Source organism: Anomaloglossus baeobatrachus, chromosome 5 (assembly GCF_048569485.1).
Source record: "Anomaloglossus baeobatrachus isolate aAnoBae1 chromosome 5, aAnoBae1.hap1, whole genome shotgun sequence".
NCBI lineage: Eukaryota > Metazoa > Chordata > Amphibia > Anura > Aromobatidae > Anomaloglossus > Anomaloglossus baeobatrachus.
In genome coordinates, this window is record NC_134357.1 from 241,349,158 (window position 1) to 241,421,246 (window position 72,089).

At 50.0% G+C, this 72,089-nt stretch overlaps 1 protein-coding gene across 4 annotated transcripts; it reads right to left on the minus strand.

Annotated features, from left to right (window-relative positions):
* Window positions 1-18,308: 18,308 nt before the first annotated feature.
* Window positions 18,309-26,607, minus strand: LOC142311116 (uncharacterized). Of its 4 annotated transcripts, XM_075349238.1 has the most exons (3): window positions 26,255-26,478; window positions 25,243-25,291; window positions 18,309-20,623 (listed from the first exon to the last, which is right to left on the minus strand). In XM_075349238.1, exon 3 carries the CDS (start codon window positions 20,517-20,519, stop codon window positions 18,597-18,599), a length of 1,923 nt encoding a protein of 640 aa, XP_075205353.1. In that variant the 5' UTR covers window positions 20,520-20,623; window positions 25,243-25,291; window positions 26,255-26,478; the 3' UTR covers window positions 18,309-18,596. The 4 variants fall into 4 exon arrangements, with proteins under 4 accessions (XP_075205353.1, XP_075205354.1, XP_075205352.1 ...); XM_075349239.1 differs by lacking the exons at window positions 25,243-25,291; window positions 26,255-26,478 and adding an exon at window positions 26,487-26,607; XM_075349237.1 differs by lacking the exon at window positions 25,243-25,291.
* Between the last annotated feature and the right edge of the window lie 45,482 nt (window positions 26,608-72,089).

A 72,089-nucleotide genomic window follows, 5' to 3' on the forward strand; every position in this document is an offset into this window, starting at 1 on the left:
AAAGCCGGATGTGTGAAACCACTAGCTTACCCTGGCTCCCGACACACGTGTGCCTGAGCCGGCGTACGCTGGTAACCATGCTACACATCGGGTAACTATAGAAACCGCTTTGCTTAGTTACCCAATGTGTAACATGGTTACTAGCTTACCCCGACTCTCGGCACACGTGTGCCGGAGCCGGCGTACGCTGTTAACCAGTGTACACATTGGGTAACTATGGAAACCACTTTGCATAGTTACCCGATGTGTACCATGGTTACTAGCTTACCCCGGCTCTCTGCCCATTCAGATCATTGGTCTCCCACTGTCAAACACGCCGATGCGTGCTGCACAGCAGGAGACCAACAAGCAAAAAATAAACCAGCACTGTCGCTTTGCATAGTTACCCAATGTGTACCATGATTATCAGCTTACCGACGTACGCTGGTAACAAATAGTACACAATCCAAACTATGGAAAGCGCTTTTGTTAGTTACCCAATGTGTACCATGGTTACCACCTTACCCCCGGCTCCCGGCACATGTGTGCTTGAGCCGGCGTACGCTGGTAACCATGGTACACATCGGGTAACTAAGCAAAGCGCTTTGCATAGTTACCCAAATGTGTAACATGGTTACCAGTGTACGCCGGCTCCCTGCCCATTCAGATCGTTGGTCTCTCACTGTCAAATACGCCGATGCGTGCTGCACAGCGGGAGACCAACGAGCAAGAAATGAACCAACATTATTCAAGACTTGCTGATTATATTATTATTCAATCTGCTACCCTACATACACATTCTAGAATACCCGATACGTTAGAACCGGGCAACCTTCCAGTATATTATATATATATATATATATATATATATATATATATATATATATATACACACACTAGAAGGTGGCCCGATTCTACGCATCGGGTATTCTAGAATTTACGTATTGTGTAGTTAATGTATGATTTTTTTATATATATATATATATATATATATATATATATATATATATATAGATGTTGTTGTGTGTAGTTACCAAGTGTTTGTGTAGAGCGCTGTACATGTTCTGGGTGTTGTCTGGGTGTGGTGGGGGGTGAGAGCAGTGTTGTTTGTGTGTTGCGTTGTTTGTAGAGCGCTGTGTGTCTGTAGCGTTGTGTGTGTGTGTTGCGCGGTTTGTGTGGGTGTGGGGTGTGTGTGTGTGTGTTTTGGGGGGGAGGTATGTATTGTGCAATGTGTGTGTTGTGCGGTATGTGCGTATATTTGTGTGTGCCGCGGTGTTTGTGTGTTGGGTGTTCTGTGTGTGCAGCGTTGTCTGTGTCTGTGTAGGGCAGTGTTTGTGGTTCCCAATGTGTGTGTGGTGTGTTGTGCAGTGCGTGTGTGGCAGTGTGTGTGTGTGTGTGTTTTGGGGGGAGGTGTGCACTCCCCATCATGCTCCATCCCCCATGCTGCACACCCCCCATCGTGCTCCATCCCCCATGCTGCGCACTCCCCATCGTGCTCCATCCCCCATGCTGCACACTCCCCATCGTGCTCCATCCCCCATGCTGCGCACTCCCCATAGTGCTCCATCCCCCATGCTGCGCACTCCCCATCGTGCTCCATCCCCCATGCTGCGCACTCCCCATCGTGCTCCATCCCCCATGCTGCGCACTCCCCATCGTGCTCCCATCCCCCATGCTGCGCACTCCCCATCGTGCTCCATCCCCCATGCTGCGCACTCCCCATCGTGCTCCATCCCCCATGCTGCGCACTCCCCATCGTGCTCCATCCCCCATGCTGCGCACTCCCCATCGTGCTCCATCCCCCATGCTGCGCACTCCCCATCGTGCTCCATCCCCCATGCTGCGCACTCCCCATCGTGCTCCACAGTCACACATCAGACAGTATACACGCACACATCTGATCGCATACACTCACACACACACCCCACTTCTCCCTGTGCCCACCGGTGGGCGGTCCCAGCAGCTGTGCTGCACGCCGTGCTCCTTTGCCGACACTCACAGATCCGATCGCATACACTCACACACACAAACATCAGAACACACTCACACACATCCGATCGCATACACGCACACACACTCACACATCAGAACACACTCACACACATCCGATCACATACACGCACACACACATCAGAACACACTCACACACATCCGATCGCATACACACACACACACACACTGACAATATCGCACAGCGCTCACACAATCACAACATCCGGAGATACCACATGCTTCCGGCCATGTGATCCTCCGGCAGGTCCTGGAAGATCACTGCATGAACAGGATCGCCGCCGAGAAGCAAGCGATATCACGGGATGTTGTGAGTGTGTGGATGCGATCTGATGTGTGTGTGAGGTGTGTGTGTGTGTGTGTCTGTTCTTATGTGTGTGCGTGTGTGTGTGTTCCGCCGCTGCAGGACCTTGATGCGCTCACCTGGGAGCCGGTGTACGCTGGTAACCATGCTACAATATTACATGGTTACCAGCGTACCCCGCCCCCCGCTCGCACGGGAGCCCACACCAGAGTACGCCGGCGTACGCTGATGTGGGCTCCCGGGGGTACAGCACTCACCTGGGAGTCGGTTCGGGGAATGCGTGCGGGGGGCGGGGCCAGAGCGAGCGTGCAATGTGTGAGGGGGCGGGGCGTGGCCGAGTTGCCAAAGCGTGCAGGGGGCCGGGGCGAGAGGCCAATCCGTGCGAGGGGGCGGAGCCGAGGCGAGCAGCCAATCCGTGCAGGGGGCGGGGCCATGGCAAGCCCAGCGGCCAATCCGCTGTTTGTCACCGTGAGGACACAATTTTGGAGCAAGACAGACAGACAGAATAAGGCAATTATATATATACTAGAAGGTGGCCCGATTCTACGCATCGGGTATTCTAGAATTTACGTATTGTGTAGTTCATGTATGATTTTTGTTATATATATATATATATATATATATATATATATATATATATATATATATATATATATATATATATATAGATGTTGTTGTGTGTAGTTACCAAGTGTTTGTGTAGGGCGCTGTACATGTTCTGAGTGTCGCGGGGGGTGAGAGCGGTGTTGTATGTGTGTTGCGTGTGTTGCGTTGTTTGTGGAGCGCTGTGTGTCTGTAGCGTTGTGTGTGTGTGTTGTGCGGTTTGTGTGTGTGTGTGTGTGTGTGGTGTGTTTTGGGGGAGGTATGTTTTGAGCAATGTGTGTGTTGTGCAGTATGTGCGTATATTTGTGTGTGCAGCGTTGTCTGTGTGTGTGGGTGTCTGTGTAGGGCGTTGTTTGTGATTCCTAGTGTGTGTGTGTTGTGCAGTGCGCGTATGTGTGTGTGTTGGGGGGAGGTGTGCACCTCCCATCGTGCTCCATCCCCCATGCTGCGCACCCCCCATCGTGCTGCATCCCCCATGCTGCGCACTCCCAAACGTGCTCCATCCGCCATGCTGCGCACTCCCAAACGTGGTCCATCCGCCATGCTGCGCACTCCCAAACGTGCTCCATCCGCCATACTGCGCACTCCCCATCGTGCTGCATCCCCCATGCTGCGCACTCCCAAACGTGCTCCATCCGCCATGCTGCGCACTCCCCATCGTGCTCTATCCGCCATGCTGCACACTCCCAAACGTGCTCCATCCGCCATGCTGCGCACTCCCAAACGTGCTCCATCCGCCATGCTGCGCACCCCCTATCATGCTCCATCCGCCATGCTGCGCACTCCCAAACGTGCTCCACCCGCCATGCTGCGCACTCCCAACCGTGCTCCATCCGCCATGCTGCGCACTCCCAAACGTGGTCCATCCGCCATGCTGCGCACTCCCAAACGTGGTCCATCCGCCATGCTGCGCACTCCCAAACGTGCTCCATCCGCCATGCTGCGCACTCCCAAACGTGCTCCATCCGCCATGCTGCGCACTCCCCATCGTGCTCCATCCGCCATACTGCGCACTCCCCATCGTGCACCATCCGGCATGCTGCGCACTCCCAAACGTGCTCCATCCGCCATGCTGCGCACTCCCAAACGTGCTCCATCCGCCATGCTGCGCACTCCCAAACGTGCTCCATCCGCCATGCTGCGCACTCCCAAACGTGGTCCATCCGCCATGCTGCGCACTCCCAAACGTGCTCCATCCGCCATGCTGCGCACTCCCAAACGTGCTTTATCCGCCATACTGCGCACTCCCAAACGTGCTCCATCCGCCATACTGCGCACTCCCCATCGTGCACCATCCGGCATGCTGCGCACTCCCAAACGTGCTCCATCCGTCATGCTGCGCACTCCCAAACGTGCTCCATCCGTCATGCTGCGCAGTCCCAAACGTGCTCCATCCGCCATGCTGCGCACTCCCAAACGTGCTCCATCCGCCATGCTGTGCACCCCCCATCATGCTCCATCCGCTTGGAAGTGCGCAGCATGCCGGATGGTGCACGATGGGGAGTGCGCAGTATGGCGGATGGAGCACGTTTGGGAGTGCGCAGTATGGCGGATGGAGCACGTTTGGGAGTGCGCAGCATGGCGGATGGACCACGTTTGGGAGTGCGCAGCATGGCGGATGGACCACGTTTGGGAGTGCGCAGCATGGGGGATGCAGCACGATGGGGAGTGCGCAGTATGGCGGATGGAGCACGTTTGCTCAGCCTCTCTCCTTCCAGCCTCCCTCAGCATCAGCCTCCCCTCCCAGCCTTCCCCAAGATCAGCCTCTCTGCTCCCAGCCTCCTCCAGCACGCCGTGCTCCTCTGCCGACACTCACCCACACCCGATCGCATCCACTCACCCACACAACCGATCGCATCCACTCACCCACACAACCGATCGCATCCACTCACACACACAACCGATCGCATCCACTCACACACACAACCGATCGCATCCACTCACACACACCCGATCGCATCCACTCACACACACAGACACTGACGATATTGCACATACGCGCTGATACTCACAACATCCGGGGATATCACATGCTTCTGGCCATGTGATCCTCCGTCAGGTCCTGGAAGCTCACAGCACAATATCGCCGCCGAGAAGCAAGCGATATCCCAGGATGTTGTGAGTATTTGGATGCGATGTGATGTGTGTGTGTGAGTGTGATCTGATTTGTGTGTGTGTGTGTGCTGTTATGTTATGTATGTTCCGCAGCTGCAGGACCTTGATGTGTGGATGCGATGTGATGTGTGTGTGAGGTGTGTGTGAGAGTGAGTGGGAGCCGGTGTACACTGGTAACTATGATACACATCGGGTAACTAAGGGACCTTAGTTACCCGATGTGTATAATGGTTACCAGCTTTCACGGCCTCCGTTAAGATCCCAGCATCGCAAGGTTATGTCTGGCGCTGCCGGGATCCTGACGGAGCCGGTGTAGAAGCAAGCGATATCCCAGCATGTTGTGATGTGTGAGGTGTGTGTGAGAGTGAGTGTGAGAGTGAGTGTGATCTGATGTGTGTGTACTCACCTGGGAATCGGAGCCCCGTGTCAGTTGGGCCACAGCGAGCGTGCATTGCGTGAGGGGGGCGGGGCCTGCAGAGAGCCGGGGCGAGAGGCCAATCCGTGTGGGGGGGCGGGGCCATGGCGAGCCCAGCGGCCAATCAGCTTTGTGTCCCCGTAAGGACACAATTTCGGAGCATGACAGACAGACAGACAGACAGACAGACAGACAGAATAAGGCAATTATATATATAGATATAGATATATGTGTGTATATATATATATGTGTGTATATATATATATATATATATATATATATATATATATGTATATATGTGTATATATATATATGTATATATATATATATATATATATATATATATATGTATATATGTGTATATATATATATATGTATATATATATATATATATATATATATATATATATATATATATATATATACACACACACACACACATACATACATATATATATATATATACACATATATACACACTATATATATATATATATGTGTGTATATGTGTGTATATATATATATATATATATATATATATATATGTATGTATGTGTGTATATATATATGTATGTATGTATGTGTATATATATATATATATATATATATATATATACTAGAAGGTGGCCCGATTCTACGCATCGGGTATTCTAGAATTTACGTATTGTGTAGTTAATGTAATGTATGATTCTTGTTATATATGTATAGATGTTGTTGTCTGTAGTTACCAAGTGTTTGTGTAGGGCGCTGTACATGTTCTGGGTATTGTCTTGGTGTGGCGGCGGGTGAGAGCGGTGTTGTTTGGCTGTTGCGTTGTGTGTGTTGCGTTGTTTGTGGAGCGCTGTGTGTGTGTGTTGCACGGTTTGTGTGGGTGTGGGGTGTGTGTGTGTTTTGGTGGGAGGTATGTTTTGTACAATGTGTGTGTTGTGCGGCATGTGCGTATATTTGTGTGTGCCGCGCTGTTTGTGTGTGCCGCGCTGTTTGTGTGTTGGGTGTCTATGTAGGGCGGTGTTTGTGGTTCCCAGTGTGTGTGTGGTGTGTTGTGCAGTGCGTGTGTGGCGGTGTGTGTGTGTTTTGGGGGGAGGTGTGCACCCCCCATCGTGCTCCATCCCCCATGCTGCGCACCCCCCATCATGCTCCATCCGCCATGCTGCGCGCTCCCAAACGTGGTCCATCCGCCATGCTGCGCGCTCCCAAACGAGCTCCATCCGCCATGCTGCGTGCTCCCAAACGTGCTCCATCCGCCATGCTGCGCGCTCCCAAACGTGCTCCATCCGCCATGCTGCGCGCTCCCAAACGTGCTCCATCCGCCATGCTGCGCACTCCCAAACGTGGTCCATCCGCCATGCTGCGCACTCCCAAACGTGGTCCATCCGCCATGCTTCACACTCCCAAACGTGCTCCATCCGCCATGCTGCGCACTCCCAAACGTGCTCCATCCGCCATGCTGCGCACTCCCAAACGTGCTCCATCCGCCATGCTGCGCACTCCCAAACGTGCTCCATCCCCCATGCTGCGCACTCCCCATCGTGCTCCATCCCCCATGCTGCGCACCCCCTATCGTGCTCCATCCCCCATGCTGCACCAGCATCAGCCTCTCTGCCCCCAGCATTAGCCTCTCTCCTCCCAGCATCAGCCTCTCTCCTCCCAGCATCAGCCTCTCTCCTCCCAGCATCAGCCTCTCTGTCCCCAGCATCAGCCTCTCTCCTCCCAGCCTCAGCCTCCCCCAGCATCAGCCTCCCCCCTCCCAGCCTCTCGCCTCCCAGCCTCCCCCAGCATCAGCCTCTCTCCTCCCAGCCTCCCCCAGCATCAGCCTCTCTCCTCCCAGCCTCCTCCAGCATCAGCCTCTCTCCTCCCAGCCTCCCCCAGCATCAGCCTCCCCCTCCCAGCCTTCCCCAGGATCAGTCTCTCTACTCCCTGGCTCCCTCCTCCCAGCCTCCCCCAGCATCAGCCTCCCCCTCCCAGCCTCCCCCAGCATCAGCCTCTCTCCTCCCAGCATCTCCCAGCATCAGCCTCTCTCCTCTCAGCCTTCCCCAGGATCAGCCTCTCTCCTCCCAGCCTCCCCCAGCACGCCGTGCTCCTCTGCCGACACTCACAGATCCGATCGCATATACTCACACACACACACTCACACATCTGAACACACTCACACACATCCAATGGCATACACTCACACACACACTGAAGATATCGCACATGCGCTCACACTCACAACATCCGGAGATACCACATGCTTCTGGCCATGTGATCCTCCGGCAGGTCCTGGAAGGTCACTCCACAGTATCGCCGCCGAGAAGCAAGCGATATCCCAGGATGTTGTGAGTGTGTGGATGCGATGTGATGTGTGTGTGAGAGTGAGTGTGATCTGATGTGTGTGTGTGTGTGTGTGTTTATGTGTGTGCGTGTGTTGTTATGTGTGTGCGTGTGTATGTTCCGCCACTGCAGGACCTTGATGCGCTGGTAACTATGCTACCATGGTTACCAGCGTATCCCGTCCCCCGCTCGCACGGGAGCCCACACCAGCATACGGCGGCAACCCCAGCAATGCGAGGGTATGTGTCGGCTGGGTTGGCGGCGTACGCTGATGTGGGCTCCCGGGGGTACAGTACTCACCTGGGAGTCGTGGCTCCCTGTTGGTTCGGGGAATGCGTGCGGGGGGCGGGGCCAGAGCGAGCGTGCATTTCATGAGGGGGGCGGGGCGTGGCCGAGTTGCCAATGCTGCAGGGTGCCGGGGCGAGAGGCCAATCCGTGTGGGGGGCGGAGCCTGGGCGAGCGGCCGGCCAATCCGTGTGCGGGCGGAGCCTGGGCGAGCGGCCAATCCGTGCGAGGGGGCGGGGCCATGGCGAGCCCAGCGGCCAATCAGCTTTGTGTCACCGTAAGGACACAATTTTGGAGCAAGACAGACAGACAGATAGACAGTCAGAATAAGGCAATTATATATATATAGATATACACACACACGCACATTATATATATATATATATATATATATATATATATACACACACACATATATATAATATATATACACACACACGCATATGTGTGTGTGTGTGTGTGTGTATATATATATATGTATATATGTGTGTGTGTGTGTGTCTCTGTGTGTGTGTGTATAGATAGATAGATATATATATCTATCTATCTATACACACACACACACACAGAGACACACACACACATATATACATATATATACACACACACACATATATATATATAATATATATACACACACACACACGCATATATATACACACACACATACATACATACATACATACATACATACATACATATATATATATATATATATATACACATACACACACACACACACACACACACACATATATATACACATATATATATACACATACGATGTGGGGCCCCGAGTGTATGGGGGCCACACGTCAGGTATCGGGATTAACGCACACCGGAACAATTTGTCTCTTTAACAGACCATATGGTTTATTAACAGCCCAAATAAACCATGCTAGGACCCATAACCGAAAGATGCCATGCCTTGGCTTTATCCTCAAAGTCCAACACATAACGGAAAGTCCACACACTCTTGGACTTCCTCACACGTGTCACTGACCCTTGTCAGTACTTGGCTTTATCCTCAAAGTCCAACATATAATATACAGTCCACACACTCTTGGACTTCCTCACACGTGTCACTGACCCTTGTCAGTACTTGGCTTTATCCTTAAAGTCCAATCCGGGTTACCTTCCTCTGAAGGCGGCTAGTGTCCTTACCAAGTTCCCCCTGGCTCCAGCCAGGCTTTGCACATGGACCTAAAAGCCCCTTCCTTCAGGAGAAGGTCTCCTGAGCAGAGCAAAACACCCTGCTTCTGCTCTCCCCGTCTCCAGCACACCCACTGGAAGTTTGGAGTCAGTCGCTATCTAGACTGCCCCAGACACACTCCACCTAGGTTCAGAGACAGGATTGCTTTAACCCCTGGAGCCACACCCATAGGTGGTAAGGAGTGTGTAATCAGCATCACACACCCTTCCATGGCTCTGCATGTAATGCAATCCTGTGGAACCACAGGTCCCAGCCAACTTCACATTGCAGAGCACCCATGCTTCTGCAAAACATACCGGCCCTTTGTAATACAGCCGGTTGATACGTCACATACCCTCCCCCTCAGTTCATGTCTCATCTAATGGAGGCTCTCTGTAAGAAAATGCTGGTGCGGCATCTGATATCAAGCGCTTATCACCCACATACCAATGGTTTGTGTGAGCGATTTAATGGTACCCTTAAGCAGATGCTTGAGATGCTGGTTGAGTCACATGGACGCGACTGGGAGCGGTATCTCTCATACCTGCTGTTTGCCTACAGAGAGGTACCACAGGCCTCAACGGGGTTTTCCCCCTTCGAGCTCCTATATGGCAGACGAGTCCGGGGGCCTCTTGGTCTGGTAAGGGAATCCTGGGAAGAGGAAATGAACTCCCCAGAAGTGTCCGTTGTGAAGTATGTCATTCGGCTCCGTGACAAAATGCAGTCAATGACGCAGATTGTGCATGAGAATATGGCGCAAGCCCAGGCCAGCCAGAAGCGATGGTACGACCAACACGCTCGAGAGCAGGTGTACGAAGTGGGTCAGAAGGTGTGGGTCCTAGTCCCAATGACCCAGAACAAGCTTCAGGCGGCCTGGGAGGGTCCATACCTGGTGCATCAGCGCCTCAATGACGTAAACTACGTGGTCACCATCGACCATGCCAGGAAGAGGCAAAAGGTCTTCCATGTCAACATGATGAAGGCTCATCATGACAGGGAAGCCTTTGCCCTTCCTGTGTGTAGTCTTCCCGAGAAAGGCGAAAGTGAAGTCTTGGTGGACTTGCTCGCCTCGGCCCGGGATGGAGGGTCTATCGAGGAGGCGGCATTCAACCCACAGCTATCCCTGGACCAAAGGTCCCAGCTGCGGGAGGTATTCCGGCCCTACCTGATGACCTTCACGAATATCCCAGGGAAGACATCCCTAGCCACCCACCAGGTGGACACAGGGAGTCATTCCCCAGTTCGTCAACCCCCATACCGTGTCTCCCTAGAAGTACAAAAGGACATAAAAAGGGAGATCGATGAAATGCTAGTCCTGGGAGTGATCCAGAGGTCCAAAAGTGCATGGGCCTCGCCTGTAGTTTTGGTTCCAAAAAAGGACCGGACAACCCGGTTTTGTGTGGACTACAGGATGCTAAATGCAATCACAGCACCCGATGCGTACCCAATGCCACGCATCGATGAGTTACTGGATTGCTTAGCCGGGGCCCGGTACCTGACCATCATGGACCTGAGTCGAGGGTACTGGCAGATTCCTATGTCCAAGGAAGCACAGGAAAGGTCCGCCTTCATCACCCCATTCGGGCTGTATGAATCCCTTGTCATGCCCTTTGGCATGAGAAATGCTCCTGCCACTTTCCAGCGATTGGTCCACCAGCTGCTCGAGGGTCTAGGAGGGTTTGCAGTAGCTTACCTGGATGACATTGCCATCTTTAGTCCCACTTGGGAAGAACACCTGGGGCACCTGGAGCAGGTGCTCAGGCGGATCCAAAGTGCTGGTCTGACTATAAAGCCAGGGAAGTGTCAGATCGGCATGACGGAGGTACAGTACCTCGGACATCGAGTGGGTGGCGGGACCCTGAAACCAGAGCCAGGGAAGGTTGATGCCATCACCTCCTGGCCTACCCCCAAGTCAAAGAAGCAGGTGATGTCCTTCTTGGGTACGGCAGGGTACTATAGGAAGTTCGTTCCTAACTATAGTGCTCTTGCTAAGCCGTTGACGGACCTCACCAAAAAGAAGCTACCACAAGTAGTCACCTGGACAGATGACTGTGAACGGTCCTTCAGGGCACTGAAAGCTGCCCTAACCAGTTCCCCAATCCTACAAGCCCCGGACTTCACCCGACGGTTCATAGTTCAGACATGCCAGTGCATTTGGCCTTGGTGCAGTACTCAGCCAGGTAAATGGGAAGGGAGAAGAGCATCCGGTGATGTTTCTCAGCCGCAAGCTCTTATCCCGGGAAGTGGCCTACGCCACTGTGGAGAAGGAGTGCCTCTCTATAGTGTGGGCCCTGCGGAAACTGCAGCCCTACCTATATGGACGCAACTTCACCATAGTGACAGACCACAACCCTCTCAGCTGGCTACACCGGGTGGCCGGCGACAATGGTAAGCTACTGCGGTGGAGCTTGGCACTACAGCAGTATGACTTTACCATTCAACACAGGAAGGGTGTTGAGCATGGCAACGCTGATGGGCTGTCCCGGCAGGGGGATGCCAGCGAGGTAGGCTTAGGAGACGATTGGCAAATCAATCTCCCATGCTACCTCAAAAAGGGGGAGGTGTCATGTAAAACTGTTGAAGGGTCTCCATCCCCCTCCTGTCCACCATCAGCCAGAGTTCGTCATGACGATTATCTGATCGGCCTGGAAGCTTAAGGTATTTATGACTTTGGGTGATGGTAGAACTAAAGCCAAAAGATTCAGAGAAAGACAATTCTTTGTTATATTGGCGGGAAAACTTCCAAAACAGGTTTTAAGTGCTGTGTTAATGCTAGAAAAATGAAAAACATATTTCCAGAATCCCTGTGGAGTGCTGAGCCCAACGCACCGTCTAGTTCTACTGGGGAATCGCCGGAATCACGAAAAATTAGTATTGACCAGTAAAATTGTACTAGAGGCATTGTGTTTGGTATCAATGTAAATGAAAAATCGAGATATTAAATATGACGCTAATATCTTTCACCTGTGTGACCCAGGAGCAAAGATATGAAAAACCCTAGAATTATGGAACTTTGTGAACATCAGAGCACAGCCCACAAGAGACCATAAAATGATGTCACAGAGAAAGGGGGGCTACCTAATGTATAATAGGAACAGCTTCGTTCTGGGGGGCCAGTCAGTACTTTGGAGGGCATCATGAAGGTTGATGCTGGCCGATTATAACATCTTCTTCTCTTGGAGTTCCCTCCACTCCCTAAGCAGACGTCACTTCTATGGCACAAACTTAGTAAGTTTCACTTTTATACCTTTTATTTTAATGTAACTGTCTATGCCGTAATGTGTATTGTTCCCTTTTGTAAATTCTTGTATATTCTTTAAACACTGCCTATTTTCGGATTAAATATATAAAAATTTAAGAGTTTCTTTCCTTATGCTTTATATACGAATCCAAAAACCCGAAGGGCCTTATGCTATCTGAAACGGGTCCCCAGCTACCTGTAGAAAGTCTGGGTGGTGGCAGCGTAATTGTATTGCATAGAATTAGAATTATTGGAGTGCTATCATTAAAGATACCGAGGTATATAAATAATCCATTAGCAGGAATCGGGGATATATACATTTACCCTTGCTGTGAGACCTCCAATATTTGGCATTATCAGCTCAGCAGCCCCATCTTATGCACTGTCCTGCAGTACCAAAAGTGGCCTGCAGACAAGGGGGGCGCTAGAGAGTAGTCGTGTGTGACAAATCAGCGAACAGCTGCGGATTTCTGAGGGACTTCCCCGGCTGTTCGTGACACATACATACATACATACATACATATATACAGACATACATACATACACACACATACATATATATACATACACACACACACACACACACACGTATATTCGGCTTATAAGACGCACCCCCTACAAAAGTGCGTCTTATAAAGTGAAAAATACGGTATATATATATATATATATATATATATATATATATATATATATATTTGCAATTTATTACAGTTTTTTGTGTTCTAAAGTTGTATTCCAAAAAATATATTTTATGTTCTATCTAAATATCTTGATTATTGTATCATAAAAATGATTCAATGTCTAATGTTCACAATGTACTACAATACATTTTTCACTTAACTATAAGCAATATATGTGGGAGGCCGCGCAGAATGCGATTGATATTGATGGCCTAAAAACCCTTCCAAGACACTTTTACAAATTTCACTCTTGTAGGAGTGCCCTACTTAAGATTAAAGGAATTGACCAACTGGATCTGGGGATTAGAGGTGGGGAGGTTAGCAGGAGATTGGCCCAACTTGAGGCCAGATGGATATACAAACTTGGTACTGTGCATCCATCTGGCCTCAATGAAAATATTAGTTTTGCGTCTTTTCTGTAGATATAGAGAGCATGGTCGCCAGGTGCTAGGCCTGTGATTTTATGGATGTTTATCTGTGCCGTGTATACATCTGTCTTAGATGGTGTTAATTATTTTTTGTCGAATTAACCCCTTCTTATTTTTAGTTGATATGTCCGTCCATGAGGGAGGTCTTAAGCACCTAAAGAGGAGATGTATGGATTTACAGCATATATATTTTTCCATGAGTGCATTCAAAATGTGGCACAACATCGCTCTTATATGGATATTTGGAAATGCTAAGCAGTATCTATCTAGGGAGTTGAGATGATGGGGGACCACACTCACTTCGTTTTATGGCAATAGTGGTTATATGTGATGTAATTATAATGTATGACAATTTGGGTTTATGATACAATATGTCTGGATGTACACATGTACCATCTTTGTTTATGACGATAAATTGCCATATCGTCATATATGTCCCTGTAATTTTCCTTATGCGGTGATCTGCTATTAGCAATATATGCGGAGTGTATAATATTCTTGAATGATGCATATATTTGGCCCTGGTATACAGCGATATAAATATTCTTTGTATTTACATATATAGTGCTGCTATGCTATCATGGTATTAGTTCGCTGTGGCGAAGAGAGAAAAAATGTATATATACTGCATTACCTAATAGTAATTGAATATACAACTACTTTCCTACTGGACCGACATATCTGTACAGTCAGGGCCAGAAATATTTGGACAGTGACAAAAGTTTTGTTATTTTAGCTGTTTACAAAAACATGTTCAGAAATACAATTATATATATATATAATATGGGCTGAAAGTGCACACTCCCAGCTGCAATATGAGAGTTTTCACATCCAAATCGCAGAAAGGGTTTAGGAATCATAGCTCTGTAATGCATAGCCTCCTCTTTTTCAAGGGACCAAAAGTAATTGGACAAGGGACTCTAAGGGCTGCAATTAACGCTGAAGGCGTCTCCCTCGTTAACCTGTAATCAATGAAGTAGTTAAAAGGTCTGGGGTTGATTACAGGTGTGTGGTTTTGCATTTGGAAGCTGTTGCTGTGACCAGACAACATGCGGTCTAAGGAACTCTCAATTGAGGTGAAGCAGAACATCCTGAGGCTGAAAAAAAAGAAAAAATCCATCAGAGAGATAGCAGACATGCTTGGAGTAGCAAAATCAATAGTCGGGTACATTCTGAGAAAAAAGGAATTGACTGGTGAGCTTGGGAACTCAAAAAGGCCTGGGCGTCCACGGATGACAACAGTGGTGGATGATCGCCGCATACTTTCTTTGGTGAAGAAGAACCCGTTCACAACATCAACTGAAGTCCAGAACACTCTCAGTGAAGTAGGTGTATCTGTCTCTAAGTCAACAGTAAAGAGAAGACTCCATGAAAGTAAATACAAAGGGTTCACATCTAGATGCAAACCATTCATCAGTTCCAAAAATAGACAGGCCAGAGTTAAATTTGCTGAAAAACACCTCAGGAAGCCAGCTCAGTTCTGGAAAAGTATTCTATGGACAGATGAGACAAAGATCAACCTGTACCAGAATGATGGGAAGAAAAAAGTTTGGAGAAGAAAGGGAACGGCACATGATCCAAGGCACACCACATCCTCTGTAAAACATGGTGGAGGCAACGTGATGGCATGGGCATGCATGGCTTTCAATGGCACTGGGTCACTTGTGTTTATTGATGACATAACAGCAGACAAGAGTAGCCGGATGAATTCTGAAGTGTACAGGGATATACTTTCAGCCCAGATTCAGCCAAATGCCGCAAAGTTGATCGGACGGCGCTTCATAGTACAGATGGACAATGACCCCAAGCATACAGCCAAAGCTACCCAGGAGTTCATGAGTGCAAAAAAGTGGAACATTCTGCAATGGCCAAGTCAATCACCAGATCTTAACCCAATCGAGCATGCATTTCACTTGCTCAAATCCAGACTTAAGACGGAAAGACCCACAAACAAGCAAGACCTGAAGGCTGCAGCGGTAAAGGCCTGGCAAAGCATTAAGAAGGAGGAAACCCAGCGTTTGGTGATGTCCATGGGTTCCAGACTTAAGGCAGTGATTGCCTCCAAAGGATTCGCAACAAAATATTGAAAATAAAAATAATTTGTTTGGGTTTGGTTTATTTGTCCAATTACTTTTGACCTCCTAAAATGTGGAGTGTTTGTAAAGAAATGTGTACAATTCCTACAATTTCTATCAGATATTTTTGTTCAAACTTTCAAATTAAAAGTTACAATGTTACAATCTGCACTTGAATTCTGTTGTAGAGGTTTCATTTCAAATCCAATGTGGTGGCATGCAGAGCCCAACTCGCGAAAATTGTGTCACTGTCCAAATATTTCTGGACCTAACTGTATATGTTACCTGCACAATTTGCACTTTTTATAGCAATTACCCGATACTTGCACGCGCGGCTGTCATTGGCTGCCGGCTCAGTCCGCTGTATCTATACCGGTCCTCTGTGCTCGGGTCATGTGATGCCCCAGGTCAGATGATCGGTGACGCGGTGGCTGGGCTCGCGTCGGCAAGTTGCCATGACGACGCGCGCGTCACCTAAGGTAGTGGACGGTGATTGGAGGCGGGCAGTATTTAAGCCTCCGCTTTGGTTGATTAGATACGCCCCCTGACGAAGAACGAAAAACCGAAACACGTGTCGGGTGTCTACACCATAACGGTAATCACAATCTGGATCTAATTACATATCTTAAACCATGGTTGATGTACTAGAAGCATTGTGTATCTAGCGGTGCCTGCTAGCTTATCTCTATTGTTTTAATGTGTTGATAAGAACGATTGCAGAGATATGTTAAATCATGGCAGCAGTGACATCTGATGATATATTAAGGTCTATGCACCAGTGTATTAAGCCTAAATAGCAGCGACCCCTGGTGGTTTTCTACAGAAACTGCAATAGTAATTGAGGTTGGTGTGCTTTGCATTATAATGGTAATTGAATACCTGGATTTAATTATGCATTCTAAACCATGCCTGATGCATTAAAAACATTGTGTATCTATCGGCAGTTGTTAGTTAATCTCTATTGTTCTATGTGATGATAAGAACGTTTGCATAGACACGTTAAATTATAGGAGCAGGTATATCTGGTGATACATTAAAGTATATACACCAGCATATTGAGACCAAAGAGCAGCGACCCCTGGAGGTTTTCTGCATAAACTACATTCATAAGTGAGTTCAGACCTAGATGCATAGTGCTTTTTTACATTGTATTAATTAACATATAATCCTTGGTAAAAGAAATGTCCAGTTTAGCAATACAGTGTATGTTACACTTATATTTTGATATATATGGTTCCGTTATGTTATTGGTGCATATGTTTGATCTCACATTCACTTGTGGTAAATATTTATAATGAATAAAAATTAACTTAATTAAAAATCCCTGATTCTTATTTTTATTTATTTCTCCTGATCACATTTTCTTCTTTCCTTCCTATATGTGGGAGTCGGAGTCGGTACAAGGGAAATTGAGGAGTCAGAGTCAAAGGTTTGGCTTACCGACTCCACAGCCCTGGCAACAACGTCGCTAACTAGGCCGGATGTGCGTCACAAATTCCGTGACCCCAACGACATCTCGTTAGCGATGTTGTTGCGTGTAAAGCGGCCTTTACAAGAATGTTTAGGGTCGTTACCATGTTGGAATACGAAAGAAGAGGATCATGCTCTGCTTCAGTATGTCACAGTACATGTGGGCATAAATGGTTCCCTCAATGAACTGTAGCTCCCGACAGCTCTCAAGCACTCATGTAGCCCCAAACCATGATACTCCCACCACCATGTTTGCCTGTAGACAAGACACTTGTCTTTGTACTCCTCACCTGGTTGCTGCCACACACATTTGACACCATTTGAACCAAATAGGTTTATCTTGGTCTCATCAGACCAGAGCATGGATTACTGAAACCATGTCCTTAGTATGCTACAGTAAACTGTTGTGGGCTTTCTTGTGTATCATCTTTACAAGAAGCTTCCTTCTGGGACAACAGCCATGCAGACAAATTTGATGTAGTGTATGGTCTGAGTGCTAACAGGCTGACCCCCCCCAACACCACTTTAACCTTTGCAGCAATGCTGGCAGAACTTATACATCTATTTTGAAAAGACAACCTCTGGATATGACGCTCAGCACATGTAGTCAACGTCTTTGGTAGACGATGGCGAGGCCTGTTCTGAGTGGAACCTGTCTTGTAAAACCACTGTATGGTCTTGGCCACTGTGCTGCAGCTCACTTTCAGAGTGTTGGCAATCTTTTTATAGCCTACGCCATCTTTATGTAAAACAACATTTTTATTTTTTTTTTCATAAAGTGCCAGGTTAGATCAGTGACCAGTAGGAGAGAGAGTGTGAGCAGTAACACCAAATTTAAACACACTTGCTCCCTATTCAAACTTGAGACCTTGTAACACTAAATGAGCCTCATGACAGCAGGGAGGGAAAATTGTTAATTGGGCACAATTTGGTCATTTTCACTTACGGGTATACTCACTTTTGTTGCCAGTGGTTTTGACATTAATAGCTGTGTGTCAATATTTAGAGGGCACAAATTTACACTGTTATACAAGCTGTACATTGACTAATTTACATTGATTCAAAGTATCATAGTCTTGCACCATGAAAATATATTAAATATTGACAAAAATTGAAAGGTGTACTTGTGATATAATGTAAAAAATAATTTTTTTTTAAACATTTGCTTCATAAAAAAAAAATCCACACAAACCTCAATTATTCTATTACAGTCCAACTTTCATTTTTATTTCACTATTATTTTGAATAGACTACAGATAGCGTGCCAAGCTTGCATTTTTAGAAGTTGAAAATACCCAAATTAGATAGCACATAGTTATCAAAGTTCCACCACTGTCAATATCATTGAATAATATTTTCTGACCCTGCTGAATAATCTATAAGAACAAATGATCAGGTTCAAAGAAGAGACTGCTGTTGTGTTGTAAAGCATTCTTGGTATCTCTTCACCAGTTTTAATTGACCTTAAACTCTCCTCGCTTAGAAGTCAATCTACGATTTCTTTCTTGTGATGTCGCTGATGTTTACCTAGAGAAGACTTGTCACTATAACATTTTCCACAGTGTGAACACACATATGGCTTCTCCCCAGTATGAATCCTCTGATGAACTACTAATGACGACTTATTACTGTATTTTTTGCCACATTCCAAACATATAAACTCCTTCTCTCCTGTGTGAGTCCGAAGATGCTTTGCCAAATTCCGTTTCTCGCTAAAATGTCGACCACATTCAGTACAAGTGTACTGATTCTTCTGTGAGTGGATGTTCAGATGTTTCGTTAGAGAGGAATTGTACGTGTAGCATTTACCACAATGCAAACAAACATATGGCTTCTCACCTGTGTGTAGTCTTTGATGGACGATGAGGGACAACTTATTGCTCAAATCTTTACCACATTCAGAACATCGAAATTGTTTCTCGCTCAAGTGAGTTCGTTGGTGCCTGGACAGCTTGCCACTCTCTGCAAAACATTTTCCACATTCAGCACATTCAAATGGCCGCTCACCAGTGTGAGTTCTTTCATGTCTCACTAGTTTTCCTTTTTCAGTAAACCGTTTTCCACACCGGGTACACTCATAAGGCTTTTCACCTGTGTGTATTCTTTGATGCACCACTAGTTGTTTATTGTTCTGAAAACATTTGCCACACTCGGAACACTCATAAGGTTCTTCTCCTCTGTGAATTCGTTGATGTACAGCTAGTTGGGCATTACCTGGAAAATACTTTCCACACTCTAAGCATCTTTCACCTTTGTGAGTTCTTTGATGCCGAATTAGCTTGCCTTTCTCAGCAAACTGAAAGCCACACTCCATACAGGCATAAGGCCTCTCACCAGTGTGAGTTCGTTCATGCCGGACTAACTTTCCTTTCCAAGAGAACTGCTTTCCACAAAAACTACATTTAAACGACTTTTTTGATTTTTTTCCAGTGTGACTTTTTTGATGGACAAGTAGCTGGCAGTTTGTTTGGAAACACTGACCACACTGTAGACATTCATATTGGCTCAGAGGCTGGATGTCTTCAGATTCTGATTCAGATTCATCATTGTGTAATACCTTCTGCTTAGCATGATGTCGCTGATGTTTTCCCAGAGTTGTGATATCATTAAAACTTCTTCCACATTCTACACATATCAATTCATAGTCTTCACTGACTCTGCTACTTTTATTGAGAGTAATAATCGGGCTGTCCTGCTTGACGTCATCATTTGGAAAATGTGATAACATTGTACTATTCCCAAGCGCAATTACATTTTGGTCTGTTGTATTTTTTTCGGTGGAGGAACACGGTTCCTCTTTTATGTGAGTATTTGAAGCTTCACTAAAATCAGATTCCTCCTTAATATTAGCTGGTAAATATTCCTGGGTCTGATCTATTGGTTTAAAAATATCAGGGTCAGTTATAATTTTTCCATTACGTGTGACTGGCCTCTCTTTCATTTCAACCGGGTCTACATGTACTGAAGGTTTGTGAACGTCAGTGTTTACGAGACTTCCATCATAACAGGAGTCCAATTCTTCCTTAACATGAGGGGACAGATCTTGTCTGGAATCATTGGGGCTACAACTGTCAGCATTATTAGAGTTTCCTATGTCATAAGCAGAGCGTTCATCCTTGATATGACTAGATGTATCTTCTGTATGATCTACGGGTGTATAGATCGCATTGTCCTCAAGATGTTTGATATCAAAGGAGTTAGGTTCCTCTTTTATGCAAGCAGGTTCGGAATGCCATTTATTATTTGTAGTTGTATTATCAGCAGTGTTTGTAGGATTACTTCCATCACATGAGCCTGGTTCCTCCTTGATAAATTCAGATGAATATTGCCTTGTATCATTTACTAATAAAGCTATGTCAGGTTCTGTGACGCTGCCATCTTCAAATAAAGAGAACTGCTTGGTTGCCATCCTCAGAGCTTTGCATCCTACTTTTTAGCGTATTTTAAGGTTCTTGTTTGTAGTTAGGCAAGATGATGAATACCATTCTGTTGGGATTCCAGCTTTAAATACATCTGTTGGGGTAAAAACAAAAAGCATCAATTCAATATTTAGTAAGTTATTTGAACTTTATAACGTACCCTGACCCTTAATTTGGTTAAACATTTTGTGCACATTTAAGACCGTAGTTCTTTTAGCTTAGTAAATCTGAACAAGTGTTCATTAAAGGCTGGCAGGAACAGTATAGAGAACATCGGTGCTACTGGTGTCCACATCGCTGTCACTGAACGCTAAGGGAACCAGTGGGTCAAACATTCACAAAAAAATTGTTAGTTCTCAGATTTTGGGCTGAACTGACAAAAGTATCTCATCACCTGCACCTCTTCCTCCTCCAGCCCAAATCTGGAATAAATCTGGGAAGAATGGATCAATCACAACAAATCATTTGTATCAATGATATCAAACGGAATGATGAGGTTTATAAGCAGATTCACACACAACGTACAGATTGGAGGACACTGCAGGTCTAGAGACAGAGAACGTTGACAAGACTCAATTACAGAAAGGTCTAGATTTACAATAAAGAGTAAATGGTAAATGTGGGGCAGTGTGCCATTTCATCACAGGTACAGCAGAGTTTGTGGTTTATTCTCTATTTTTTCTTACACATTTTTCTTTTTTATAGAAAGATATTGTTTTTTGTACAAGAAAATCTTTGAGCATATCCAATCATTATTTATTGAGCAGGGTGCTGAAAGGTTAATCCACATTACCAAGAGGCTCATTGAGAGAAAGCCTAGAACAATAAGCTATGCCAGGAACATCCTCTTTACCCATGCAATTTGGATGGATAATTTTCCCATCTCACCCATACAAGATTGTTTGGCCCCATTGAGAGAGCATGTGTTTTTAGTAGGACCCAGGAGTAGCATAGTCAGACATTACTGGTAGTGGCTTGTCTTCCAGAAAAAAAGGATAGCGGCCCATACTTTCTGCACTAACACGTTCTGCTGGGGGAAAAATAATGTTTATAAGGCTATGTGTCCACGTTGCTTTTTACCTGCTTTTTTGCTGCTTTTTCAACTGCAGCGTTTAATGCCAAAATGGTTGTGTTCTGCTTTTCAAGCAAAGTCTATGGGAATTTGGGTTTCTTGTCCGCACTATGCAGTTCAAACTGCAGCCTTTTTGTGGCAGAACTTTGGACAAAAACTCAGCTTTGCAGTGCAAAACCCAAATGGCAAAAACAATTCACATGTCAATTGTTTTTGCCATTTGCGTTTTGAACTGCAAAGCAGAGTTTTTGCCCAAATTTCTGCCTGAAAAAGGCTGCATTTTGAACTGCATAGTGGGGTTTAGAAACCCAAATTCCCATAGACTAAGCTTGAAAAGCAGAACACATCCATTTTGGCATTAAACGCTGCAGTTGAAAAAGCAGCAAAAAAGCAGGTAAAAAGCAACTTGGACACATAGCCTAAGACCACCTATATACAATAGACAGCTCTGTTGACTAATGTGTACAGTGGTCTTTTCTGCCCCAACAAGATTCAGCCTTTAAAGGCATTGTAAAACATTTTCATCATCACCTTCTGGGAGACACATTGTCTTTTACTATCAAAATAACCGGTTAAAGTGGTTGATTTTGCAGAAGGAGTTGCATTTCACCATACCATTATTTGTTTTTATTTATAATCTGGTGATTTATATGTATTTAATGTTTTTTGGAAGGGATAGTAATATAGCCGCAAATCAAGTTTGTTTGTTTGGTTTTTTTTTTTAACTGCAGTCATTGGGTGGAAAAAACTGAATATTAAAGGGGTTGTTCAGTAAAAACAAGTTGTCACCTATCTACAGAATATGTGATCACTTGTTGATTGGTGGGAGCTTGGCCAATAGGACCTGAACTATCGGTAGATCAAGGGGGATTTTATCCCTGTTAGAATGAAGCAGCAGTGCACATGCTCGCCCCCTGATCCATTCATTTTCTACAGGGCTATCGGCTTTTATCATCACCTCTATGAAGGATGAATGGAACGTCAAATGTCCAACACCTGTCACTTTATTTGGTAACAAGGATAAACCTTTTGGGGACAACAATTCCCAGAAATGCCTATTAGTGGAGGTCCCAGGAGTGGGACACCCACCGATCAGCAAATATAACCTATCCTGTAAATAGGTGATGGCTTGTTTTCACTGGAGAACCTCTTTAGCCCCTTAATGAAGGAGCCAATTTGGACCTTAAAAGGGAAGCTGTCACCAGATTTGGAGCCTATAAGCTGCAGCCACCACCAGTGGGCTCTTATATACAGCATTCTAACATGCTGTATATAAGAGCCCAGGCCGCTGCGTAGAACATAAAAATTACTTTAATACTCACCTAAGGGGCAGTGCAGTGCAGTGCAGTGCAAACTGGTCGGATGGGTGTCTCCGTTCTCCGGTACCAGTGCCTCCTCTTTCGGCCATCTTTGTCCTCTTTCTTCTGAAGCTGCGGTGCATGACACATCCTATATCATCCACAATAGCCGGCATTGAGGTCCTGCGCAGGGCAGATCAAAGTATTGTGGTGTGCCTGCGCAGGAGCTCAATGCAGGCTCGTGTGCATGACGTAGGACATGCCTCTCGGAACAGAAGGAGCAATGTTGGAATTTTGGAAAGCAAATTTGGCTTATATAGCTTGTGGGAACCATGTCACACTCGCAGGGCCCTTAAGGTGCCAAAACAGCAGAAACCTCCACAAGTGACCATATTTTGGAAACCAGACCCAATTTATGTAGGGGTGTGTTGAGCATTTTTAACCCATAGGTGCTTCACAAAAGCTTTTAAAATGTGGATGTGACAATGATGGTTACGGTTTCTTCCGTTAAAAATGCTATTTTAGCACAAGAGTAGTAATTGTTACAATGGTGATAGGAGAAAACGGAGTACATAATTTGATACACAGTTTTCCCTGAACACAGTGATACCCCATACACATTTGAACACATGGTAGGGCTCAGAGTTTTGGTTGGTTTTTGGAACGCAAATTTGGACATGTTGCAATTGTAGAGCCCTTGAGGTGCCAAAAATGTAGAAACACCCACATATGACCACATTTGGCAAACTAAACCCTACAATGAATTCATCAACTGGTGTGAGGAGTATTTTTAACTCACAAGTTACACAGAATTTTATTAGATTGGGCCATGAAAACTAAAATCATAGGGTTTTTCCATTAAAATTTTACTTTAGCTTCAAAATTTAAATTAACACAAAAGAGTAATAAAAGAAAATAGACAGGACAATTTGTAATGCAATTTTTATCAAACCCCATATATGGTTTTACGCTACTATTTGAGTATATAGCACGGATCAGATGGGAAGGAACGCAACTTGGTATTTAGAATGCAGATTTAGTTTGGAATAGATTGTGGCCTCCATTAGCCGAGCCCCTGAGGTGCCAGATCAGCAGAAACCCCACAAGTGACCTCATATTGGAAACGATACTGCATAAGGAACTCATCTAGGGGGGTAGTAAGTATTTTGAACCTACAGGTGTCTAACAGAATTTTATAACATTTTAGTGGTAAAAATGTAATTTTTTTTTTTTTTAGCTGAATCTGGACCCCACAATTTATTGTGCAATGTCTTCCGAATGTGGTGCTGCCCTATGTGTCATCAGAAACTCCTGTTTGGCCACACAGCAGTGCTGAGAGGGATGGAGCACTATTTGGCTTTTAGAACACATGTTTTGCTAAAATAGATTGCGGTCGATATGTGCAGAGCCACAAGAGCAGAATACCCCCAGAAGTGACACCATTGTAGAAATTACACCTCTCAATTTATTTATGGCAGCAGTAACTATTTGTAGTATCCACGCCACGCTCGTTTTCTGGAGAATTACAAATAGGCCAGTTTAATGCCCATATATTGTGCCCCCATATATTGCAGCTCCCCCATATATTGTGCCTAGTTTCTGGAGAAAAACATTCTGTAAATTAAGTGCGCTCTCCCCACTACAATATTTCCACACACATGGTTGCTTACTGCGGTTTAGGTACAGGGGGCTCAGGAGGAGGGCATTTAGATTTGGGAGTGCAGACAGCACTGGATTTTCTTTGGGAAGTGGGAGCTGGTCACTTTTTCAGAGTCTTTGTTCTACCAGAAATGTGGGACCCCCGATATTTCCAGTAAGATAATGGACCTGAGTGGGGGCTGAGTTTATGCGGGACACGGTTAGGGGTTTTATTGGTAACATTATGGGGTACAGAACATTTTTGGATCACTTTCGGTATAAGGCTGGGATCACATTCTTGTGTTCTGTGCTGAGCACTTATGTTAGGGTTTCTATGTAAATCCCTCAAAAATGTGATTCAAACAAAACCCACGGCAAAACCATTAACCCTAATGAGGCAGATGGAGACATGTTAGACTGTGCATGGCTTCTGATGCACTGGTGTCCACCTTGTGATGATGCACTTACAGCTCCTCAGCCTCCGCTGTATTTTCTACAGAGAAGCCCTTCCCCTGCTAATTCACAGGTCAGTGGCCAGTGTACTAGATCAAAGACCTGTCAGTCATCCAGTGAAGGGTTCTACTAGGTAGAAAATACCGCTGTATGAGGAGCTGTAAGTGCATCATCAGGCCCCAATTCACTTTCAGACAGCTTCAAAAGGTGATTTCTCAATAATGGAGCAACACTTTGATTAAACTTGCTTACCTGTTAAAGGACTACACAGCCATATTAATGTTTTAGGTGATACGGTTCCCTTAAAATAAGCAAAAAGGGATCATTCAAATGTATGTTTCCAAGTATATTTTTAAACTTGCGATTGATTATTCGATAGAATTAGGCTATGTGCGCACGTGTGTGCTCTGCACCGCACACAAAAGGTCCGCTTCAGAGCGCAGCTGAAAAGCTCCGCTCTGAAGCGCCTGTTGCCTGCAGAATTCCCGCGCTCTGCATACTGCCTCTCCCAATAGACAGCATGCAAAGCGCACGAAAGAAGTGACATGTCACTTCTTAGAACACACACTTCGGGCAGCAGCCGAATCGCTGCGTTCTAATACGCCACGTGCGCACGTCTCCTGCACAATCTTCATAGATTATGCTGGGGATGCAAGGACGGTGCAGATCGCAGCGTAACTGCATGCAAGACGCACACGTGCGCACATAGCCTTATAGTATATGGCATTAATACTTAGATGGCTGCCATAGTAAACCCATCACTCACACAACACCATGCACTGCGGACCCCCCAGAGGTCCCAGCTAGGGAGCTCACCTCTGCGGACCCCCCAGAGGTCCCAGCTAGGGAGCTCACCTCTGCGGACCCCCCAGAGGTCCCTGCTAGGGAGCTCACCTCTGCGGACCCCCCAGAGGTCCCTGCTAGGGAGCTCACCTCTGCGGACCCCCCAGAGGTCCCTGCTAGGGAGCTCACCTCTGCGGACCCCCCAGAGGTCCCTGCTAGGGAGCTCACCTCTGCGGACCCCCCAGAGGTCCCTGCTAGGGAGCTCACCTCTGCGGACCCCCCAGAGGTCCCTGCTAGGGAGCTCACCTCTGCGGACCCCCCAGAGGTCCCTGCTAGGAAGCTGAGGAGCTTACCCGCTTGACAATATCAGGGCACACAGAATCCATAGGATGTTCTACAGACTAAGGCAGAGACACAAGAGTATGGCGGCCAGGTCTCTATTTGGTCGCGTTGTGTTGGTAGTGAGCTGTGTGCAGGATACCTGTGCTTCAGCTGAGCTTCACGAGCCGACCAGAACACACAGGAAGCAAGGCAAAATGGTTGTTGCTAAAGTCCAGTGGCTAGAAGGACCTCGGGCGTGTCCGGCTTGGTTAGTGGGTGTAGTGATGTTTCCTCCGTCCACTATACTGATAGAACCCCCCATTCTGGAGGTCCTACCCCCGCTTCTATCACACGTGCACTTAGATGTGGGCGTGACGGGATTTAGAAGTTACCTTCTGCGCAGATGCTCAGTCTAGTAGAAAGGACCTTTGATTATGTCAGGTCATGTGCTAGATCACATGTACAGGAAGCACGGGACTCTAGGCACTAGTAAACTGGCTAGAATGTATGGGCTGCCTTGAGGACGTACCAGAATCCCATGCACTCTAGACGCAACCCAAATCCCGCAATGCTAAATGGTCATAGATAACCCCTGCCGACTGCAACAGGGAACTGCTTGGTACAGTGCTCCGCCTATAGAAAACTACGGCACCGCATAATGAGAGCTCCCCCTGCCGACCACAACTGGATACTGCAGCTCAATATTATGAGAGCTCCCCCTGCCGACCATAACAGGGAACAACAACTCAGTACAATGAGAGCTGCCCCTGCCGACCATAACAGGGAACTACAGCTCAGTATAATGAGAGCTCCCCCTGCCGACCATAACAGAGAACTACAGCTCAGTACAATGAGAGCTCCCCCTGCCGACCATAACTGGATACTGCAGCTCAATATTATGAGAGCTCCCCCTGCCGACCATAACAGAGAACTACAGCTCAGTACAATGAGACCTCCCCCAGCCGACCATAACAGGGAACTACAGCTCAGTATAATGAGAGCTCCCCCTGCCGACCATAACAGGGAACTACAGCTCAGTACAATGAGAGCTCTCCCTGCCGACCATAACAGGGAACTACAGCTCAGTATAATGAGAGCTCCCCCTGCCGACCATAACAGAGAACTACAGCTCAGTACAATGAGAGCTCTCCCTGCCGACCATAACAGGGAACTACAGCTCAGTACAATGAGAGCTCCGCCTGCCGACCATAACAGGGAACTACAGCTCAGTACAATGAGAGCTCCCCCTGCCGACCATAACAGTGAACTACAGCTCAGTACAATGAGAGCTCTCCCTGCCGACCATAACAGGGAACTACAGCTCAGTACAATGAGAGCTCTCCCTGCCGACCATAACAGGGAACTACAGCTCAGTATAATGAGAGCTCCGCCTGCCGACCATAACAGAGAACTACAGCTCAGTACAATGAGAGCTCCCCCTGCCGACCATAACAGAGAACTACAGCTCAGTACAATGAGAGCTCTCCCTGCCGACCATAACAGGGAACTACAGCTCAGTATAATGAGAGCTCCGCCTGCCGACCATAACAGAGAACTACAGCTCAGTACAATGAGAGCTCTCCCTGCCGACCATAACAGGGAACTACAGCTCAGTATAATGAGAGCTCCGCCTGCCGACCATAACAGGGAACTACAGCTCAGTATAATGAGAGCTCTCCCTGCCGACCATAACAGAGAACTACAGCTCAGTACAATGAGAGCTCCCCCTGCCGACCATAACAGGGAACTACAGCTCAGTATAATGAGACCTCCCCCTGCCGACCATAACAGAGAACTACAGCTCAGTATAATGAGAGCTCCCCCTGCCGACCATAACAGAGAACTACAGCTCAGTACAATGAGAGCTCCCCCTGCCGACCATAACAGAGAACTACAGCTCAGTACAATGAGAGCTCCTCCTGCCGACCATAACAGGGAACTACAGCTCAGTACAATGAGAGCTCTCCCTGCCGACCATAACAGGGAACTACAGCTCAGTACAATGAGAGCTCCCCCTGCCGACCATAACAGAGAACTACAGCTCAGTACAATGAGAGCTCCTCCTGCCGACCATAACAGGGAACTACAGCTCAGTACAATGAGAGCTCTCCCTGCCGACCATAACAGGGAACTACAGCTCAGTACAATGAGAGCTCCCCCTGCCGACCATAACAGAGAACTACAGCTCAGTACAATGAGAGCTCCTCCTGCCGACCATAACAGGGAACTACAGCTCAGTACAATGAGAGCTCTCCCTGCCGACCATAACAGGGAACTACAGCTCAGTACAATGAGAGCTCCCCCTGCCGACCATAACAGAGAACTACAGCTCAGTACAATGAGAGCTCTCCCTGCCGACCATAACAGAGAACTACAGCTCAGTACAATGAGAGCTCCCCCTGCCGACCATAACAGGGAACTACAGCTCAGTATAATGAGACCTCCCCCTGCCGACCATAACAGAGAACTACAGCTCAGTATAATGAGAGCTCCCCCTGCCGACCATAACAGAGAACTACAGCTCAGTACAATGAGAGCTCCCCCTGCCGACCATAACAGAGAACTACAGCTCAGTACAATGAGAGCTCCTCCTGCCGACCATAACAGGGAACTACAGCTCAGTACAATGAGAGCTCTCCCTGCCGACCATAACAGAGAACTACAGCTCAGTACAATGAGAGCTCCCCCTGCCGACCATAACAGAGAACTACAGCTCAGTACAATGAGAGCTCCTCCTGCCGACCATAACAGGGAACTACAGCTCAGTATAATGAGAGCTCCGCCTGCCGACCATAACAGGGAACTACAGCTCAGTATAATGAGAGCTCTCCCTGCCGACCATAGCAGGGAACTACAGCTCAGTACAATGAGAGCTCTCCCTGCCGACCATAACAGGGAACTACAGCTCAGTATAATGAGAGCTCCGCCTGCCGACCATAACAGAGAACTACAGCTCAGTACAATGAGAGCTCTCCCTGCCGACCATAACAGGGAACTACAGCTCAGTATAATGAGAGCTCCGCCTGCCGACCATAACAGGGAACTACAGCTCAGTATAATGAGAGCTCTCCCTGCCGACCATAACAGAGAACTACAGCTCAGTACAATGAGAGCTCCCCCTGCCGACCATAACAGGGAACTACAGCTCAGTATAATGAGAGCTCTCCCTGCCGACCATAACAGAGAACTACAGCTCAGTACAATGAGAGCTCCCCCTGCCGACCATAACAGGGAACTACAGCTCAGTATAATGAGACCTCCCCCTGCCGACCATAACAGAGAACTACAGCTCAGTATAATGAGAGCTCCCCCTGCCGACCATAACAGAGAACTACAGCTCAGTACAATGAGAGCTCCCCCTGCCGACCATAACAGAGAACTACAGCTCAGTACAATGAGAGCTCCTCCTGCCGACCATAACAGGGAACTACAGCTCAGTACAATGAGAGCTCTCCCTGCCGACCATAACAGGGAACTACAGCTCAGTACAATGAGAGCTCCCCCTGCCGACCATAACAGAGAACTACAGCTCAGTACAATGAGAGCTCCTCCTGCCGACCATAACAGGGAACTACAGCTCAGTACAATGAGAGCTCTCCCTGCCGACCATAACAGGGAACTACAGCTCAGTACAATGAGAGCTCCCCCTGCCGACCATAACAGAGAACTACAGCTCAGTACAATGAGAGCTCCTCCTGCCGACCATAACAGGGAACTACAGCTCAGTACAATGAGAGCTCTCCCTGCCGACCATAACAGGGAACTACAGCTCAGTACAATGAGAGCTCCCCCTGCCGACCATAACAGAGAACTACAGCTCAGTACAATGAGAGCTCCTCCTGCCGACCATAACAGGGAACTACAGCTCAGTACAATGAGAGCTCTCCCTGCCGACCATAACAGGGAACTACAGCTCAGTACAATGAGAGCTCCCCCTGCCGACCATAACAGAGAACTACAGCTCAGTACAATGAGAGCTCCTCCTGCCGACCATAACAGGGAACTACAGCTCAGTACAATGAGAGCTCCCCCTGCCGACCATAACAGTGAACTACAGCTCAGTACAATGAGAGCTCCGCCTGCCGACCATAACAGGGAACTACAGCTCAGTATAATGAGAGCTCCCCCTGCCGACCATAACAGGGAACTACAGCTCAGTACAATGAGAGCTCTCCCTGCCGACCATAACAGGGAACTACAGCTCAGTATAATGAGAGCTCCGCCTGCCGACCATAACAGGGAACTACAGCTCAGTATAATGAGAGCTCCCCCTGCCGACCATAACAGAGAACTACAGCTCAGTACAATGAGAGCTCCGCCTGCCGACCATAACAGGGAACTACAGCTCAGTATAATGAGAGCTCCGCCTGCCGACCATAACAGGGAACTACAGCTCAGTGCAATGAGAGCTCTCCCTGCCGACCATAACAGGGAACTACAGCTCAGTATAATGAGAGCTCTCCCTGCCGACCATAACAGAGAACTACAGCTCAGTACAATGAGAGCTCCCCCTGCCGACCATAACAGGGAACTACAGCTCAGTATAATGAGACCTCCCCCTGCCGACCATAACAGAGAACTACAGCTCAGTATAATGAGACCTCCCCCTGCCGACCATAACAGAGAACTACAGCTCAGTACAATGAGAGCTCCCCCTGCCGACCATAACAGGGAACTGCAGCTCAGTACAATGAGAGCTCCCCCTGCCGACCATAACAGAGAACTACAGCTCAGTACAATGAGAGCTCCCCCTGCCGACCATAACAGAGAACTACAGCTCAGTACAATGAGAGCTCCTCCTGCCGACCATAACAGGGAACTACAGCTCAGTACAATGAGAGCTCTCCCTGCCGACCATAACAGGGAACTACAGCTCAGTACAATGAGAGCTCCCCCTGCCGACCATAACAGAGAACTACAGCTCAGTACAATGAGAGCTCCTCCTGCCGACCATAACAGGGAACTACAGCTCAGTACAATGAGAGCTCTCCCTGCCGACCATAACAGGGAACTACAGCTCAGTACAATGAGAGCTCCCCCTGCCGACCATAACAGGGAACTACAGCTCAGTACAATGAGAGCTCCCCCTGCCGACCATAACAGAGAACTACAGCTCAGTACAATGAGAGCTCCTCCTGCCGACCATAACAGGGAACTACAGCTCAGTACAATGAGAGCTCCCCCTGCCGACCATAACAGTGAACTACAGCTCAGTACAATGAGAGCTCCGCCTGCCGACCATAACAGGGAACTACAGCTCAGTATAATGAGAGCTCTCCCTGCCGACCATAGCAGGGAACTACAGCTCAGTACAATGAGAGCTCTCCCTGCCGACCATAACAGGGAACTACAGCTCAGTATAATGAGAGCTCCGCCTGCCGACCATAACAGAGAACTACAGCTCAGTACAATGAGAGCTCTCCCTGCCGACCATAACAGGGAACTACAGCTCAGTACAATGAGAGCTCCGCCTGCCGACCATAACAGGGAACTACAGCTCAGTACAATGAGAGCTCCCCCTGCCGACCATAACAGTGAACTACAGCTCAGTACAATGAGAGCTCTCCCTGCCGACCATAACAGGGAACTACAGCTCAGTACAATGAGAGCTCTCCCTGCCGACCATAACAGGGAACTACAGCTCAGTATAATGAGAGCTCCGCCTGCCGACCATAACAGGGAACTACAGCTCAGTATAATGAAAGCTCTCCCTGCCGACCATAGCAGGGAACTACAGCTCAGTACAATGAGAGCTCTCCCTGCCGACCATAACAGGGAACTACAGCTCAGTATAATGAGAGCTCCGCCTGCCGACCATAACAGAGAACTACAGCTCAGTACAATGAGAGCTCTCCCTGCCGACCATAACAGGGAACTACAGCTCAGTATAATGAGAGCTCCGCCTGCCGACCATAACAGGGAACTACAGCTCAGTATAATGAGAGCTCTCCCTGCCGACCATAACAGAGAACTACAGCTCAGTACAATGAGAGCTCCCCCTGCCGACCATAACAGGGAACTACAGCTCAGTATAATGAGAGCTCTCCCTGCCGACCATAACAGAGAACTACAGCTCAGTACAATGAGAGCTCCCCCTGCCGACCATAACAGGGAACTACAGCTCAGTATAATGAGACCTCCCCCTGCCGACCATAACAGAGAACTACAGCTCAGTATAATGAGAGCTCCCCCTGCCGACCATAACAGAGAACTACAGCTCAGTACAATGAGAGCTCCTCCTGCCGACCATAACAGAGAACTACAGCTCAGTACAATGAGAGCTCCCCCTGCCGACCATAACAGAGAACTACAGCTCAGTACAATGAGAGCTCCTCCTGCCGACCATAACAGGGAACTACAGCTCAGTACAATGAGAGCTCTCCCTGCCGACCATAACAGGGAACTACAGCTCAGTACAATGAGAGCTCCCCCTGCCGACCATAACAGAGAACTACAGCTCAGTACAATGAGAGCTCCTCCTGCCGACCATAACAGGGAACTACAGCTCAGTACAATGAGAGCTCTCCCTGCCGACCATAACAGGGAACTACAGCTCAGTACAATGAGAGCTCCCCCTGCCGACCATAACAGAGAACTACAGCTCAGTACAATGAGAGCTCCTCCTGCCGACCATAACAGGGAACTACAGCTCAGTACAATGAGAGCTCTCCCTGCCGACCATAACAGGGAACTACAGCTCAGTACAATGAGAGCTCCCCCTGCCGACCATAACAGAGAACTACAGCTCAGTACAATGAGAGCTCCTCCTGCCGACCATAACAGGGAACTACAGCTCAGTACAATGAGAGCTCCCCCTGCCGACCATAACAGTGAACTACAGCTCAGTACAATGAGAGCTCCGCCTGCCGACCATAGCAGGGAACTACAGCTCAGTACAATGAGACCTCCCCCTGCCGACCATAACAGGGAACTACAGCTCAGTACAATGAGAGCTCTCCCTGCCGACCATAACAGGGAACTACAGCTCAGTATAATGAGAGCTCCCCCTGCCGACCATAACAGGGAACTACAGCTCAGTACAATGAGAGCTCTCCCTGCCGACCATAACAGGGAACTACAGCTCAGTATAATGAGAGCTCCGCCTGCCGACCATAACAGGGAACTACAGCTCAGTATAATGAGAGCTCCCCCTGCCGACCATAACAGAGAACTACAGCTCAGTACAATGAGAGCTCCGCCTGCCGACCATAACAGGGAACTACAGCTCAGTATAATGAGAGCTCCGCCTGCCGACCATAACAGGGAACTACAGCTCAGTGCAATGAGAGCTCTCCCTGCCGACCATAACAGGGAACTACAGCTCAGTATAATGAGAGCTCTCCCTGCCGACCATAACAGAGAACTACAGCTCAGTACAATGAGAGCTCCCCCTGCCGACCATAACAGGGAACTACAGCTCAGTATAATGAGACCTCCCCCTGCCGACCATAACAGAGAACTACAGCTCAGTATAATGAGAGCTCCCCCTGCCGACCATAACAGAGAACTACAGCTCAGTACAATGAGAGCTCCTCCTGCCGACCATAACAGAGAACTACAGCTCAGTACAATGAGAGCTCCCCCTGCCGACCATAACAGAGAACTACAGCTCAGTACAATGAGAGCTCCTCCTGCCGACCATAACAGGGAACTACAGCTCAGTACAATGAGAGCTCTCCCTGCCGACCATAACAGGGAACTACAGCTCAGTACAATGAGAGCTCCCCCTGCCGACCATAACAGAGAACTACAGCTCAGTACAATGAGAGCTCCTCCTGCCGACCATAACAGGGAACTACAGCTCAGTACAATGAGAGCTCTCCCTGCCGACCATAACAGGGAACTACAGCTCAGTACAATGAGAGCTCCCCCTGCCGACCATAACAGAGAACTACAGCTCAGTACAATGAGAGCTCCTCCTGCCGACCATAACAGGGAACTACAGCTCAGTACAATGAGAGCTCCCCCTGCCGACCATAACAGTGAACTACAGCTCAGTACAATGAGAGCTCCGCCTGCCGACCATAACAGGGAACTACAGCTCAGTATAATGAGAGCTCCCCCTGCCGACCATAACAGGGAACTACAGCTCAGTATAATGAGAGCTCTCCCTGCCGACCATAACAGGGAACTACAGCTCAGTATAATGAGAGCTCCCCCTGCCGACCATAACAGAGAACTACAGCTCAGTACAATGAGAGCTCTCCCTGCCGACCATAACAGGGAACTACAGCTCAGTATAATGAGAGCTCCGCCTGCCGACCATAACAGGGAACTACAGCTCAGTATAATGAGAGCTCTCCCTGCCGACCATAACAGAGAACTACAGCTCAGTATAATGAGAGCTCCCCCTGCCGACCATAACAGAGAACTACAGCTCAGTACAATGAGAGCTCCCCCTGCCGACCATAACAGAGAACTACAGCTCAGTATAATGAGACCTCCCCCTGCCGACCATAACAGAGAACTACAGCTCAGTACAATGAGAGCTCCTCCTGCCGACCATAACAGGGAACTACAGCTCAGTACAATGAGAGCTCCCCCTGCCGACCATAACAGTGAACTACAGCTCAGTACAATGAGAGCTCCGCCTGCCGACCATAACAGGGAACTACAGCTCAGTATAATGAGAGCTCCCCCTGCCGACCATAACAGGGAACTACAGCTCAGTATAATGAGAGCTCTCCCTGCCGACCATAACAGGGAACTACAGCTCAGTATAATGAGAGCTCCGCCTGCCGACCATAACAGGGAACTACAGCTCAGTATAATGAGAGCTCCCCCTGCCGACCATAACAGAGAACTACAGCTCAGTACAATGAGAGCTCCTCCTGCCGACCATAACAGGGAACTACAGCTCAGTATAATGAGACCTCCCCCTGCCGACCATAACAGAGAACTACAGCTCAGTATAATGAGAGCTCCCCCTGCCGACCATAACAGAGAACTACAGCTCAGTACAATGAGAGCTCTCCCTGCCGAACATAACAGGGAACTACAGCTCAGTATAATGAGAGCTCCGCCTGCCGACCATAACAGAGAACTACAGCTCAGTACAATGAGAGCTCTCCCTGCCGACCATAACAGGGAACTACAGCTCAGTATAATGAGAGCTCCGCCTGCCGACCATAACAGGGAACTACAGCTCAGTATAATGAGAGCTCTCCCTGCCGACCATAACAGAGAACTACAGCTCAGTACAATGAGAGCTCCCCCTGCCGACCATAACAGGGAACTACAGCTCAGTATAATGAGAGCTCTCCCTGCCGACCATAACAGAGAACTACAGCTCAGTACAATGAGAGCTCCCCCTGCCGACCATAACAGGGAACTACAGCTCAGTATAATGAGACCTCCCCCTGCCGACCATAACAGAGAACTACAGCTCAGTATAATGAGAGCTCCCCCTGCCGACCATAACAGAGAACTACAGCTCAGTACAATGAGAGCTCCTCCTGCCGACCATAACAGAGAACTACAGCTCAGTACAATGAGAGCTCCCCCTGCCGACCATAACAGAGAACTACAGCTCAGTACAATGAGAGCTCCTCCTGCCGACCATAACAGGGAACTACAGCTCAGTACAATGAGAGCTCTCCCTGCCGACCATAACAGGGAACTACAGCTCAGTACAATGAGAGCTCCCCCTGCCGACCATAACAGAGAACTACAGCTCAGTACAATGAGAGCTCCTCCTGCCGACCATAACAGGGAACTACAGCTCAGTACAATGAGAGCTCTCCCTGCCGACCATAACAGGGAACTACAGCTCAGTACAATGAGAGCTCCCCCTGCCGACCATAACAGAGAACTACAGCTCAGTACAATGAGAGCTCCTCCTGCCGACCATAACAGGGAACTACAGCTCAGTACAATGAGAGCTCCCCCTGCCGACCATAACAGTGAACTACAGCTCAGTACAATGAGAGCTCCGCCTGCCGACCATAACAGGGAACTACAGCTCAGTATAATGAGAGCTCCCCCTGCCGACCATAACAGGGAACTACAGCTCAGTACAATGAGAGCTCTCCCTGCCGACCATAACAGGGAACTACAGCTCAGTATAATGAGAGCTCCGCCTGCCGACCATAACAGGGAACTACAGCTCAGTATAATGAGAGCTCCCCCTGCCGACCATAACAGAGAACTACAGCTCAGTACAATGAGAGCTCTCCCTGCCGACCATAACAGGGAACTACAGCTCAGTATAATGAGAGCTCCGCCTGCCGACCATAACAGGGAACTACAGCTCAGTGCAATGAGAGCTCTCCCTGCCGACCATAACAGGGAACTACAGCTCAGTATAATGAGAGCTCTCCCTGCCGACCATAACAGAGAACTACAGCTCAGTACAATGAGAGCTCCCCCTGCCGACCATAACAGGGATCTACAGCTCAGTATAATGAGACCTCCCCCTGCCGACCATAACAGAGAACTACAGCTCAGTATAATGAGAGCTCCCCCTGCCGACCATAACAGAGAACTACAGCTCAGTACAATGAGAGCTCCTCCTGCCGACCATAACAGAGAACTACAGCTCAGTACAATGAGAGCTCCCCCTGCCGACCATAACAGAGAACTACAGCTCAGTACAATGAGAGCTCCTCCTGCCGACCATAACAGGGAACTACAGCTCAGTACAATGAGAGCTCTCCCTGCCGACCATAACAGGGAACTACAGCTCAGTACAATGAGAGCTCCCCCTGCCGACCATAACAGAGAACTACAGCTCAGTACAATGAGAGCTCCTCCTGCCGACCATAACAGGGAACTACAGCTCAGTACAATGAGAGCTCTCCCTGCCGACCATAACAGGGAACTACAGCTCAGTACAATGAGAGCTCCCCCTGCCGACCATAACAGAGAACTACAGCTCAGTACAATGAGAGCTCCTCCTGCCGACCATAACAGGGAACTACAGCTCAGTACAATGAGAGCTCCCCCTGCCGACCATAACAGTGAACTACAGCTCAGTACAATGAGAGCTCCGCCTGCCGACCATAACAGGGAACTACAGCTCAGTATAATGAGAGCTCCCCCTGCCGACCATAACAGGGAACTACAGCTCAGTATAATGAGAGCTCTCCCTGCCGACCATAACAGGGAACTACAGCTCAGTATAATGAGAGCTCCGCCTGCCGACCATAACAGGGAACTACAGCTCAGTACAATGAGAGCTCTCCCTGCCGACCATAACAGGGAACTACAGCTCAGTACAATGAGACCTCCCCCTGCCGACCATAACAGGGAACTACAGCTCAGTATAATGAGAACTCCCCCTGCCGACCATAACAGGGAACTACAGCTCAGTATAATGAGAGCTCCCCCTGCCGACCATAACAGAGAACTACAGCTCAGTACAATGAGAGCTCTCCCTGCCGACCATAACAGGGAACTACAGCTCAGTATAATGAGAGCTCCGCCTGCCGACCATAACAGGGAACTACAGCTCAGTATAATGAGAGCTCTCCCTGCCGACCATAACAGAGAACTACAGCTCAGTATAATGAGAGCTCCCCCTGCCGACCATAACAGAGAACTACAGCTCAGTACAATGAGAGCTCCCCCTGCCGACCATAACAGAGAACTACAGCTCAGTATAATGAGACCTCCCCCTGCCGACCATAACAGAGAACTACAGCTCAGTACAATGAGAGCTCCTCCTGCCGACCATAACAGGGAACTACAGCTCAGTACAATGAGAGCTCCCCCTGCCGACCATAACAGTGAACTACAGCTCAGTACAATGAGAGCTCCGCCTGCCGACCATAACAGGGAACTACAGCTCAGTATAATGAGAGCTCCCCCTGCCGACCATAACAGGGAACTACAGCTCAGTATAATGAGAGCTCTCCCTGCCGACCATAACAGGGAACTACAGCTCAGTATAATGAGAGCTCCGCCTGCCGACCATAACAGGGAACTACAGCTCAGTATAATGAGAGCTCCCCCTGCCGACCATAACAGAGAACTACAGCTCAGTACAATGAGAGCTCTCCCTGCCGACCATAACAGGGAACTACAGCTCAGTACAATGAGCGCTCCCCCTGCCGACCATAACAGGGAACTACAGCTCAGTATAATGAGAGCTCTCCCTGCCGACCATAACAGAGAACTACAGCTCAGTATAATGAGAGCTCCCCCTGCCGACCATAACAGAGAACTACAGCTCAGTACAATGAGAGCTCCCCCTGCCGACCATAACAGAGAACTACAGCTCAGTATAATGAGACCTCCCCCTGCCGACCATAACAGAGAACTACAGCTCAGTACAATGAGAGCTCCTCCTGCCGACCATAACAGAGAACTACAGCTCAGTACAATGAGAGCTCCCCCTGCCGACCATAACAGGGAACTACAGCTCAGTACAATGAGAGCTCTCCCTGCCGACCATAACAGAGAACTACAGCTCAGTACAATGAGAGCTCCTCCTGCCGACCATAACAGGGAACTACAGCTCAGTACAATGAGAGCTCTCCCTGCCGACCATAACAGGGAACTACAGCTCAGTACAATGAGAGCTCCCCCTGCCGACCATAACAGGGAACTACAGCTCAGGACAATGAGAGCTCCCCCTGCCGACCATAACAGTGAACTACAGCTCAGTACAATGAGAGCTCCCCCTGCCGACCATAACAGGGAACTACAGCTCAGTACAATGAGAGCTCCCCCTGCCGACCATAACAGGGAACTACAGCTCAGTACAATGAGAGCTCTCCCTGCCGACCATAACAGTGAACTACAGCTCAGTACAATGAGACCTCCCCCTGCCGACCATAACAGGGAACTACAGCTCAGATCTATGAGAGCTCCGCCTGCCGACCATAACAGTGAACTACAGCTCAGTACAATGAGAGCTCCCCCTGCCGACCATAACAGGGAACTACAGCTCAGATCTATGAGAGCTCCCCCTGCCGACCATAACAGGGAACTACAGCTCAGTATAATGAGAGCTCCCCCTGCCGACCATAACAGGGAACTACAGCTCAGTACAATGAGAGCTCCCCCTGCCGACCATATCAGAGAACTACAGCTCAGTACAATGAGAGCTCCGCCTGCCGACCATAACAGGGAACAACAGCTCAGTACAATGAGAGCTCCCCCTGCCGACCATAACAGGGAACTACAGCTCAGTATAATGAGAGCTCCCCCTGCCGACCATAACAGGGAACTACAGCTCAGTTCTTTGAGAGCTCCGCCTGCCGACCATAACAGGGAACTACAGCTCAGTACAATGAGAGCTCCCCCTGCCGACCATAACAGGGAACTACAGCTCAGTACAATGAGAGCTCTCCCTGCCGACCATAACAGTGAACTACAGCTCAGTATAATGAGAGCTCCTCCTGCCGACCATAACAGGGAACTACAGCTCAGTATAATGAGAGCTCCCCCTGCCGACCATAACAGGGAACTACAGCTCAGTTCTTTGAGAGCTCCGCCTGCCGACCATAACAGGGAACTACAGCTCAGTACAATGAGAGCTCCCCCTGCCGACCATAACAGGGAACTACAGCTCAGTACAATGAGAGCTCTCCCTGCCGACCATAACAGTGAACTACAGCTCAGTACAATGAGACCTCCCCCTGCCGACCATAACAGGGAACTACAGCTCAGATCTATGAGAGCTCCGCCTGCCGACCATAACAGTGAACTACAGCTCAGTACAATGAGAGCTCCCCCTGCCGACCATAACAGGGAACTACAGCTCAGTACAATGAGAGCTCCGCCTGCCGACCATAACAGTGAACTACAGCTCAGTACAATGAGAGCTCCCCCTGCCAACCATAACAGGGAACTACAGCTCAGTATAATGAGAGCTCCCCCTGCCGACCATAACAGGGAACTACAGCTCAGTATAATGAGAGCTCCCCCTGCCGACCATAACAGGGAACTACAGCTCAGTACAATGAGAGCTCCCCCTGCCGACCATATCAGAGAACTACAGCTCAGTACAATGAGAGCTCCCCCTGCCGACCATAACAGAGAACTACAGCTCAGTACAATGAGAGCTCCGCCTGCCGACCATAACAGGGAACAACAGCTCAGTACAATGAGAGCTCCCCCTGCCGACCATAACAGGGAACTACAGCTCAGTATAATGAGAGCTCCCCCTGCCGACCATAACAGGGAACTACAGCTCAGTATAATGAGAGCTCCCCCTGCCGACCATAACAGGGAACTACAGCTCAGTACAATGAAAGCTCCCCCTGCCGACCATAACAGGGAACTACAGCTCAGTACAATGAGAGCTCCCCCTGCCGACCATAACAGGGAACTACAGCTCAGTACAATGAGCGCTCCCCCTGCCGACCATATCAGAGAACTACAGCTCAGTACAATGAGAGCTCCCCCTGCCGACCATATCAGAGAACTACAGCTCAGTACAATGAGACCTCCCCCTGCCGACCATAACAGGGAACTACAGCTCAGATCTATGAGAGCTCCGCCTGCCGACCATAACAGTGAACTACAGCTCAGTACAATGAGAGCTCCCCCAGCCGACCATAACAGGGAACTACAGCTCAGTACAATGAGAACTCCCCCTGCTGACCATAACAGTGAACTACAGCTCAGTACAATGAGAGCTCTCCCTGCCGACCATAACAGGGAACTACAGCTCAGTATAATGAGAGCTCTCCCTGCCGACCATAACAGGGAACTACAGCTCAGTATAATGAGAGCTCTCCCTGCCGACCATAACAGGGAACTACAGCTCAGTATAATAAGAGCTCCCCCTGCCGACCATAACAGTGAACTACAGCTCAGTACAATGAGAGCTCCCCCTGCCGACCATAACAGGGAAATACAGCTCAGTATAATAAGAGCTCCGCCTGCCGACCATAACAGTGAACTACAGCTCAGTACAATGAGAGCTCCCCCTGCCGACCATAACAGGGAAATACAGCTCAGTATAATAAGAGCTCCGCCTGCCGACCATAACAGTGAACTACAGCTCAGTACAATGAGAGCTCCCCCTGCCGACCATAACAGGGAACTACAGCTCAGTACAATGAGAGCTCCCCCTGCCGACCATAACAGGGAACTACAGCTCAGTACAATGAGAGCTCTCCCTGCCGACCATAACAGTGAACTACAGCTCAGTACAATGAGACCTCCCCCTGCCGACCATAACAGGGAACTACAGCTCAGATCTATGAGAGCTCCGCCTGCCGACCATAACAGTGAACTACAGCTCAGTACAATGAGAGCTCCCCCTGCCGACCATAACAGGGAACTACAGCTCAGTATAATGAGAGCTCCCCCTGCCGACCATAACAGGGAACTACAGCTCAGTATAATGAGAGCTCCCCCTGCCGACCATAACAGGGAACTACAGCTCAGTACAATGAGAGCTCCCCCTGCCGACCATATCAGAGAACTACAGCTCAGTACAATGAGAGCTCCCCCTGCCGACCATAACAGAGAACTACAGCTCAGTACAATGAGAGCTCCGCCTGCCGACCATAACAGGGAACAACAGCTCAGTACAATGAGAGCTCCCCCTGCCGACCATAACAGAGAACTACAGCTCAGTACAATGAGAGCTCCGCCTGCCAACCATAACAGGGAACTACAGCTCAGTACAATGAGAGCTCCCCCTTCCGACCATAACAGGGAACTACAGCTCAGTATAATGAGAGCTCCCCCTGCCGACCATAACAGGGAACTACAGCTCAGTTCTTTGAGAGCTCCGCCTGCCGACCATAACAGGGAACTACAGCTCAGTACAATGAGAGCTCCCCCTGCCGACCATAACAGGGAACTACAGCTCAGTACAATGAGAGCTCTCCCTGCCGACCATAACAGTGAACTACAGCTCAGTACAATGAGACCTCCCCCTGCCGACCATAACAGGGAACTACAGCTCAGATCTATGAGAGCTCCGCCTGCCGACCATAACAGTGAACTACAGCTCAGTACAATGAGAGCTCCCCCTGCCGACCATAACAGGGAACTACAGCTCAGTATAATGAGAGCTCCCCCTGCCGACCATAACAGGGAACTACAGCTCAGTATAATGAGAGCTCCCCCTGCCGACCATAACAGGGAACTACAGCTCAGTACAATGAGAGCTCCCCCTGCCGACCATATCAGAGAACTACAGCTCAGTACAATGAGAGCTCCCCCTGCCGACCATAACAGAGAACTACAGCTCAGTACAATGAGAGCTCCCCCTGCCGACCATAACAGGGAACAACAGCTCAGTACAATGAGAGCTCCCCCTGCCGACCATAACAGGGAACTACAGCTCAGTATAATGAGAGCTCCCCCTGCCGACCATAACAGGGAACTACAGCTCAGTATAATGAGAGCTCCCCCTGCCGACCATAACAGGGAACTACAGCTCAGTACAATGAAAGCTCCCCCTGCCGACCATAACAGGGAACTACAGCTCAGTACAATGAGAGCTCCCCCTGCCGACCATAACAGGGAACTACAGCTCAGTACAATGAGCGCTCCCCCTGCCGACCATATCAGAGAACTACAGCTCAGTACAATGAGAGCTCCCCCTGCCGACCATATCAGAGAACTACAGCTCAGTACAATGAGACCTCCCCCTGCCGACCATAACAGGGAACTACAGCTCAGATCTATGAGAGCTCCGCCTGCCGACCATAACAGTGAACTACAGCTCAGTACAATGAGAGCTCCCCCAGCCGACCATAACAGGGAACTACAGCTCAGTACAATGAGAACTCCCCCTGCTGACCATAACAGTGAACTACAGCTCAGTACAATGAGAGCTCTCCCTGCCGACCATAACAGGGAACTACAGCTCAGTATAATGAGAGCTCTCCCTGCCGACCATAACAGGGAACTACAGCTCAGTATAATGAGAGCTCTCCCTGCCGACCATAACAGGGAACTACAGCTCAGTATAATAAGAGCTCCCCCTGCCGACCATAACAGTGAACTACAGCTCAGTACAATGAGAGCTCCCCCTGCCGACCATAACAGGGAAATACAGCTCAGTATAATAAGAGCTCCGCCTGCCGACCATAACAGTGAACTACAGCTCAGTACAATGAGAGCTCCCCCTGCCGACCATAACAGGGAAATACAGCTCAGTACAATGAGAGCTCCCCCTGCCGACCATAACAGGGAACTACAGCTCAGTACAATGAGAGCTCCCCCTGCCGACCATAACAGGGAAATACAGCTCAGTACAATGAGAGCTCCCCCTGCCGACCATAACAGGGAACTACAGCTCAGTACAATGAGAGCTCCCCCTGCCGACCATAACAGGGAACTACAGCTCAGTACAATGAGAGCTCCCCCTGCCGACCATAACAGTGAACTACAGCTCAGTACAATGAGACCTCCCCCTGCCGACCATAACAGGGAACTACAGCTCAGTATAATGAGAGCTCCTCCTGCCGACCATAACAGGGAACTACAGCTCAGTTCTTTGAGAGCTCCCCCTGCCGACCATAACAGTGAACTACAGCTCAGTACAATGAGACCTCCCCCTGCCGACCATAACAGGGAACTACAGCTCAGATCTATGAGAGCTCCGCCTGCCGACCATAACAGTGAACTACAGCTCAGTATAATGAGAGCTCTCCCTGCCGACCATAACAGGGAACTACAGCTCAGTATAATGAGAGCTCTCCCTGCCGACCATAACAGGGAACTACAGCTCAGTATAATGAGAGCTCCGCCTGCCGACCATAACAGTGAACTACAGCTCAGTACAATGAGAGCTCCCCCTGCCGACCATAACAGGGAAATACAGCTCAGTACAATGAGAGCTCCCCCTGCCGACCATAACAGGGAACTACAGCTCAGTACAATGAGAGCTCCCCCTGCCGACCATAACAGGGAACTACAGCTCAGTTCTTTGAGAGCTCCGCCTGCCGACCATAACAGTGAACTACAGCTCAGTACAATGAGACCTCCCCCTGCCGACCATAACAGGGAACTACAGCTCAGTACAATGAGAGCTCCCCCTGCCGACCATAACAGGGAACTACAGCTCAGTTCTTTGAGAGCTCCCCCTGCCGACCATAACAGTGAACTACAGCTCAGTACAATGAGACCTCCCCCAGCCGACCATAACAGGGAACTACAGCTCAATACAATGAGAGCTCCCCCTGCCGACCATAACAGGGAACTACAGCTCAGTACAATGAGAGCTCCCCCTGCCGACCATAACAGTGAACTACAGCTCAGTACAATGAGAGCTCCCCCTGTCGACCATAACAGGGAACTACAGCTCAGTACAATGAGAGCTCCCCCTGCTGACCATAACAGTGAACTACAGCTCAGTACAATGAGAGCTCTCCCTGCCGACCATAACAGGGAACTACAGCTCAGTACAATGAGAGCTCCCCCTGCCGACCATATCAGGAACTAGAGCTCAGTACAATGAGAGCTTCCCCTGCCGACCATATCAGAGAACTACAGCTCAGTATAATGAGAGCTCCCCCTGCCGACCATATCAGGGAACTACAGCTCAGTACAATGAGAGCTCCCCCTGCCGACCATAACAGAGAACTACAGCTCAGTATAATGAGACCTCCCCCTGCCGACCATAACAGGGAACTACAGCTCAGTATAATGAGAGCTCCCCCTGCCGACCATAACAGGGAACTACAGCTCAGTATAATGAGAGCTCCCCCTGCCGACCATAACAGGGAACTACAGCTCAGCACAATGAGAGCTCCCCCTGCCAACCATAACAGAGAACTACAGCTCAGTACAATGAGAGCTCCCCCTGCCGACCATAACAGGGAACTACAGCTCAGTATAATGAGAGCTCCCCCTGCCGACCACAACTGGATACTGCAGTTCAATATTATGAGAGTTCCCCCTGCCGTCCATAAAAGGGAACTACAGCTCAGTACAATGAGAGCTCCCCCTGCCGACCATAACAGGGAACTACAGCTCAGTATAATGAGAACTCCCCCTGCCGACAATAACAGAGAACTACAGCTCAGTACAATGAGAGCTCCCCCTGCCGACCATAACAGGGAACTACAGCTCAGTATAATAAGAGCTCCCCCTGCCGCCTATAACAGAGAACTACAGCTCAGTACAATGAGAGCTCCCCCTGCCGACCATAACAGGGAACTACAGCTCAGTACAATGAGACCTCCCCCTGCCGACCATAACAGGGAACTACAGCTCAGTACAATGAGAGCTCTCACTGCCGACCATAACAGGGAACTACAGCTCAGTACAATGAGAGCTCCCCCTGCCGACCATAACAGGGAACTACAGCTCAGTACAATGAGAGCTCCCACTGCCGACCACAACTGGATACTGCAGTTCAATATTATGAGAGCTCCCCCTGCCGACCATAAAAGGGAACTACAGCTCAGTACAATGAGAGCTCCCCCTGCCGACCATAACAGGGAACTACAGCTCAGTATAATGAGAGCTCTCCCTGCCGACCATAACAGGGAACTACAGCTCAGTACAATGAGAGCTCCCCCTGCCGACCAAAACAGAGAACTACAGCTCAGTACAATGAGAGCTCCCCCTGCCGACCATAACAGAGAACTACAGCTCAGTACAATGAGAGCTCCCCCTGCCGACCATAACAGGGAACTACAGCTCAGTATAATAAGAGCTCCGCCTGCCGACCATAACAGTGAACTACAGCTCAGTACAATGAGAGCTCCCCCTGCCGACCATAACAGGGAACTACAGCTCAGTACAATGAGACCTCCCCCTGCCGACCATAACAGAGAACTACAGCTCAGTACAATGAGAGCTCCCCCTGCCGACCATAACAGGGAACTACAGCTCAGTATAATGAGACCTCCCCCTGCCGACCATAACAGGGAACTACAGCTCAGTACAATGAGAGCTCCCCCTGCCGACCATAACAGGGAACTACAGCTCAGTACAATGAGAGCTCCCCCTGCCGACCATAACAGGGAACTGCAGCTCAGTACAATGAGAGCTCCCCCTGCCGACCATAACAGAGAACTACAGCTCAGTGCAATGAGACCTCCCCCTGCCGACTATAACAGTGAACTACAGCTTAGTACAATGAGACCTCCCCCTGCCGACCATAACAGGGAACTACAGCTCAGTATAATGAGAGCTCCCCCTGCCGACCATAACAGGGAACTACAGCTCAGTACAATGAGAGCTCCCCCTGCCGACCATAACAGAGAACTACAGCTCAGTACAATGAGAGCTCCCCCTGCCGACCATAACAGGGAACTACAGCTCAGTATAATAAGAGCTCCGCCTGCCGACCATAACAGTGAACTACAGCTCAGTACAATGAGAGCTCCCCCTGCCGACCATAACAGGGAACTACAGCGCAGTACAATGAGAGCTCCCCCTGCCGACCATAACAGGGAACTACAGCTCAGTACAATGAGAGCTCCCCCTGCCGACCATAACAGGGAACTACAGCTCAGTACAATGAGAGGTCCCCCTGCCGACCATAACAGAGAACTACAGCTCAGTATAATGAGAGCTCCCCCTGCCGACCATAACAGAGAACTACAGCTCAGTACAATGAGAGCTCCCCCTGCCGACCATAACAGGGAACTACAGCTCAGTATAATAAGAGCTCCGCCTGCCGACCATAACAGTGAACTACAGCTCAGTACAATGAGAGCTCCCCCTGCCGACCATAACAGGGAACTACAGCTCAGTACAATGAGAGCTCCCCCTGCCGACCATAACAGGGAACTACAGCTCAGTACAATGAGCGCTCCCCCTGCCGACCATATCAGAGAACTACAGCTCAGTACAATGAGAGCTCCCCCTGCCGACCATATCAGAGAACTACAGCTCAGTACAATGAGACCTCCCCCTGCCGACCATAACAGGGAACTACAGCTCAGTACAATGAGAACTCCCCCTGCTGACCATAACAGTGAACTACAGCTCAGTACAATGAGAGCTCTCCCTGCCGACCATAACAGGGAACTACAGCTCAGTATAATGAGAGCTCTCCCTGCCGACCATAACAGGGAACTACAGCTCAGTATAATGAGAGCTCCCCCTGCCGACCATAACAGGGAACTACAGCTCAGTATAATAAGAGCTCCGCCTGCCGACCATAACAGTGAACTACAGCTCAGTACGATGAGAGCTCCCCCTGCCGACCATAACAGGGAACTACAGCTCAGTACAATGAGAGCTCCCCCTGCCGACCATAACATGGAACTACAGCTCAGTTCTTTGAGAGCTCCGCCTGCCGACCATAACAGTGAACTACAGCTCAGTACAATGAGACCTCCCCCTGCCGACCATAACAGGTAACTACAGCTCAGTTCTTTGAGAGCTCCGCCTGCCGACCATATCAGAGAACTACAGCTCAGTACAATGAGAGCTCCCCCTGCCGACCATATCAGAGAACTACAGCTCAGTACAATGAGACCTCCCCCTGCCGACCATAACAGGGAACTACAGCTCAGATCTATGAGAGCTCCGCCTGCCGACCATAACAGTGAACTACAGCTCAGTACAATGAGACCTCCCCCAGCCGACCATAACAGGGAACTACAGCTCAATACAATGAGAGCTCCCCCTGCCGACCATAACAGGGAACTACAGCTCAGTACAATGAGAACTCCCCCTGCCGACCATAACAGTGAACTACAGCTCAGTACAATGAGAGCTCCCCCTGCCGACCATAACAGTGAGCTGTAGCTCAGTACAATGAGAGCTTCCCCTGCCGACCATATCAGAGAACTACAGCTCAGTATAATGAGAGCTCCCCCTGCCGACCATAACAGAGAACTACAGCTCAGTGCAATGAGACCTCCCCCTGCCGACCATAACAGGGAACTACAGCTCAGTATAATGAGAGCTCCCCCTGCCGACCATAACAGGGAACTACAGCTCAGTACAATGAGAGCTCCCCCTGCCAACCATAACAGAGAACTACAGCTCAGTACAATGAGAGCTCCCCCTGCCGACCATAACAGGGAACTACAGCTCAGTATAATAAGCACTCCCCCTGCCGACCATAACAGGGAACTACAGCTCAGTATAATGAGAGCTCCCCCTGCCGACCACAACTGGATACTGCAGTTCAATATTATGAGAGTTCCCCCTGCCGTCCATAAAAGGGAACTACAGCTCAGTACAATGAGAGCTCCCCCTGCCGACCATAACAGGGAACTACAGCGCAGTACAATGAGAGCTCCCCCTGCCGACCATAACAGGGAACTACAGCTCAGTATAATGAGAGCTCCCCCTGCCGACAATAACAGAGAACTACAGCTCAGTACAATGAGAGCTCCCCCTGCCGACCATAACAGGGAACTACAGCTCAGTACAATGAGACCTCCCCCTGCCGACCATAACAGGGAACTACAGCTCAGTACAATGAGAGCTCTCACTGCCGACCATAACAGGGAACTACAGCTCAGTACAATGAGAGCTCCCCCTGCCGATCATAACAGGGAACTACAGCTCAGTACAATGAGAGCTCCCACTGCCGACCACAACTGGATACTGCAGTTCAATATTATGAGAGCTCCCCCTGCCGACCATAAAAGGGAACTACAGCTCAGTACAATGAGAGCTCCCCCTGCCGACCATAACAGGGAACTACAGCTCAGTATAATGAGAGCTCTCCCTGCAGACCATAACAGTGAACTACAGCTCAGTACAATGAGAGCTCCCCCTGCCGACCAAAACAGAGAACTACAGCTCAGTACAATGAGAGCTCCCCCTGCCGACCATAACAGAGAACTACAGCTCAGTACAATGAGAGCTCCCCCTGCCGACCATAACAGGGAACTACAGCTCAGTATAATAAGAGCTCCGCCTGCCGACCATAACAGTGAACTACAGCTCAGTACAATGAGAGCTCCCCCTGCCGACCATAACAGGGAACTACAGCTCAGTACAATGAGACCTCCCCCTGCCGGCCATAACAGAGAACTACAGCTCAGTATAATGAGACCTCCCCCTGCCGACCATAACAGTGAACTACAGCTCAGTACAATGAGAGCTCCCCCTGCCGACCATAACAGGGAACTACAGCTCAGTATAATGAGACCTCCCCCTGCCGACCATAACAGGGAACTACAGCTCAGTACAATGAGAGCTCCCCCTGCCGACCATAACAGGGAACTACAGCTCAGTATAATGAGAGCTCCCCCTGCCGACCATAACAGGGAACTACAGCTCAGTACAATGAGAGCTCCCCCTGCCGACCATAACAGGGAACTACAGCTCAGTATAATAAGAGCTCCGCCTGCCGACCATAACAGTGAACTACAGCTCAGTACAATGAGAGCTCCCCCTGCCGACCATAACAGGGAACTACAGCTCAGTATAATGAGAGTTCCCCCTGCCGACCATAACAGAGAACTACAGCTCAGTACAATGAGAGCTCCCCCTGCCGACCATAACAGGGAACTACAGCTCAGTATAATAAGAGCTCCGCCTGCCGACCATAACAGTGAACTACAGCTCAGTGCAATGAGAGCTCCCCCTGCCGACCATAACAGGGAACTACAGCTCAGTACAATGAGAGCTCCCCCTGCCGACCATAACAGGGAACTACAGCTCAGTACAATGAGAGCTCCCCCTGCCGACCATAACAGAGAACTACAGCTCAGTATAATGAGAGCTCCCCCTGCCGACCATAACAGAGAACTACAGCTCAGTACAATGAGAGCTCCCCCTGCCGGCCATAACAGGGAACTACAGCTCAGTATAATAAGAGCTCCGCCTGCCGACCATAACAGTGAACTACAGCTCAGTACAATGAGAGCTCCCCCTGCCGACCATAACAGTGAACTACAGCTCAGTACAATGAGAGCTCTCCCTGCCGACCATAACAGGGAACTACAGCTCAGTACAATGAGACCTCCCCCTGCCGACCATAACAGGGAAATACAGCTCAGTACAATGAGAGCTCCCCCTGCCAATAACAGGGAACTACAGCTCAGTACAATGAGAGCTCTCCCTGCCGACCATAACAGGGAACTACAGCTCAGTACAATGAGAGCTCCCCCTGCCGACCATATCAGAAAACTACAGCTCAGTACAATGAGACCTCCCCATGCCGACCATAACAGAGAACTACAGCTCAGTATCATGAGACCTCCCCCTGCCGACCATAACAGGGAACTACAGCTCAGTACAATGAGAGCTCCGCCTGCCGACCATAACAGGGAACTACAGCTCAGTTCTTTGAGAGCTCCGCCTGCCGACCATAACAGTGAACTACAGCTCAGTACAATGAAAGCTCCCCCTGCCGACCATAACAGGGAACTACAGCTCAGTTCAATGAGAGCTCTCCCTGCCGACCATAACAGGGAACTACAGCTCAGTTCTTTGAGAGCTCCGCCTGCCGACCATAACAGTGAACTACAGCTCAGTACAATGAAAGCTCCCCCTGCCGACCATAACAGGGAACTACAGCTCAGTACAATGAGAGCTCCCCCTGCCGACCATAACAGGGAACTACAGCTCAGTACAATGAGAGCTCCCCCTGCCGACCATAACAGGGAACTACAGCGCAGTACAATGAGAGCTCCCCCTGCCGACCATAACAGGGAACTACAGCTCAGTATAATGAGAGCTCCCCCTGCCGACAATAACAGAGAACTACAGCTCAGTACAATGAGAGCTCCCCCTGCCGACCATAACAGGGAACTACAGCTCAGTATAATAAGAGCTCTCCCTGCCGCCTATAACAGAGAACTACAGCTCAGTACAATGAGAGCTCCCCCTGCCGACCATAACAGGGAACTACAGCTCAGTACAATGAAACCTCCCCCTGCCGACCATAACAGGGAACTACAGCTCAGTACAATGAGAGCTCTCACTGCCGACCATAACAGGGAACTACAGCTCAGTACAATGAGAGCTCCCCCTGCCGACCATAACAGGGAACTACAGCTCAGTACAATGAGAACTCCCACTGCCGACCACAACTGGATACTGCAGTTCAATATTATGAGAGCTCCCCCTGCCGACCATAAAAGGGAACTACAGCTCAGTACAATGAGAGCTCCCCCTGCCGACCATAACAGGGAACTACAGCTCAGTATAATGAGAGCTCTCCCTGCAGACCATAACAGTGAACTACAGCTCAGTACAATGAGAGCTCCCCCTGCCGACCAAAACAGAGAACTACAGCTCAGTACAATGAGAGCTCCCCCTGCCGACCATAACAGAGAACTACAGCTCAGTACAATGAGAGCTCCCCCTGCCGACCATAACAGGGAACTACAGCTCAGTATAATAAGAGCTCCGCCTGCCGACCATAACAGTGAACTACAGCTCAGTACAATGAGAGCTCCCCCTGCCGACCATAACAGGGAACTACAGCTCAGTACAATGAGACCTCCCCCTGCCGGCCATAACAGAGAACTACAGCTCAGTATAATGAGACCTCCCCCTGCCGACCATAACAGTGAACTACAGCTCAGTACAATGAGAGCTCCCCCTGCCGACCATAACAGGGAACTACAGCTCAGTATAATGAGACCTCCCCCTGCCGACCATAACAGGGAACTTCAGCTCAGTACAATGAGAGCTCCCCCTGCCGACCATAACAGGGAACTACAGCTCAGTACAATGAGAGCTCCCCCTGCCGACCATAACAGGGAACTGCAGCTCAGTACAATGAGAGCTCCCCCTGCCGACCATAACAGGGAACTACAGCTCAGTACAATGAGAGCTCCCCCTGCCGACAATAACAGTGAACTACAGCTTAGTACAATGAGACCTCCCCCTGCCGACCATAACATGGAACTACAGCTCAGTATAATGAGAGCTCCCCCTGCCGACCATAACAGGGAACTACAGCTCAGTACAATGAGAGCTCCCCCTGCCGACCATAACAGAGAACTACAGCTCAGTACAAGGAGAGCTCCCCCTGCCGACCATAACAGGGAACTACAGCTCAGTATAATGAGAGCTCCCCCTGCCGACCATAACAGAGAACTACAGCTCAGTACAATGAGAGCTCCCCCTGCCGACCATAACAGGGAACTACAGCTCAGTACAATGAGAGCTCCGCCTGCCGACCATAACAGGGAACTACAGCTCAGTACAATTAGCACTCCCCCTGCCGACCACAACAGTGAACTACAGCTCAGTACAATGAGAGCTCTCCCTGCCGACCATATCAGAGAACTACAGCTCAGTATAATGAGACCTCCCTCTGCCAACCATAACAGTGAACTACAGCTCAGTACAATGAGACCTCCCCCTGCCGACCATAACAGGGAACTACAGCTCAGTACAATGAGAGCTCCCCCTGCCGACCATAACAGGGAACTACAGCTCAGTACAATGAGAGCTCCCCCTGCCGACCATATCAGAGAACTACAGCTCAGTACAATGAGAGCTCCCCCTGTTGACCATAACAGGGAACTACAGCTCAGTATAATGAGCACTCCCCCTGCCGACCATAACAGAGAACTACAGCTCAGTATAATGAGCACTCCCCCTGCCGACCATAACAGGGAACTACAGCTCAGTATAATGAGCACTCCCCCTGCCGACCATAACAGAGAACTACAGCTCAGTATAATGAGCACTCCCCCTGCCGACCATAACAGGGAACTACAGCTCAGTACAATGAGAGCTCCGCCTGCCGACCATAACAGTGAACTACAGCTCAGTACAATGAGAGCTCTCCCTGCCGACCATAACAGTGAACTACAGCTCAGTACAATGAGAGCTCCCCCTGCCGACCATAACAGGGAACTACAGCTCAGTACTATGAGAGCTCCCCCTGCCGACCATAACAAGGAACTACAGCTCAGTACAATGAGAACTCCCCCTGCCGACCATAACAGGGAACTACAGCTCAGAGCAATGAGACCTCCCCCTGCCGACCATAACAGGGAACTACAGCTCAGTACAATGAGAGCTCTCCCTGCCGACCATATCAGAGAACTACAGCTCAGTACAATGAGAGCTCCCCTGCCGCCTATAACAGGGAACAACAGCTCAGTACAATGAGACCTCCCCCTGCCGACTATAACAGAGAACTACAGCTCAGTACAATGAGAGCTCCCCCTGCCGACCATAACAGAGAACTACAGCTCAGTACAATGAGAGCTCCCCCTGCCGACCATAACAGTGAACTACAGCTCAGTATAATGAGAGCTCCCCCTGCCGACCATAACAGGGAACTACAGCTCAGTATAATGAGAGCTCCCCCTGCCGACCATAACAGGGAACTACAGCTCAGTATAATGAGAGTTCCCCCTGCCGACCATAACAGGGAACTACAGCTCAGTATAATGAGAGCTCCCCCTGCTGACCATAACAGGGAAATACAGCTCAGTACAATGAGACCTCCCCCTGTAAACCATAACAGGGAACTACAGCTCAGCACAATGAGACCTCCCCCTGTCGACCATAACAGGGAACTACAGCTCAGTACAATGAGAGCTCCGCCTGCCGACCATAACAGTGAACTACAGCTCAGTACAATGAGAGCTCCCCCTGCCGACCATAACAGGGAACTGCAGCTCAGTATAATGAGCGCTCCCCCTGCCGACCATAACAGGGAACTACAGCTCAGTACAATGAGAGCTCCGCCTGCCGACCATAACAGGGAACTACAGCTCAGTACAATGAGAGCTCCCCCTGCCGACCATATCAGAGAACTACAGCTCAGTACAATGAGAGCTCCCCCTGCCGACCACAACTGGATACTGCAGTTCAATATTATGAGAGCTCCCCCTGCCGCCCATAACAGGGAACAACAGCTCAGTACAAAGAGACCTCGCCCTGCCGACCATAACAGGGAACTACAGCTCAGTACAATGAGAGGTCCGCCTGCCGACCATAACAGGGAACTACAGCTCAGTACAATGAGCACTCCCCCTGCCGACCATAACAGGGAACTACAGCTCAGTACAATGAGAGCTCCCCCTGCCTACCATAACAGGGAACAACAGCTCAGTACAATGAGACCTCCCCCTGCCTACCATAACAGTGAACTACAGCTCAGTACAATGAGCACTCCCCCTGCCGAGCATAACAGGGAACTACAGCTCAGTATAATGAGAGCTCCCCCTGCCGACCATAACAGGGAACTACAGCTCAGTACAATGAGAGCTCCGCCTGCCGACCATAACAGGGAACTACAGCTCAGTACAATGAGACCTCCCCCTGCCCACCATAACAGTGAACTACAGCTCAGAATAATGAGAGCTCCGCCTGCCGACCATAACAGAGAACTACAGCTCAGTACAATGAGAGCTCCCCCTGCCGACCATAACAGGGAACTACAGCTCAATACAATGAGAGCTCTCCCTGCCGACCATATCAGGGAACTACAGCTCAGTACAATGAGAGCTCTCCCTGCCGACCATAACAGGGAACTACAGCTCAGTACAATGAGAGCTCCCCCTGCCGACCATAACAGGGAACTACAGCTCAGTACAATGAGTGCTCCCCCTGCCGACCATAACAGGGAACTACAGCTCAGTATAATGAGAGTTCCCCCTGCCGACCATATCAGAGAACTACAGCTCAGTACAATGAGAGCTCCCCCTGCCGACCATATCAGAGAACTACAGCTCAGTATATTGAGAGCTCCCCCTGCCGACCATAACAGGGAACTACAGCTCAGTACAATGAGAGCTCCCCCTGCCGACCATAACAGTGAACTACAGCTCAGTACAATGAAAGCTCCCCCTGCCGACCATAACAGGGAACTACAGCTCAGTACAATGAGAGCTCCCCCTGCCGACCATAACAGGGAACTACAGCTCAGTACAATGAGAGCTCCCCCTGCCGACCACATCAGAGAACTACAGCTCAGTACAATGAGAGCTCCCCCTGCCGACCATATCAGAGAACTACAGCTCAGTACAATGAGGCCTCCCCCTGCCGACCATAACAGGGAACTACAGCTCAGATCTATGAGAGCTCCGCCTGCCGACCATAACAGAGAACTACAGCTCAGTACAATGAGAGCTCCCCCTGCCGACCATAACAGGGAACTACAGCTCAGTATAATAAGAGCTCCGCCTGCCGACCATAACAGTGAACTACAGCTCAGTACAATGAGAGCTCCCCCTGCCGACCATAACAGGGAACTACAGCTCAGTACAATGAGACCTCCCCCTGCCGACCATAACAGAGAACTACAGCTCAGTATAATGAGACCTCCCCCTGCCGACCATAACAGTGAACTACAGCTCAGTACAATGAGAGCTCCCCCTGCCGACCATAACAGGGAACTACAGCTCAGTATAATGAGACCTCCCCCTGCCGACCATAACAGGGAACTACAGCTCAGTATAATGAGACCTCCCCCTGCCGACCATAACAGGGAACTACAGCTCAGTACAATGAGAGCTCCCCCTGCCGACCATAACAGGGAACTGCAGCTCAGTACAATGAGAGCTCCCCCTGCCGACCATAACAGAGAACTACAGCTCAGTACAATGAGAGCTCCCCCTGCCGACAATAACAGTGAACTACAGCTTAGTACAATGAGACCTCCCCCTGCCGACCATAACAGGGAACTACAGCTCAGTATAATGAGAGCTCCCCCTGCCGACCATAACAGGGAACTACAGCTCAGTACAATGAGAGCTCCCCCTGCCGACCATAACAGAGAACTACAGCTCAGTACAATGAGAGCTCCCCCTGCCGACCATAACAGGGAACTACAGCTCAGTATAATAAGAGCTCCGCCTGCCGACCATAACAGTGAACTACAGCTCAGTACAATGAGAGCTCCCCCTGCCGACCATAACAGGGAACTACAGCTCAGTACAATGAGAGCTCCCCCTGCCGACCATAACAGGGAACTACAGCTCAGTACAATAAGAGGTCCCCCTGCCGACCATAACAGAGAACTACAGCTCAGTATAATGAGAGCTCCCCCTGCCGACCATAACAGAGAACTACAGCTCAGTACAATGAGAGCTCCCCCTGCCGACCATAACAGGGAACTACAGCTCAGTATAATAAGAGCTCCGCCTGCCGACCATAACAGTGAACTACAGCTCAGTACAATGAGAGCTCCCCCTGCCGACCATAACAGGGAACTACAGGTCAGTACAATGAGAGCTCCCCCTGCCGACCATAACAGGGAACTACAGCTCAGTACAATGAGCGCTCCCCCTGCCGACCATATCAGAGAACTACAGCTCAGTACAATGAGAGCTCCCCCTGCCGACCATATCAGAGAACTACAGCTCAGTACAATGAGACCTCCCCCTGCCGACCATAACAGGGAACTACAGCTCAGATCTATGAGAGCTCCGCCTGCCGACCATAACAGTGAACTACAGCTCAGTACAATGAGAGCTCCCCCAGCCGACCATAACAGGGAACTACAGCTCAATACAATGAGAGCTCCCCCTGCCGACCATAACAGGGAACTACAGCTCAGTACAATGAGAACTCCCCCTGCTGACAATAACAGTGAACTACAGCTCAGTACAATGAGAGCTCTCCCTGCCGACCATAACAGGGAACTACAGCTCAGTATAATGAGAGCTCTCCCTGCCGACCATAACAGGGAACTACAGCTCAGTATAATGAGAGCTCCCCCTGCCGACCATAACAGGGAACTACAGCTCAGTATAATAAGAGCTCCGCCTGCCGACCATAACAGTGAACTACAGCTCAGTACGATGAGAGCTCCCCCTGCCGACCATAACAGGGAACTACAGCTCAGTACAATGAGAGCTCCCCCTGCCGACCATAACAGGGAACTACAGCTCAATTCTTTGAGAGCTCCGCCTGCCGACCATAACAGTGAACTACAGCTCAGTACAATGAGACCTCCCCCTGCCGACCATAACAGGTAACTACAGCTCAGTTCTTTGAGAGCTCCGCCTGCCGACCATATCAGAGAACTACAGCTCAGTACAATGAGAGCTCCCCCTGCCGACCATATCAGAGAACTACAGCTCAGTACAATGAGACCTCCCCCTGCCGACCATAACAGGGAACTACAGCTCAGATCTATGAGAGCTCCGCCTGCCGACCATAACAGTGAACTACAGCTCAGTACAATGAGACCTCCCCCAGCCGACCATAACAGGGAACTACAGCTCAATACAATGAGAGCTCCCCCTGCCGACCATAACAGGGAACTACAGCTCAGTACAATGAGAGCTCCCCCTGCCGACCATAACAGTGAACTACAGCTCAGTACAATGAGAGCTCTCCCTGCCGACCATAACAGGGAACTACAGCTCAGTACAATGAGAGCTCCCCCTGCCGACCATATCAGGAACTACAGCTCAGTACAATGAGAGCTTCCCCTGCCGACCATATCAGAGAACTACAGCTCAGTACAATGAGAGCTCCCCCTGCCGACCATATCAGGGAACTACAGCTCAGTACAATGAGAGCTCCCCCTGCCGACCATAACAGAGAACTACAGCTCAGTGCAATGAGACCTCCCCCTGCCGACCATAACAGGGAACTACAGCTCAGTATAATGAGAGCTCCCCCTGCCGACCATAACAGGGAACTACAGCTCAGTATAATGAGAGCTCCCCCTGCCGACCATAACAGGGAACTACAGCTCAGTACAATGAGAGCTCCCCCTGCCAACCATAACAGAGAACTACAGCTCAGTACAATGAGAGCTCCCCCTGCCGACCATAACAGGGAACTACAGCTCAGTATAATAAGCACTCCCCCTGCCGACCATAACAGGGAACTACAGCTCAGTATAATGAGAGCTCCCCCTGCCGACCACAACTGGATACTGCAGTTCAATATTATGAGAGTTCCCCCTGCCGTCCATAAAAGGGAACTACAGCTCAGTACAATGAGAGCTCCCCCTGCCGACCATAACAGGGAACTACAGCGCAGTACAATGAGAGCTCCCCCTGCCGACCATAACAGGGAACTACAGCTCAGTATAATGAGAGCTCCCCCTGCCGACAATAACAGAGAACTACAGCTCAGTACAATGAGAGCTCCCCCTGCCGACCATAACAGGGAACTACAGCTCAGTACAATGAGACCTCCCCCTGCCGACCATAACAGGGAACTACAGCTCAGTACAATGAGAGCTCTCACTGCCGACCATAACAGGGAACTACAGCTCAGTACAATGAGAGCTCCCCCTGCCGACCATAACAGGAAACTACAGCTCAGTACAATGAGAGCTCCCACTGCCGACCACAACTGGATACTGCAGTTCAATATTATGAGAGCTCCCCCTGCCGACCATAAAAGGGAACTACAGCTCAGTACAATGAGAGCTCCCCCTGCCGACCATAACAGGGAACTACAGCTCAGTATAATGAGAGCTCTCCCTGCAGACCATAACAGTGAACTACAGCTCAGTACAATGAGAGCTCCCCCTGCCGACCAAAACAGAGAACTATAGCTCAGTACAATGAGAGCTCCCCCTGCCGACCATAACAGAGAACTACAGCTCAGTACAATGAGAGCTCCCCCTGCCGACCATAACAGGGAACTACAGCTCAGTATAATAAGAGCTCCGCCTGCCGACCATAACAGTGAACTACAGCTCAGTACAATGAGAGCTCCCCCTGCCGACCATAACAGGGAACTACAGCTCAGTACAATGAGACCTCCCCCTGCCGGCCATAACAGAGAACTACAGCTCAGTATAATGAGACCTCCCCCTGCCGACCATAACAGTGAACTACAGCTCAGTACAATGAGAGCTCCCCCTGCCGACCATAACAGGGAACTACAGCTCAGTATAATGAGACCTCCCCCTGCCGACCATAACAGGGAACTACAGCTCAGTACAATGAGAGCTCCCCCTGCCGACCATAACAGGGAACTACAGCTCAGTACAATGAGAGCTCCCCCTGCCGACCATAACAGGGAACTGCAGCTCAGTACAATGAGAGCTCCCCCTGCCGACCATAACAGAGAACTACAGCTCAGTACAATGAGAGCTCCCCCTGCCGACAATAACAGTGAACTACAGCTTAGTACAATGAGACCTCCCCCTGCCGACCATAACAGGGAACTACAGCTCAGTATAATGAGAGCTCCCCCTGCCGACCATAACAGGGAACTACAGCTCAGTACAATGAGAGCTCCCCCTGCCGACCATAACAGAGAACTACAGCTCAGTACAATGAGAGCTCCCCCTGCCGACCATAACAGGGAACTACAGCTCAGTATAATAAGAGCTCCGCCTGCCGACCATAACAGTGAACTACAGCTCAGTACAATGAGAGCTCCCCCTGCCGACCATAACAGGAAACTACAGCTCAGTACAATGAGAGCTCCCCCTGCCGACCATAACAGGGAACTACAGCTCAGTACAATGAGAGCTCCCCCTGCCGACCATAACAGAGAACTACAGCTCAGTACAATGAGAGCTCTCACTGCCGACCATAACAGGGAACTACAGCTCAGTACAATGAGAGCTCCGCCTGCCGACCATAACAGGGAACTACAGCTCAGTACAATGAGAGCTCTCCCTGCCGACCATAACAGGGAACTACAGCTCAGTACAATGAGAGCTCCCCCTGCCGGCCATAACAGGGAACTACAGCTCAGTATAATAAGAGCTCCGCCTGCCGACCATAACAGTGAACTACAGCTCAGTACAATGAGAGCTCCCCCTGCCGACCATAACAGTGAACTACAGCTCAGTACAATGAGAGCTCTCCCTGCCGACCATAACAGGGAACTACAGCTCAGTACAATGAGACCTCCCCCTGCCGACCATAACAGGGAAATACAGCTCAGTACAATGAGAGCTCCCCCTGCCAATAACAGTGAACTACAGCTCAGTACAATGAGAGCTCTCCCTGCCGACCATAACAGGGAACTACAGCTCAGTACAATGAGAGCTCCCCCTGCCGACCATATCAGAAAACTACAGCTCAGTACAATGAGACCTCCCCCTGCCGACCATAACAGAGAACTACAGCTCAGTATCATGAGACCTCCCCCTGCCGACCATAACAGGGAACTACAGCTCAGTACAATGAGAGCTCCGCCTGCCGACCATAACAGGGAACTACAGCTCAGTACAATGAGAGCTCTCCCTGCCGACCATAACAGGGAACTACAGCTCAGTACAATGAGAGCTCTCACTGCCGACCATAACAGGGAACTACAGCTCAGTACAATGAGAGCTCCCCCTGCCGACCATAACAGGGAACTACAGCTCAGTACAATGAGAGCTCCCACTGCCGACCACAACTGGATACTGCAGTTCAATATTATGAGAGCTCCCCCTGCCGACCATAAAAGGGAACTACAGCTCAGTACAATGAGAGCTCCCCCTGCCGACCATAACAGGGAACTACAGCTCAGTATAATGAGAGCTCTCCCTGCAGACCATAACAGTGAACTACAGCTCAGTACAATGAGAGCTCCCCCTGCCGACCAAAACAGAGAACTACAGCTCAGTACAATGAGAGCTCCCCCTGCCGACCATAACAGAGAACTACAGCTCAGTACAATGAGAGCTCCCCCTGCCGACCATAACAGGGAACTACAGCTCAGTATAATAAGAGCTCCGCCTGCCGACAATAACAGTGAACTACAGCTCAGTACAATGAGAGCTCCCCCTGCCGACCATAACAGGGAACTACAGCTTAGTACAATGAGACCTCCCCCTGCCGGCCATAACAGAGAACTACAGCTCAGTATAATGAGACCTCCCCCTGCCGACCATAACAGTGAACTACAGCTCAGTACAATGAGAGCTCCCCCTGCCGACCATAACAGGGAACTACAGCTCAGTATAATGAGACCTCCCCCTGCCGACCATAACAGGGAACTACAGCTCAGTACAATGAGAGCTCCCCCTGCCGACCATAACAGGGAACTACAGCTCAGTACAATGAGAGCTCCCCCTGCCGACCATAACAGGGAACTGCAGCTCAGTACAATGAGAGCTCCCCCTGCCGACCATAACAGGGAACTACAGCTCAGTACAATGAGAGCTCCCCCTGCCGACAATAACAGTGAACTACAGCTTAGTACAATGAGACCTCCCCCTGCCGACCATAACATGGAACTACAGCTCAGTATAATGAGAGCTCCCCCTGCCGACCATAACAGGGAACTACAGCTCAGTACAATGAGAGCTCCCCCTGCCGACCATAACAGAGAACTACAGCTCAGTACAATGAGAGCTCCCCCTGCCGACCATAACAGGGAACTACAGCTCAGTATAATAAGAGCTCCGCCTGCCGACCATAACAGTGAACTACAGCTCAGTACAATGAGAGCTCCCCCTGCCGACCATAACAGGGAACTACAGCTCAGTACAATGAGAGCTCCCCCTGCCGACCATAACAGGGAACTACAGCTCAGTACAATGAGAGCTCCCCCTGCCGACCATAACAGAGAACTACAGCTCAGTATAATGAGAGCTCCCCCTGCCGACCATAACAGAGAACTACAGCTCAGTACAATGAGAGCTCCCCCTGCCGACCATAACAGGGAACTACAGCTCAGTATAATAAGAGCTCCGCCTGCCGACCATAACAGTGAACTACAGCTCAGTACAATGAGAGCTCCCCCTGCCGACCATAACAGTGAACTACAGCTCAGTACAATGAGAGCTCTCCCTGCCGACCATAACAGGGAACTACAGCTCAGTACAATGAGACCTCCCCCTGCCGACCATAACAGGGAAATACAGCTCAGTACAATGAGAGCTCCCCCTGCCAATAACAGGGAACTACAGCTCAGTACAATGAGAGCTCTCCCTGCCGACCATAACAGGGAACTACAGCTCAGTACAATGAGAGCTCCCCCTGCCGACCATAACAGAGAACTACAGCTCAGTATCATGAGACCTCCCCCTGCCGACCATAACAGGGAACTACAGCTCAGTACAATGAGAGCTCCGCCTGCCGACCATAACAGGGAACTACAGCTCAGTACAATGAGAGCTCTCCCTGCCGACCATAACAGGGAACTACAGCTCAGTTCTTTGAGAGCTCCGCCTGCCGACCATAACAGTGAACTACAGCTCAGTACAATGAAAGCTCCCCCTGCCGACCATAACAGGGAACTACAGCTCAGTACAATGAGAGCTCCCCCTGCCGACCATAACAGGGAACTACAGCTCAGTACAATGAGAGCTCCCCCTGCCGACCATATCAAAGAACTACAGCTCAGATCTATGAGAGCTCCGCCTGCCGACCATAACAGTGAACTACAGCTCAGTACAATGAGAGCTCCCCCAGCCGACCATAACAGGGAACTACAGCTCAATACAATGAGAGCTCCCCCTGCCGATTATAACAGGGAACTACAGCTCAGTACAATGAGAACTCCCCCTGCCGACCATAACAGTGAACTACAGCTCAGTACAATGAGAGCTCCCCCTGCCGACCATAACAGGGAACTACAGCTCAGTCCAATGAGAGCTCCCCCTGCTGACCATAACAGTGAACTACAGCTCAGTACAATGAGAGCTCTCCCTGCCGACCATAACAGGGAACTACAGCTCAGTACAATGAGAGCTCCCCCTGCCGACCATATCAGAGAACTACAGCTCAGTATAATGAGAGTTCCCCCTGCCGACCATATCAGGGAACTACAGCTCAGTACAATGAGAGCTCCCCCTGCCGACCATAACAGAGAACTACAGCTCAGTGCAATGAGACCTCCCCCTGCCGACCATGACAGGGAACTACAGCTCAGTATAATGAGAGCTCCCCCTGCCGACCATAACAGAGAACTACAGCTCAGTACAATGAGAGCTCCCCCTGCCAACCATAACAGAGAACTACAGCTCAGTATAATGAGAGCTCCCCCTGCCGACCATAACAGGGAACTACAGCTCAGTATAATGAGCACTCCCCCTGCCGACCATAACAGGGAACTACAGCTCAGTATAATGAGAGCTCCCCCTGCCGACCACAACTGGATACTGCAGTTCAATATTATGAGAGTTCCCCCTGCCGTCCATAAAAGGGAACTACAGCTCAGTACAATGAGAGCTCCCCCTGCCGACCATAACAGGGAACTACAGCTCAGTATAATGAGAGCTCCCCCTGCAGACAATAACAGAGAACTACAGCTCAGTACAATGAGAGCTCCCCCTGCCGACCATAACAGGGAACTACAGCTCAGTATAATAAGAGCTCCCCCTGCCGCCTATAACAGAGAACTACAGCTCAGTACAATAAGACCTCCCCCTGCCGACCATAACAGGGAACTACAGCTCAGTACAATGAGACCTCTCACTGCCGACCATAACAGGGAACTACAGCTCAGTACAATGAGAGCTCTCACTGCCGACCATAACAGGGAACTACAGCTCAGTACAATGAGAGCTCCCCCTGCCGACCACAACTGGATACTGCAGTTCAATATTATGAGAGCTCCCCCTGCCGACCATAAAAGGGAACTACAGCTCAGTACAATGAGAGCTGCCCCTGCCGACCATAACAGGGAACTACAGCTCAGTATAATGAGAGCTCCCCCTGCCGACCATAACAGAGAACTACAGCTCAGTTCAATGAGAGCTCCCCCTGCCGACCATAACAGAGAACTACAGCTCAGTACAATGAGAGCTCCCCCTGCCGACCATAACAGGGAACTACAGCTCAGTACAATGAGAGCTCTCCCTGCCGACCATAACAGGGAACTACAGCTCAGTACAATGAGAGCTCCCCCTGCCGACCATAACAGTGAACTACAGCTCAGTACAATGAGAGCTCCCCCTGCCGACCATAACAGGGAACTACAGCTCAGTACAATGAGAGCTCCCCCTGCCGACCATAACAGGGAACTACAGCTCAGTATAATTAGACCTCCCCCTGCCGACCATAACAGGGAACTACAGCTCAGTACAATGAGCGCTCCCCCTGCCGACCATAACAGGAAACTACAGCTCAGTACAATGAGCACTCCCCCTGCCGACCATAACAGAGAACTACAGCTCAGTACAATGAGAGCTCCCCCTGCCGACCATAACAGGGAACTACAGCTCAGTACAATGAGAGCTCCGCCTGCCGACCATAACAGGGAACTACAGCTCAGTACAATGAGAGCTCCCCCTGCCGACCATAACAGGGAACTACAGCTCAGTACAATGAGACCTCCCCCTGCCGACCATAACAGGGAACTACAGCTCAGTATAGAGAGACCTCCCTCTGCCGACCATAACAGAGAACTACAGCTCAGTACAATTAGAGCTCCCCCTGCCGACCACAACTGGATACTGCAGTTCAATATTATGAGAGCTCCCCCTGCCGACCATTACAGGGAACTACAGCGCAGTACAATGAGCACTCCCCCTGCCGACCATAACAGAGAACTACAGCTCAGTACAATGAGAGCTGCCCCTGCCGACCATAACAGGGAACTACAGCTCAGTATAATGAGAGCTCCCCCTGCCGACCATAACAGGGAACTACAGCTCAGTACAATTAGACCTCCCCCTGCCGACCATTTCAGAGAACTACAGCTCAGTACAATGAGAGCTCTCCCTGCCGACCATATCAGAGAACTACAGCTCAGTATAATGAGAGTTCCCCCTGCCGACCATATCAGGGAACTACAGCTCAGTACAATGAGAGCTCCCCCTGCCGACCATAACAGAGAACTACAGCTCAGTGCAATGAGACCTCCCCCTGCCGACCATAACAGGGAACTACAGCTCAGTATAATGAGAGCTCCCCCTGCCGACCATAACAGGGAACTACACCTCAGTGCAATGAGAGCTCCCCCTGCCGACCATAAAAGGGAACTACAGGTCAGTACAATGAGAACTCCCCCTGCCGACCATAACAGGGAACTACAGCTCAGTACAATGAGAACTCCCCCTGCCGACCATAACAGGGAACTACAGCTCAGTATAATGAGAGCTCCCCCCGCCGACCATAACAGTGAACTACAGCTCAGTACAATGAGAGCTCTCCCTGTCGACCATAACAGGGAACTACAGCTCAGTATAATGGGAGCTCCCCCTGCCGACCATAACAGGGAACTACAGCTCAGTACAATGAGAGCTCCCCCTGCCGACCATATCAGAGAACAACAGCTCAGTACAATGAGAGCTCCTCCTGCCGACCATAACAGAGAACTACAGCTCAGTACAATGAGAGCTCCCCCTGCCGACCATAACAGGGAACTACAGCTCAGTACAATGAGAGCTCCGCCTGCCGACCATAACAGGGAACTACAGCTCAGTACAATTAGCACTCCCCCTGCCGACCACAACAGTGAACTACAGCTCAGTACAATGAGAGCTCTCCCTGCCGACCATATCAGAGAACTACAGCTCAGTATAATGAGACCTCCCTCTGCCAACCATAACAGTGAACTACAGCTCAGTACAATGAGACCTCCCCCTGCCGACCATAACAGGGAACTACAGCTCAGTACAATGAGAGCTCCCCCTGCCGACCATAACAGGGAACTACAGCTCAGTACAATGAGAGCTCCCCCTGCCGACCATATCAGAGAACTACAGCTCAGTACAATGAGAGCTCCCCCTGCCGACCATAACAGGGAACTACAGCTCAGTACAATGAGACCTCCCCCTGTTGACCATAACAGGGAACTACAGCTCAGTATAATGAGCACTCCCCCTGCCGACCATAACAGAGAACTACAGCTCAGTATAATGAGCACTCCCCCTGCCGACCATAATAGAGAACTACAGCTCAGTACAATGAGAGCTCCGCCTGCCGACCATAACAGTGAACTACAGCTCAGTACAATGAGAGCTCTCCCTGCCGACCATAACAGGGAACTACAGCTCAGTACAATGAGAGCTCCGCCTGCCGACCATAACAGTGAACTACAGCTCAGTACAATGAGAGCTCTCCCTGTCGACCATAACAGTGAACTACAGCTCAGTACAATGAGAGCTCCCCCTGCCGACCATAACAGGGAACTACAGCTCAGTACTATGAGAGCTCCCCCTGCCGACCATAACAGGGAACTACAGCTCAGAGCAATGAGACCTCCCCCTGCCGACCATAACAGGGAACTACAGCTCAGTACAATGAGAGCTCTCCCTGCAGACCATATCAGAGAACTACAGCTCAGTACAATGAGAGCTCCCCTGCCGCCTATAACAGGGAACAACAGCTCAGTACAATGAGACCTCCCCCTGCCGACTATAACAGAGAACTACAGCTCAGTACAATGAGAGCTCCCCCTGCCGACCATAACAGAGAACTACAGCTCAGTACAATGAGAGCTCCCCCTGCCGACCATAACAGTGAACTACAGCTCAGTATAATGAGAGCTCCCCCTGCCGACCATAACAGGGAACTACAGCTCAGTATAATGAGAGCTCCCCCTGCCGACCATAACAGGGAACTACAGCTCAGTATAATGAGAGTTCCCCCTGCCGACCATAACAGGGAACTACAGCTCAGTATAATGAGAGCTCCCCCTGCTGACCATAACAGGGAAATACAGCTCAGTACAATGAGACCTCCCCCTGTAAACCATAACAGGGAACTACAGCTCAGCACAATGAGACCTCCCCCTGTCGACCATAACAGGGAACTACAGCTCAGTACAATGAGAGCTCCGCCTGCCGACCATAACAGTGAACTACAGCTCAGTACAATGAGAGCTCCCCCTGCCGACCATAACAGGGAACTGCAGCTCAGTATAATGAGCGCTCCCCCTGCCGACCATAACAGGGAACTACAGCTCAGTACAATGAGAGCTCCGCCTGCCGACCATAACAGGGAACTACAGCTCAGTACAATGAGAGCTCCCCCTGCCGACCATATCAGAGAACTACAGCTCAGTACAATGAGAGCTCCCCCTGCCGACCACAACTGGATACTGCAGTTCAATATTATGAGAGCTCCCCCTGCCGCCCATAACAGGGAACAACAGCTCAGTACAAAGAGACCTCGCCCTGCCGACCATAACAGGGAACTACAGCTCAGTACAATGAGAGGTCCGCCTGCCGACCATAACAGGGAACTACAGCTCAGTACAATGAGCACTCCCCCTGCCTACCATAACAGGGAACAACAGCTCAGTACAATGAGACCTCCCCCTGCCTACCATAGCAGTGAACTACAGCTCAGTACAATGAGCACTCCCCCTGCCGAGCATAACAGGGAACTACAGCTCAGTATAATGAGAGCTCCCCCTGCCGACCATAACAGGGAACTACAGCTCAGTACAATGAGAGCTCCGCCTGCCGACCATAACAGGGAACTACAGCTCAGTACAATGAGACCTCCCCCTGCCCACCATAACAGTGAACTACAGCTCAGTATAATGAGAGCTCCGCCTGCCGACCATAACAGAGAACTACAGCTCAGTACAATGAGAGCTCCCCCTGCCGACCATAACAGGGAACTACAGCTCAATACAATGAGAGCTCTCCCTGCCGACCATATCAGGGAACTACAGCTCAGTACAATGAAAGCTCCCCCTGCCGACCATAACAGGGAACTACAGCTCAGTACAATGAAAGCTCCCCCTGCCGACCATAACAGGGAACTACAGCTCAGTACAATGAGAGCTCCCCCTGCCGACCACATCAGAGAACTACAGCTCAGTACAATGAGAGCTCCCCCTGCCGACCATAACAGAGAACTACAGCTCAGTACAATGAGAGCTCCCCCTGCCGACCATATCAGAGAACTACAGCTCAGTACAATGAGAGCTCCCCCTGCCGACCATAACAGAGAACTACAGCTCAGTACAATGAGAGCTCCCCCTGCCGACCATAACAGAGAACTACAGCTCAGTACAATGAGAGCTCCCCCTGCCGACCATATCAGAGAACTACAGCTCAGTACAATGAGACCTCCCCCTGCCGACCATAACAGGGAACTACAGCTCAGATCTATGAGAGCTCCGCCTGCCGACCATAACAGGGAACTACAGCTCAATACAATGAGAGCTCCCCCTGCCGACCATAACAGGGAACTACAGCTCAGTACAATGAGAACTCCCCCTGCCGACCATAACAGTGAACTACAGCTCAGTACAATGAGAGCTCCCCCTGCCGACCATAACAGGGAACTACAGCTCAGTATAATGAGACCTCCCCCTGCCGACCATAACAGGGAACTACAGCTCAGTACAATGAGAGCTCCTCCTGCCGACCATAACAGGGAACTACAGCTCAGTACAATGAGAGCTCTCCCTGCCGACCATAACAGGGAACTACAGCTCAGTATAATGAGAGCTCCGCCTGCCGACCATAACAGGGAACTACAGCTCAGTACAATGAGACCTCCCCCTGCCGACCATAACAGTGAACTACAGCTCAGTACAATGAAAGCTCCCCCTGCCGACCATAACAGGGAACTACAGCTCAGTACAATGAGAGCTCCCCCTGCCGACCATATCAGAGAACTACAGCTCAGAACAATGAGAGCTCCCCCTGCCGACCATATCAGAGAACTACAGATCAGCACAATGAGACCTCCCCCTGCCGACCATAACAGGGAACTACAGCTCAGATCTATGAGAGCTCCGCCTGCCGACCATAACAGTGAACTACAGCTCAGTACAATGAGAGCTCCCCCAGCCGACCATAACAGGGAACCACAGCTCAATACAATGAGAGCTCCCCCTGCCGACCATAACAGGGAACTACAGCTCAGTATAATGAGAACTCCCCCTGCCGACCATAACAGTGAACTACAGCTCAGTACAATGAGAGCTCCCCCTGCCGACCATAACAGGGAACTACAGCTCAGTACAATGAGAGCTCCCCCTGCTGACCATAACAGTGAACTACAGCTCAGTACAATGAGAGCTCTCCCTGCCGACCATAACAGGGAACTACAGCTCAGTACAATGAGAGCTCCCCCTGCCGACCATATCAGAGAACTACAGCTCAGTATAATGAGAGCTCTCCCTGCCGACCATATCAGAGAACTACAGCTCAGTATAATGAGAGTTCCCCCTGCCGACCATAACAGGGAACTACAGCTCAGTACAATGAGAGCTCCCCCTGCCGACCATAACAGAGAACTACAGCTCAGTGCAATGAGACCTCCCCCTGCCGACCATAACAGGGAACTACAGCTCAGTATAATGAGAGCTCCCCCTGCCGACCATAACAGGGAACTACAGCTCAGTACAATGAGAGCTCCCCCTGCCAACCATAACAGAGAACTACAGCTCAGTACAATGAGAGCTCCCCCTGCCGACCATAACAGGGAACTACAGCTCAGTATAATGAGCACTCCCCCTGCCGACCATAACAGGGAACTACAGCTCAGTATAATGAGAGCTCCCCCTGCCGACCACAACTGGATACTGCAGTTCAATATTATGAGAGTTCCCCCTGCCGTCCATAAAAGGGAACTACAGCTCAGTACAATGAGAGCTCCCCCTGCCGACCATAACAGGGAACTACAGCGCAGTACAATGAGAGCTCCCCCTGCCGACCATAACAGGGAACTACAGCTCAGTATAATGAGAGCTCCCCCTGCCGACAATAACAGAGAACTACAGCTCAGTACAATGAGAGCTCCCCCTGCCGACCATAACAGGGAACTACAGCTCAGTACAATGAGACCTCCCCCTGCCGACCATAACAGGGAACTACAGCTCAGTACAATGAGAGCTCTCACTGCCGACCATAACAGGGAACTACAGCTCAGTACAATGAGAGCTCCCCCTGCCGACCATAACAGGGAACTACAGCTCAGTACAATGAGAGCTCCCACTGCCGACCACAACTGGATACTGCAGTTCAATATTATGAGAGCTCCCCCTGCCGATCATAAAAGGGAACTACAGCTCAGTACAATGAGAGCTCCCCCTGCCGACCATAACAGGGAACTACAGCTCAGTATAATGAGAGCTCTCCCTGCAGACCATAACAGTGAACTACAGCTCAGTACAATGAGAGCTCCCCCTGCCGACCAAAACAGAGAACTACAGCTCAGTACAATGAGAGCTCCCCCTGCCGACCATAACAGAGAACTACAGCTCAGTACAATGAGAGCTCCCCCTGCCGACCATAACAGGGAACTACAGCTCAGTATAATAAGACCTCCGCCTGCCGACCATAACAGTGAACTACAGCTCAGTACAATGAGAGCTCCCCCTGCCGACCATAACAGGGAACTACAGCTCAGTACAATGAGACCTCCCCCTGCCGACCATAACAGAGAACTACAGCTCAGTATAATGAGACCTCCCCCTGCCGACCATAACAGTGAACTACAGCTCAGTACAATGAGAGCTCCCCCTGCCGACCATAACAGGGAACTACAGCTCAGTATAATGAGACCTCCCCCTGCCGACCATAACAGGGAACTACAGCTCAGTACAATGAGAGCTCCCCCTGCCGACCATAACAGGGAACTACAGCTCAGTACAATGAGAGCTCCCCCTGCCGACCATAACAGAGAACTACAGCTCAGTACAATAAGAGCTCCCCCTGCCGACCATATCAGAGAACTACAGCTCAGTACAATGAGAGCTCCCCCTGCCGACAATAACAGTGAACTACAGCTTAGTACAATGAGACCTCCCCCTGCCGACCATAACAGGGAACTACAGCTCAGTATAATGAGAGCTCCCCCTGCCGACCATAACAGGGAACTACAGCTCAGTACAATGAGAGCTCCCCCTGCCGACCATAACAGAGAACTACAGCTCAGTACAATGAGAGCTCCCCCTGCCGACCATAACAGGGAACTACAGCTCAGTATAATAAGAGCTCCGCCTGCCGACCATAACAGTGAACTACAGCTCAGTACAATGAGAGCTCCCCCTGCCGACCATAACAGTGAACTACAGCTCAGTACAATGAGAGCTCTCCCTGCCGACCATAACAGGGAACTACAGCTCAGTACAATGAGACCTCCCCCTGCCGACCATAACAGGGAAATACAGCTCAGTACAATGAGAGCTCCCCCTGCCGACCATAACAGGGAACTACAGCTCAGTACAATGAGAGCTCCGCCTGCCGACCATAACAGGGAACTACAGCTCAGTACAATGAGAGCTCTCCCTGCCGACCATAACAGGGAACTACAGCTGAGTTCTTTGAGAGCTCAGCCTGCCGACCATAACAGTGAACTACAGCTCAGTACAATGAAAGCTCCCCCTGCCGACCATAACAGGGAACTACAGCTCAGTACAATGAGAGCTCCCCCTGCCGACCATAACAGGGAACTACAGCTCAGTACAATGAGAGCTCCCCCTGCCGACCATATCAGAGAACTACAGCTCAGATCTATGAGAGCTCCGCCTGCCGACCATAACAGTGAACTACAGCTCAGTATAATGAGAGCTCCCCCAGCCGACCATAACAGGGAACTACAGCTCAATACAATGAGAGCTCCCCCTGCCGACCATAACAGGGAACTACAGCTCAGTACAATGAGAACCCCCCCTGCCGACCATAACAGTGAACTACAGCTCAGTACAATGAGAGCTCCCCCTGCCGACCATAACAGGGAACTACAGCTCAGTACAATGAGAGCTCCCCCTGCTGACCATAACAGTGAACTACAGCTCAGTACAATGAGAGCTCTCCCTGCCGACCATAACAGGGAACTACAGCTCAGTACAATGAGAGCTCCCCCTGCCGACCATATCAGAGAACTACAGCTCAGTATAATGAGAGTTCCCCCTGCCGACCATAACAGGGAACAACAGCTCAGTACAATGAGAGCTCCCCCTGCCGACCATATCAGGGAACTACAGCTCAGTACAATGAGAGCTCCCCCTGCCGACCATAACAGAGAACTACAGCTCAGTGCAATGAGACCTCCCCCTGCCGACCATAACAGGGAACTACAGCTCAGTATAATGAGAGCTCCCCCTGCCGACCATAACAGTGAACTACAGCTCAGTACAATGAGAGCTCCCCCTGCCAACCATAACAGAGAACTACAGCTCAGTACAATGAGAGCTCCCCCTGCCGACCATATCAGGGAACTACAGCTCAGTACAATGAGAGCTCCCCCTGCCGACCATAACAGAGAACTACAGCTCAGTGCAATGAGACCTCCCCCTGCCGACCATAACAGGGAACTACAGCTCAGTATAATGAGAGCTCCCCCTGCCGACCATAACAGTGAACTACAGCTCAGTACAATGAGAGCTCCCCCTGCCAACCATAACAGAGAACTACAGCTCAGTGCAATGAGAGCTCTCCCTGCCGACCATATCAGGGAACTACA

Excerpts from the sequence above, each read along its gene's own strand:
- LOC142311116 (XM_075349239.1), bottom strand. The coding sequence starts at position 20,519 with ATGGCAACCAAGCAGTTCTCTTTATTTGAAGATGGCAGCGTCACAGAA.